The 72,089-nt window shown below is 38.9% G+C and overlaps 1 protein-coding gene across 1 annotated transcript; it reads right to left on the bottom strand.

Annotated features, from left to right (window-relative positions):
• Positions 1-15,401: 15,401 nt before the first annotated feature.
• LOC121382638 (gastrin/cholecystokinin type B receptor-like) lies at positions 15,402-57,423 on the bottom strand. Its single transcript, XM_041512171.1, has 3 exons — positions 57,340-57,423; positions 29,066-30,698; positions 15,402-18,489 (listed from the first exon to the last, which is right to left on the bottom strand). The coding sequence occupies exons 2-3, from the start codon at positions 29,460-29,462 to the stop codon at positions 17,702-17,704; spliced, it is 1,185 nt and encodes a 394-aa protein (XP_041368105.1). The 5' UTR covers positions 29,463-30,698; positions 57,340-57,423; the 3' UTR covers positions 15,402-17,701.
• Positions 57,424-72,089: the final 14,666 nt, after the last annotated feature.

Below are 72,089 nucleotides of genomic sequence, written 5' to 3'. Positions count from 1 at the left end.
CAACTGCTGAAGGGTTATAATGCATTAAAGTCATTAAAGAAAAACAATTTAGAGGTTTTGAGGTAAAATGATTTGAGGTTAGCATGTGTGTATGTAATTTGGTATGTTTATTTTGGGTACAGTTATTTTGGGCACAGCATTTAATGCCTTGGCTTTGTTGCAGTCTAAAACCCTGGGTATTGTTTTCTTAACATGGCATATTATTTATTAAATCGAGAAAAGGAAAGGTGACTTTACTGTTCCTTTGAAAGAATGATATTCAGTCTGACAAAATGTGTAAAACATATTGAAATAAAACATTAAAGTATAGTTATTAATGGTGTGAATATATAAGTACTTGATACAACTGAATATTGTCCCAAACAGTGCCCCATGACTGGTATATAAAACCCCATGTTATGTTCTGTCCTGTGTGGAGAAGTGTATAATAATGCTGCTAATGGACAACTGTCAATTACCAAAAGGTCGACATCCAATAGCTGATGATTAATTTATCAATGTGCTCTAGTGGTGTCATAAAACAAAAAGAAACTTTAGCTTTATAGCCACATGTTAAAAGGCATTCACAGCATTCAGTTAAGTTTGAAGATTGATAATAAAATTTGCCCCCCTCCTCAAATATGTTAGTTCGTTCCCAACCAAAAAATGATGTTCGCCCCTACTTGGGGTTTGGTGTGTCCTTTATTTTTTTAAATATCGATAAGGAAAAAACAAAAATCAAAATTATGAAACATGGCTACGTTTATAGGTAAAATAAGTGATGTGATCACTAACACCCATGCATATTATTCAATGTCATCTTTACTACCTAACATAATATTGGAGGGGCGACTGGCTTGGGGAGGTAACGTCTGGTACCCAAACCATTGACGATAATTTTCAAAATATCTTTGTTTAAAAAATTCATAATAAAGTTTTATGGAAATTCACAGACATTGTACTTCACAATGATTATCACTTCTGAAAAAAATTATTAATAAAAAATATAATAATTTTACTTCATTTTGCAGTTGGTCCGAATTAATGTTAGTCATAAAAAAAAACGTACAACACGTACACACCTTACCTACGTACAACAAACAAGATACGTTTTTTTTTTTTTTTCGATTTGCACATCAGTTTCTACTTATTTTTATTTCGTTTCATAGTTAATGTAAGTTGAATTTTTAATTGTGTACGAAAACGACTTGCTATACTGGTTTCCATTTTCACGTAGGACCCTTATTTCGTGTGGTGTCACCTGGCGTTGACTTCACTCGAAGCCTCATTCTCGTCGTATACAACTCCTACAACCGATTAGTTGTTAATGTGAACTCACCCATCGTAAGTCGGGAGTTGGGAAAATTACAACGCAACCATCGAGTTGGCCAACTTCATCGTGACAGTTGATAGTCTGACACTAGCATTACCACAATAAAGTTGAACCGGTACTGGGATACGAACCCAAGAGCCAGCAGCCTTAACACCAATGGCACAATCACTATACCATAGAAATGACAGGAAAGGAATGTTTACTTTAAAAACGACACCTCAGTACATTTACAAACTACGCCTATTTTGTGTACTACGCCTATTTGGTGTACTGCACCTATTTGGTGTACTACGGCTATTTGGTGTACTATGACTATTTAGTGTACTGCGCCTATATGGTGTACTACGGCTATTTGGTGTACTGCGTCTATTTGGAGTACTGCGCATACATGGTGTACTACGGCTATTTGGTGTACTACGGCTATTTGGTGTACTGCGCCTATTTGGTGTAAAGAAAGAAATGTTTTATTTAACGACGCACTCAACACATTTTATTTACGGTTATATGGCGTCCAGCAACCAGTCAGCCGCAATAAAATAATCGTAAATGGTGTATATGCCCAAACCGCAAGTCGCAGATGCATCAAACGCAAATACAGGCGTTCGGGCCCTGGCTGGAGTTTATGGGTGTTTCTAAATTAGTACCACTCGATGAAACAGTCATGCGCGTACCCTGTATTGTATATAATCTTCAATATACATAAGACTATACAGAGTACGCGCATGTCTCGTTCCATCCAGCAATACTAACTGGACACCCGCAAACTCCAGCTAGGGCCCGAACGACCGCGGACGCTATAGTCAAGAGACAGACTGTCAAAACTTGATGTCACCACATAAGCTTTAGTTACCATGCATAATAATGATAATAAAGAACCACATAAGTAGTTTGCGACCTTCCATTAACAACAACACCGGCCTCGGTGGCGTCGTGGTAGTCCATCGGTCTACAGGCTGGTAGGTACTGGGTTCGGATCCCAATCGAGACATGGGATTTTTAATCGAGATACCGACTCCAAACCCTGAGTGAGTGTTCCGCAAGGCTCAATGGGTAGGAGTAAACCACTTGCACCGACCAGTGATCCATAACTGGTTCAACAAAGGCCATGGTTTGTGCTATCCTGCCTGTGGGAAGCGCAAATAAAAGATCCCTTGCTGCTAATCGGAAGAGTAGCCCATGTAGTGGCGACAGCGGGTTTCCTCTCAAAATCTGTGTGGTCCTTAACCATATGTCTGACGCCATATAACCGTAAATAAAATGTGTTGAGTGCGTCGTTAAATAAAACATTTCTTTCCTTTTTCCATTAACAACATGACTAATTATTTATCTTTATGCTCCGCCGCCTCGATTGTCTCAATAGATTTAAACACTTATCTGCCCCTGATGTTAACTGTTTCACTAATGACCATTGATCACTGAAGAGTATTCCAGGAACCGGTTCTATTAACTACACAACGATCTCTAATCTCTGGACTGCAGTTTCGCGCTAATTCGATGACTTAGACCATCATCGAGGAACAATCGCCACGAGAAAGTAAATTGTCGTGAGTTATCGCCAAGGTCAGACAATCAAGAATATTTAAGTCGGCAGTACTTTCGTATCTTGTTCCTCACAGGACTGGTTTCATCGTTAATGGACTCGAAGTAACAGTGTGTATACACTATACACAGTGTTTGATAGAAGACCCATTCTGCATTACGCGCCATTCAAAAGGAATCATAATTGTAATCAGGGTCTACAGTTTTAATACAAAAAGCTATAATACTCATCCAAAACAAATTGACGTGATTCGTTTTAACTGTATAACACTAACTAATGTCGCTAATGTTTTTCAAGTGATTGTTTTTAAAATGTTTGTTCTGTTCAGAAAGGTATTTCGGTACAAGCCAATCACTAACGGTTGTCTATAGTGATATATTGAAAGAAAGAAAGAAAGAAAGAAATGTTTTATTTAACGACGCACTCAACACATTTTATTTACGGTTATATGGCGTCAGACATATGGTTAAGGACCACACAGATTCTAAGAGGAAACCCGCTGTCGCCACTACATGGGCTACTCTTCCGATTAGCAGCAAGGGATCTTTTATTTGCGCTTCCCACAGACAGGATAGCACAAACCATGTCCTTTGTTGAACCAGTTATGGATCACTGGTCAGTGCAAGTGGTTTACACCTACCCATTGAGCCTTGCGGAGCACTCACTCAAGGTTTGGAGTCGGTATCTGGATTAAAAATCCCATGCCTCGACTGGGATCCGAACCCAGTACCTACCAGCCTGTAGACCGATGGCCTGCCACGACGCCACCGAGGCCGGTCTGATATATTGAAGACAACGGCTGATTAGAATTGCAGCTCAGGTGTAAATTAGCGGACAGTTTCAATTTGAAACGCTTCAGCCATTTTGAACTTTATTTAAAATTAGCCAAAGTCTTGAAGCACCGATTTGAAACCCTTGCTCAAAGCATTGAGTTAGTCGCTAACATTCATTTATTCTTTGTTTTATAACCGAATAACTTAAATATGTTTCGTGCTGGGATGTCATTAATTCATTAATTATTCACCGATCCATTCATTAACTCATTCATTCATTCATTCATTCAATCATTCATTCATTCATTCATTCAGTCAGTCATTCATTCCATCACCCACTCACTCATTCCACCACTCACCCATTCATTCATTCATTCCACGCAAGGGTCAATGGGTAGTTGTAAACCACTTGCACCGACCAGTGATCCATAACTGGTTCAACAAAGGACATGGTTTGTGCTATCCTGCCTGTGGGAAGCGCAAATAAAAGATCCCTTGCTGATAATCGGAAAGAGTAGCCCATGTAGTGGCGACAGCGGGTTTCCTCTTAAAAATCTGTGCGGTCCTTAACCATATGTCTGACGCCATATAACCGTAAATAAAATGTGTTGAGTGCGTCGTTAAATAAAACATTTCTTTCTTTCATTCATTCCATTACTCACTCACCTACTCACTCACCCACTCACTCACCCATTCATTCATTAATTCACAGGGGTGGGATCTAGCTCATTCAGTAGAGGTGCTTTGGTCGCAGGATTGAACCATATATTGGTATTGAGTAACGCTTGGCTTTCAATATGTATGTGAAGAACAAGGTAAGAAGAAGACTCTACTGACTTTATATCAGAGGAAGGTGATCTATCATCCTGATACTATTAATACACATAAGAACATCTTTGCGAGATTCCGCTCTAATAGTGACTCCACATTAGTAAGAAACTTTGACTGATGTGTACAGAGACACAACTGAGTGAGCAACAGGAAGCTGCCGTGGCTGACGCTGCTGATTCCGGATGTGCTCGCCGTCTTCCGGTTCCTGTCTAAGTGTACGCATACTGATTCACGAAGTCACATTAAAGGTATGGTCGCACGGGAAGCTGACTTACTTAATAATCCCACACAATATTGCCTTAAAGTAACAGACACTAGTTTTTAAACACTACGGCGTATTTTCACTATTATAACCATTTTTGATAATTGAAACCAGACATTACTTCGATTTTATTGTTTAGATTATCCACTTCCGTATAACCGAAATGTCTCTAGCCATCCTGGTGCGTCTAATATCACAAAATGCATTTTTTTGGTCAAAAAAATAAAACATCCCACACACACCTCTGAGAAGTTACGTTTTTGGAAACGAGATCTAATATATCTTTTAAGGCTATTTCCCTGTTTGAGCGTCACAGCGACTCTTGCTTCACTCTGTTGTGACTTTATCGAAATATATTACTGGTTTGCAATTCGCCAAAATTGGTTTCCAATTTCACTGGTTGAAACTAGGGTTTGCGACTTTAAAATGTATACATTTATGTTTCTTCCTTATTAGTACTCTATTCATCCAGCTACGCAATCGTGAAATTCCCTTTGTTACTGATTCTGATGCACCATTGTAAAGCCCCGGTCACACTGTCAAGGATCAGGACGCTGGGTTAACAACGGATACGATCCGGCATCATTCGTAACAATCCGTTGTGGTCCGTACTAAACTGTACCGATCCTTAGCGATCCGTAGCAACCTGTAGCGCTCCCCGTTGTCAACTAACCCCTATCCTTAATAATCATTGGTTTACCCGTCGAAAACCGTAGTTGAACCGTGGTGCATCCGTGGGGGACCGCGGATAGACCACTATCCAGGGTCATCCGTAAGGGACCGCGGATAGACCACTATGAGGGTTTCATCCGTTGTGGATCCAGCCAGACGATCCATAACAATGTGACCGGGGCTTAATAGACTTATGCGTACGTAGCCAAAATTCACAAATAAAATTTCGTCTATTTAAACTGTTTATAAAACAGGTTATGTTGTGTTACAATTTCGTGCAGGTAATGAGTTAATAATCATTATAATTAATTAACAATATAAAGTAACCCTCTGTTCATGTCCTGTCTAAATTATAATCAATTAACAATATAAAGTAACCCTCTGTTCATGTCCTGTCTAAATTATATTTCTGGGACTGGATGTAGCCCACGGGTTAAGTGCTCGCCTGATTCGCGATGATCTAGGATCGATTCATGTCGGTGGGCCCATTGGGCTATTTATCGTTCCAGCCAGTGCACCACGACTGGTATATCAAACGCCGTGGTATGTGTTATCCTGTCTGTGAGATGGTGTATATACAAAATCCCTTGCTACTACTGGAAAAAATGAAGCGGGTTTCCTCTCTAAGACTATAATTTATGTCAAAATTACTAAATGTTCGACATCCAGTAGCCGATGATTTATAAATCAGTGTGCTCTAACTTTAACTTATAATTCTATAAATTTCACCGAATGCTTGGTTTATGAAATTACCATTTTGGTAACTAGCGTTAGCTAAAGAAGAACGTACACAAAGTGTATAGTTCAAATTACGCAATCCGTTCGGTTCTGCCTGTTACAGGAGACCATGTCGTTACCCTTTTCACCCGTATATTCATTTATACATTTAATTTATTCTTACTTTTATCCAATTAAGATTCAAGCACGTTGATTTGGGTACACACCTTAGCTATCGGTGTAGTGGTCTTAAAGCGACGTCATACGATACGAGTGTCGCGTACGATAGTAGAGACGAGAATTAAATAGCCGATTGACAGACCATATTTTACGATTTCATCAGCTGCTATGCAATCGGGGCATTCGTATCGTGTGACATCGCCTTTACACCTACCCATAGAGTCGTTAAACTCGCTCTTGGTGTGTGTGTGGGGGGGGGGGGGGGGGGGCGTAGCGCGGTCGGTCTAGGGTCGATTCCGGCCAGTGGCCTCATTGGGCTATTTTTTGTTTCAGCCAGTGTACCTCAACTGGTATATCAAAGGCCGTGGTACGTGCTATCATGTCTGTGAGATGGTGCATATAAAAGATCCCTTGCTACTTAATGGTAAAATCTAGTGGGTTTCTTCTCAAAAGACTCAAAATTACCAATTGTTTGACATCCAATAGCCAATGATTAATAAATCAATGTGGTCTAGTGGTGTCGTTTACCAAAACAAACAAACGATCTTGGTGGGAGCCAGTACCGGGAAGTGAACCCATTACCTATCAGCCTTAAATCCAATCGTTTAACCACTACACCACCGAGAACGGTATCTCTAGATTTATATGATCTACTAATAATTCTGTTGAGATGATTTGATCCATAATGTTATAAGGGTTAAGTCGACTTTGCTGGATATTTCTGTACAATCTGCACTGTAGAGAAGTTTTTTTGTCGTCTGTAATCCCTCCGTTGTGAGATAATAACTTCAATAATGGTATCCGATCAGGAAGGCGAGACATGCTTACCTTTAATAACTTTCCAGAGAGACAAGGTATGTTCACCTGCAATCAGTTAGGAATGGTATAAAGCCAGGAAGACAATGCATGATTGTTTTTAACGATTTCGATACAGTATAACTCCACGATCGTAACGTGCATGTACGTTTGTCTTTAAACGTGTTTTGCATGTAAACTGGATTTTAAGAGTTATACTTATGACGAGTGGGGCCGGATATGATCTATCTTTCAGGAACACCTGGTTCCATCACTGATTTCAGTGACTGACGGGTACATGCCATCATAACTTTGTCAGAACGTCTTTTCGACTCTGCACAGACAGGAAAATATTTTATTTAAGTCTCACACTATGCACACTATAATAAAATTTAGTTTGAAATACAATACAAAGCTACATAAGCAATTCCTATTGGAATCATATAAGACTATCAACAATTATAATACATGAACGTAGCTATAATACACTCAGGGAATAACAAAATTCACAAACATGTACAATACGTTCCTGACTGTTTCTCACATATCCTTAAACATAACATTTCAAAGATATTTAAAAGTTTTTTCATCTAAAACGATTTACAGCACTTGCACTTTAAAGGTTAACCAAGCCTTAGAAATACGTTGAAATCGATGGTGTGTTCTACTTTATGTATTTAAGTATTTAAAACACAGCTGGTCTTACGAGTAAGGATCCACATATGAAGACAATGGCGATTACCTTGAGTGTGAAATGTATCGAATAACATTAATTTAAGGAGCTCCTATTTTCTTAGAGAACTACTGTAATTACATTTTCTGCGACTTGGTTAGAGGAAATAATATCCAGTTAACATCTCAATGGAAGCCCCGTAATTATCCACCCACTATTCCCCGAGTCGATTAGTATCACATGATAGGCACGGAAGGTCAAGAGTTTATAATTTGACGTGTTCGAATGTTCACTTACCAGTACGTGTTGGTTGAATAAGACCATTGTAAAGTACTAGTGAAATCAAAGGCTCGTACCAACTGGATGGGGCGCGTGCTTGCGGCATGCTTTTGGGGCATATAAACCATATACGATTATTTCATTGCGGCTAGCCTCATGCGTTTTGTAGACGCACACATCCGGTTTAGACGCTCGCAATGAAACTAATGTATTTCGAATTAGTTTTTAGCCTTACCGCACGCACGCACCGCTTCCAGTCTATATGAACCTTAACCGCTCCCGTGACATCAGATCGAATTCATTTTCTTTATCTAGTAGGTTAAATGATACCGTCCTTTTCATTCTTACTAGTTCCCCCCTTTCTTAGCAAAATCACTTGAGGTACCTTTTGATAATTGTTCAGATAATTTTCCAATCTGTACGAGTCTGGCGGGTTGGTGTGAATGTTAACAAAACTTACAAGATGTCGCTAAACTTCACTAAAAGTGGGATCCTACATTGAGATGCTAATCCAGTATCTACAAGCTCTATGATACTGGGCTCACATCCAAGCTCAATATATTGCCCGATTAGTAGTTAACCCATTCAGAATGATATCCGCTGTAACTGTTGATATTGTCCTGTCACAGTTTGAATCTAGCTCTGTCGGTAAAGCACTATCCTGCGGTGCTTACGCTGAGGGATCAAACCACCTCAGTGGACCCATTCTCTGATTGTTTTCCCCGTCCCAACCAGTACCCCATGATTAGTATATCAAAGGCCGTAATATGTGGTATCCTGTTTTGGGGAAAGTGCATTTAAAAGATCCCTTGCTGCTAATGGAAATATTAAGCTGGTTTCCTTTGTAAAATTATATTACATGTCAACATCACCAAATGTCTGACATCCAATAGCCGATAATCAATGTGCTCTAGTGGTGTCGTTAAACAAAACAAACTTTCTTTTCCTTTCCTGTCTTTCAATACGACCTAATACATGATGATAGATCATCCTTAAAGTTTTCTAACAGCAGTAATTCGCGTAGAATTTTCTGAACAACAATGTCATCTCTGGATGCTCGTTTATCACGACAACAGAATGGTTGCCTAAACGTGTCAGGAATCTAATACATAACGTTACAGAATGGCAAATTTTAATATGTCAAAGTCAGAGCGCTCGTCTTTTGGCTAGGATGCAAAGACTTTTTTAATAGGTTTTTTGTTCCATTTAGATTTAGTTCAAAGTAATAATGTTCATGTAACAACAGCACATGGATCTTTTGTTACAATATTTTCAAATAGTAATCAAGCTTGGATTAGTTGTGTGTATGGATGGTGGCACCATTCCTAAACGACAACTAGCTTCAAAGACGTGCTGTCGAATTCTCTTTCCCTTAATCTAACCTCTCATTCATCTCTCTCTATCATCCTGTAATTGTTCCATCCAGAATGTTAATACTTTCATCTTTCCCTCTTTGTAACTAAATACATCTCTCTTTTTTTCTCACAAAACTCAATTGTGTTGGGTTTTTTGTTCTTTTAAAAAAAAAAAATTCAAGTGAAAAACCCCCACAAACACTACGAAAACATTATGTTTCTCTAGAAGGTAATTCCGCAACCCGAGGATATGACAATGGCTTCTGTTACAGCACTTGTTTGTTTTATTTTATGTATGTGTAATGCACATAAAATGAGACATTAATAATTCAGGGCCCTGATCTTATCGGAGGCCGGATTGGCGTGTTCGAAACCCCAGTGGTATATGAGCACGGTAAACTAGTTAAAATGAAATGAAATTAATATACTATCTGTCTGTCTGTCAACTAACAATAGTCAGTGTAATGTTTTTGATCACCGTGCATGCATCCAATAAGGTTTACCAACGACAACTACGGGCCCAGATTCTGACACCGCCTGCCACCGGATCCTGATGCTGATAACTTGTAAAATTTAACACAGCAAATAACTTGAACATGACTTTGGAGCCGGGTACATAGAAATGACAATAGGACTCGCGTTCTTTAAATATGAAGCTTTCAGAGACCGAGTTTCGCACACCATTTCTGAACAAAATTGTATTTGTGTTATTTTTAATATAAAATAAATTAGTTAGAAAATAATTCCGGCTGGACTATATTTATGATCAAACTAAAGACCAGTTATCCAGGCGCGTGTGCAGGAATTTTAGGAGGGATGGGGGCGACACTGTGGAGAGCGATTTTGAAAGAGGCCAAGTCATACTCCCTCAGAAAAATGTATTTTGAAAAACAAAATGCTTAGGCACGAAGGGGTTTCAACCCCTGAAACCCTCCCCCTGCACACGAGCCCGTTATCTATGATAATTCAATCGCCATATATCACTTAATTGTTGCATTTACTTTAGTTTAACACCCAATATCTGATGTATTTTTCGTGCTGGGGTGTTGTTAAACATTCATTCATTCATTCATTCATTCATTCATTCATTCATTCATTCAGTCAATCATTCATTCAATCGCCATATATAAAGGGATTATTTGAAAAATATATGCGTAGGAACTAAAACCTCTTTTTTATCAGAACAGGATTTTATTAAAACTCCTTTTAAATTTCATTTTATTTCCTGAAATATATTTTTTTGTTCGTACGAAACTATTGAAGACAAAATCCAGTTTGGGCTTCTTACACATATTAAGACGACCAGAAACACATTGAATATGCAGACACTGATATTCTAAACAAGAAAATATATTTAATATGTAAGTTTAATCGTAGAAATATTTTATTAGTCGGAAACATCTTACAATGCAGCAAACTCAGGAATGTCCCTTTAAACAACACAAAATATTTCAACTTCTGATTATGCAATATTAAGCTATAGGTTGCATAGCCCTAACTGAAATGTGGCTTAAGTTGCTATGTGCAACCATTCAGTCAATTTAAGCTCAGAAGTAAGCAACCTTGACTACTCTAAATCTGTTCTGTCATGTTTAATGGCACTCCACACATTTTATGCACTAAAGTGTTCGGTAAACGTTCAAATCAAGGAATTTTCTGCCCAGATGAAACAACACTTTACGACAAGTTTTATCGAACATTAACTGGTAATAACAGGCAGTTCATTCCTTTTATTTTAAATTGATTTTCGTGCTTATATCCAATTAAAATTCACGTATTATGTCCAGGATACACATTTTATCTAGTTGGGCTGTGTTTCCAGGTCAGTGGCTTAATGGGTAGCTGTTAGTGTTTAGCTACAGGGAATCTGTAAAGTAGCTTTACAATACCGCATTAAGACATTGTAACTCACTCTTTGGGGAAGCCGCTAATTGGATGCGAACCCAGTACCTACCAAACTTAATTCCAATGGCTTAACCACCACGTGAGGTCACCAACGCAGGGTGTTGTAGCAGTATTTAATGCTGAATGTAAAGAGAGGATAAGGCCACAGAACACAGTTATTTAAAAAGAAAAATCCTAAGATATATCTGCACTTAACTGCGATTATTTTATAGAAGACAGTTTTATAGTTACAATGATTAGAGCATTGCTTGCAAACATGTGTTACCTGTTAACACTGAAGACATTTTTATGGCAATTCCAGCGCATGCAAATGAAGTACATTTAGCGTAAAACGTGTGTGCTCCGACCAGGTTTAGTGGGTGTGTTTGTTTTAAACAAATTTCCTGGGAGAAAGAGCTGGACAACAGTGGTTGTCCTTTTCAGGACACGTTTCCCCCGGGAAGGCACAAGTGTATTTTTAAAAATCCACTGGGTTATGATATTATACAGAAACATATTATAGCGTAATGGTCTGTGGCGTAATATCGTTTCATTTCAACTTATCAATATCCAATTAAGGTTGAAGCATGTTCTGGGCGCACACCTCAGCTATCTGGGCTGTCTGTCCAGGACAGTGGGTTAATTGTTAGTTGTTAATGTTTAGTGAGAGAGAAGAGGGTGTAGTGGTCTTATAGCTACCCAATGAGTCGTTAAAACTCGCTCTAGGTGGGAGCCAGTATCGTACCCATACCTACCAGCCTTATGTCCGATGGCTTAACCACGACACCACCGAGGTCTGTGGCGTAATATCAGTGTTCAACCCAGTGAAATACCATTGATAATAAATGTGATTTTCTTTTGTGTGTTATGAGTTACACATTCAATCTCAATACGAGATTACTGGTCATTACTAGATGCATAAAATGGAATCCAGTCTGATATTTCATGTGCCCAAACCGTAAGCAGGAATAATCATGTTTTTATGTTTTTATTAATTCTAAAATCAGGCGTTTATTCTTTTCTGAAACTGTTAGTATGTGTTGGTGGTCCGGGTATGCATATTTCCAACACAATGTCATCAGTTTCACAGTTCACCTGTTTATCCCTTTAAATCTGTGAAAGTAAAAGAACCAACGTGAAAAACAACAAACATATATTGTTGAAGATAAACATGTCATTACAAGAAAATAGAGCACAAAACACGTGGTGATGAAATAAATAAAATTTTAATAAAACACTAATACAATTATTTCGTTTAATAAAAACACAGTGTGTTAAATATGTGCTAGTGCAGACATTCAAAAGATTCAAAATTATAAACATAGAAATGACATCAGATTATAATTATTACAGTATATTATTCTGACCATATATAATTGTGATTATATTATATCAGTACAATGTATATACAGTTACGTTATATAAGAATGGTGAAATATAATCCCGATGTATCATAATTCTGATTACTCTCTATCACTGTATACTTTGCATAATTATTTTGTTCACGTTTCTGCCATTCTTATTACCCGGATAATTCTAATTGCATTACATAATTCCGAATACGTGTAATTCTGTGTAAATTATGTAAGCGTCATTGTGCTGTACAATTATGATCATGATTACATATCATTCACAGAACAGAACAGAACAGAACAGAACTTTATTACGCTCAGGCCGTTACACAACGGCATACGAGGAACATGATATATAAACTGTTGTAACAAGATGGGGTTTACAGGAGACAGTAGAACAATGACGTTAAAACAAATGCAATACAGTAATAGAGACAGTAGTATAATACAAATACAATAGAATAATAAAGGCAATAATAAAATACAATTAGAATACAGTAATGTAATGTCACATTATTGTAATTACTTCCAAAATGTGCTAATCAGACGCGCACACACATATATGTATACTTGGGTAGTGATAGACATTGTAAATAATTATAGTCCAGTGTTCTTTTAGGGTATACTGCATTTATCAACAATTTCTTTTCTCGATTTACATAATTTCTTGAGAAAACCTATTTTGCTATTCGTCATTAGTTGTTTAAATTTCAACATACTTGGTTTATTATAATAATATGGCTTAAGGAAATGTTTACGGGAGTTAGTGAAATAAGTACATGTGAATACATAGTGAAATTCGTCTCCAATGTCATTATTGTCACATAATGTGCACGTTCGATCTTCTACTGGGGTGATGTTCCAGCGTCCTATTTCGATTCGTAAGTAGTGGTTAGATGTTCTAAATTTGAGTAATATAGCCCAAAATGTTTTTGGTAATATAATAAGATATTTTTCTAATCTAAAATTTTCTTTAAATATAGTGTACGTTTTACCTCTTGATGATAAAGCTATGTTACTATTCCATTGTTGTAAATAGTGGTCGTTTTGTCTTAATTTTACTTGCTTATGAAGTATTTTTATGGATGAAAAGTTCCGTGACATCCAAACAGTTGTCATGCCTGGCTGGTTAAATATATCTTCGACCATTTTTATCCATTTATAACTATATCCATTTACAGAAGAGTCGTGTAACATTAATTCATGCAGTGAAAACGATGATTTTGTTTGTTTACCAGATACGATGCGGGCCCAAAAACTTAAAATTCTTTGTTGAATAATTAATTTAAGGGGTCTTCTTCCTAGTTCTCCATATAATATGAATAGCGGGGTTCCTTTTTTACTGGTAGGATGTGTCTTAAGAATTTTATATGAATATTTTCAATGATATCGATGTTTTCGTAACCCCATATTTCGCATCCGTATAAGAGAATCGGGAGTACAATGGAGGCAAATAGTTTTAATTTGCATTCTACTGAAAAGTTATTGTCTTTAGATTTAGACAGAACAAAGTACATTGTTTTTGTTGCCTTTTGAGTTAGTTGTTTTTAGCTTGTATTAAATTTATTTAGTTTAGTAAAAGTAAGACCTAGGTATTTATATTCTTTTACGTTTTCAAGCACATCATTTCCAAATGTAAAAGCCTTCTTATAATCATTACTGGTGCCATTGAAAATTATTATTTTACTTTTACTTGCATTTACTTTGAGTTTCCATTTATTGCAATATTGTGAAAAGACATTTAGAGATTGTTATAAGTCAGAGGCGTTTGATGCGAGAAGCGCAGTATTGTCAGCATATACTAAACATAAAAAGCAAAGAGCTGTTTCATAGAAGGTTTCATCTGTCTCCAGGGATACCTCAGTACAATTGTGGCTTTTAAAGTAATTATCAAGATCATTTAGTTAATGGGAAAACTGGACAGGCGACAAATTTTATCCTTGTCGGAACCGATGTTGCATGGAAATAGGTCTGAGGTTTCGTTTTTTGTACAAATACATGACTTTATTCCTTGATACATTTGATAAATTATTTTAAAGAATTTTCCATTAAAGGCAAACTTTCACGGATTTAAGGACCTTATTTCTCTAAAAATTGATAGTAAATGAAAATTACATTAATTTTTGGAAACCAAATCTAGCTATCGCATCACCGTAATTGAACCATGATGGAGTGAAATCCACGTCAACCCTTTCCGCAATTTTAGTTTTTTAATTATGGACTATTGCCATAATTCAATTATTTGTACAAAATATCCTTAATAAATGGAATATGGTGGTTACGTAGATGGTTGAATAAAGTACATTTAGGGACAGATCCAATATATATTTTTTTCAGGTAATACTTTGTTAGGTCATTTCATTGGTCAGTGGTCTGTGACAATATGCCTTTAATTATATTATTATAGTATTTTATATTTACCTGATCATATTATACTATTTGTATTACTAGGATACAATTCTGATTACATTATACATAATATAATTAATGTGAATGATAAGTAATCATGATCATAATTGTAATTCCGATTACGTGACCCACGGTTACACTTTAGTCAGTTCTTTATTGACCTTGATATTTACAACTCATTTGTACGATTCATTCAACTTATTTTCGAGCTTATATCCAATTAAGGTTCAAGCACGCTGTTCTGGGCACACACCTCAGCTATCTGGGCTGTCTGTCCAGGACAGTGGGTTAGCTGTTAGTGGTTAGTGAGAGAGAAGAGGGTGTAGTGGTCTTACACCTAGAGAGAAGAGGGTGTAGTGGTCTTACGCCCACCCATTGAGTTATTAAAACTCGCTCTGGATGGGAGTCGGTACCGAGCTGCGAACCCTGTACCTACCAGTCTTATGTCCGATGTTTTAACCACGACGCCACCGAGGCCGGTCCACTGGTTCCAAAGTGTCCTTGAATATTGTAATACACTGAACAACACAAGAAACGCGAATACTAATTTAGTTTTATTTAATTTATTTAAAATTATCCAGTTTGAATCTCACTAGTGTTTGTCTGTTATAATTACAATGTCTCGTGAACGTTGTAGTATCATTTTAACTGTCTATGTACCGAATTAATTTTATATAGAAATTAAATTTTTTAAAAACAAATGCTTGCATTTCTGTTGTTGTTCGGTATACACTGTCAAATAAGTGCTGTTTTAAAATGATTTCACATTCTCTAATACAGCTTGAAACAAGCGTAGCATAAGTATGTGTGATTATTTCATGCTGATGTCAAATGCTGCCGCAGAAGTCTTATTGCTTGAGCAGTATTGCCAATAAAATGAAAATAAGATATCAATTATGAAAAAAAGGAGAACCAAGACTCAAATGTCATGACCAAGCCACGGGAGTCTTAGAAGGGTCTAAGCAAGTTTGTCTCCTTTATTTTTTAGAAATGCATGCATATTTTCAAAGTATAGGGATTTAATAAATATTTTAAAATTCATTTCTTATTTACTAATGAAACTAATATAATAAAAAAGAACCTCGCAAAAGTCCTTGGTGAGCTGATTGAAATAACCAGTCTATTTCGTCGGTTACCGGTTCTTATAGATCTCCCTACAAATAGGGAACCATATACTGAACGCCACTGAAAACGCACCACCCAATTTTCAGTTGTTGCGAGGTCGTGTTTGAGGTTGCTATACAACACACAATAACCTGAACTCCTTGGGTCTTTTATAGACGAAATTGCCCGAGTTTTCGGTGAATATGGCATGAAAAGTATTCCATGGGTGACATTAAACGGTATAGGTTGAAAGATTATTATTTTAGGAATAAACGATATAGGTTTTGCGGTGTAAATATCGTTTTTGATTTTATAGTTGTGGTTTTTAGCGATCGGCGGTCAGTGTTTGATCGCTCGGCGTTGATGACCTTTAGTCAATATATATACGACAACACAGGGCATGGCTCGTTCCATCGAGTGATACTAACTCAACACCCATAAACTCCAACCAGGACCCGAACACCCGAGGTCAAATGCTGCCGCAGACGTCTTATTGGTTGAGCATTATTGTCAATAACAATGAACATTAGAGACCAATTATTAAAAAGGGACAACCAGCCATGATTAGCCACGACATGTCTTAGATGATTATGGAATTTTGTCTCCTTTTCGGGTTTTTAAAAAAACCCAGAAATTTAATTAATTTTTTTTGCTAGTTTATTATTTAAGGCCAACTCTGTAATGTTCTGGCTTAACAAACTCATTTAAAAAATGATAGTGGTTTTTATTCATACTGGGAACATAGACTTGTCGGCTGCTTGGCCATGCCGTATCCCCAGGATACACTTCCAGGCTCTATTATATTAGCACTTCCGGTAATAGTAACTAAACGATGATAGTTTCTATATCGCTATTGGTATTAATGCTATATACATTACAGCTACTAATAAAACTAATATATTAATATACTGCAAAATTACTCGGTGAGTTGAGTACAATAACCAGTTCATTTCGTCGGTTACCGGCTCTTATTGTCAAGATTGATCTCCCCGCAAAAAGAGAATCACCAACTGAACTCTACTGAAAACGACCCACCTAATTTTCTGTTGTTGTTGCTATGGCATGTGTGAGGTGGCTATAAAACAAAAAATAACCCTAACCCTTGTATAAAAAATGTTGTGTTAATATTGCTATACCAGAAAATATTGAGTTATACAAAATCAGTTAAATACATTATTTTCTCGTATCTTTTAGTTTTTAAAACTACAAATCTGAATGATGCGTTTTCAATGAAGTTCAGTATACTTTTTCACAGATATTGTACAGTCTGTACTAAACCCGATACTGTATATTACATAGTTCGAATAATAATTATTAGACCATCATCAAAGAGATTTATCCAGGCATTTTGCCGTACTGAACATAGGCCCCGTCCCAAAAGCAAGTGACACTGCAAAAAATTCCCAAAAGTTAATTTCAACAATAATGCATTACTATCAATCAATGACCTAAAAACAAATCCCAATTATGATTAAATCACACTATTTCCCCCCAATCTCATCAGGCATGGTACCCTGCAGAAAACTCCTGGATAAATCCCTACATCACTATAACTGACAATATTCATCTGCGCAGGTTACACAGCTGGATCTGATTCTGTACTTCCGGCGGGAACCTGGGCGGAGAACCGGTCCGCGGGGTGAATGACCCCCGCCGCTCCGTCTGAGTCTTACAGCTCGGCATGGACCGACTAAAGGCACTTCGGAATTTGGTGGAAATAAGGCCATATATGATTGGGTTTCCGGCACTGTTTATATAGGCCAGGATTCTAGACATGGACAGAATGTTGAAGTAGAACTCCATACCCATCGACTCGATGGTTGTCGCAGGCGAGAACACCAGCCACAAGCCGACGATTCTGATTGGCAGCAGCGAAACGAAAAATAAGATCACTATGGAAACCATCATGCGTACAACCTGCTTCCGGGAGTGAATCGCCTTGACGTTGGAGTTGTCCCCGGGCGACATCTCGTGATTCAGTCTGAAGAGCTTCTTGATGATCGACGCGTACATAAAAGTCAGCATACACATGGGCAGTATGAAGAACAAACAAAACATGAGAACGACGTAGAGTCTGGGAAGCGTCGTCTTCATCTTCGTGCGACACACCTTGACGGCGGACCCGTCGAAGTAGTCGGCGTCCTCCATCGACGTCATGAAGATGAACGGCAGCGACATGATGAACGCGGACAGCCAGACGCACGCCACGCAGACAGCTGTGTTGGACATCAGACACTTGCGCTTGTCGCTGAGCGGCCGACATATCGCGTAGTACCGCTCCATACCTATGACTAGAAGAGTGAGCACGGACGAGTGGAGGGACGCGTGTTCGAGGAACGGAACCAGTTTACCTGAGGAAAATAAAAAGACATGATATCTATAAATTAATTATTCCAAAATAGAAGCAAGTGAACATAGCAAAAAAATACCTCTTTCGACATCGCGCTTTATGTCTCCGAGTGACCCTCTATATGTTTCATAGCTGCTGATCCAGCTTTTCAAGCAGTGTAAAATAGTTTCGGCTATTACAAATTTTTTACCATTAATTTATGCATTACTTGTAAAGGGTGTATACTACCAAATCGAATTCCATAGACGACAATAGTAACACACGTGACTAAAACTCCTAATGCAGCGTATCAGTCGACATAAACACCTCGGATACAAATACTACCACCCCTCATCCTTAAAGTGAATCAGAAAACATTGGAGCTCAAGCTGCCCATTTCAGAGATAACGGGTAGCGTCTATGTCTACCCTAGTTCCGCACCAAATTTGAGTACTATTTGTTTTACAGATCCACCATACACGTTTCAAGCACAAGGCTACTTGACACAGTGCTACTAGATGAAATAAAATTGCATACATGTTTTGCTCAGATGAAACTATTATTTTTTTTACAACCAATACACTCATATTTATCACCAATCACAGGACTTGTGGTGTTAACTTCTTTATCAAAAGTTGGGTGCACCTCGAACTTTGACCCAGCCGGAAGTTATTTGGTTTAGTACTACCTAAACAACATCTTGCTAAAAGGTCGCAGAACCTAGTTTCAGTCCATGGCATTTGGATACAGTTACAGCAGAGTGAAACAAGAGTCTGTGACGTTGAAACGGGGAAGGGGGCGGGACGTAGCACAGTGGTAAAGCGTTCGCTTGATGCGCGGTCGGTCCAGGATCGATTCCCGACCTTGGACCCATTGGGCTAGTTCTCGTTTCAGCCAGTGCTCCACAACTGGTGTAACAAAGGCCGTGGTATGTACTATCCTGTCTGTGGGATGGTGCATATAAAATATCCCTAGCTGGTAATCGAAAAGAGTAGCCCATGAAGTGGCGACAGCGGGTTTCCTCTCTCAATATCTGTGTGATCCTTAACCATATGTCTGACGCCGTATAACCGTAAACAAAATGTACTGAGTGCGTCGTTAAATAAAACATTTCCTTGAAACGGGGGAAATAGCCTTATAAAATATATATAGTGGCCGCAATGGACAGGTTAGGTGACAGTTCTATAGAGGTCAAATAAAGAAAGAAATGCATTGTAGGGTTTCAGGGTGGCCGTTATATAGAGGTGCCTGTTAGACCAAGTTCGACATATATATTATAACTCGTCTCCATAATTGTTACTTTTTAGAGGTACATGCCTTTTTAAAAATATAAAAAATGCATTTCGTGGTATTAGAAACAGCAGGATGACCAGAAACACTTCGGATATATGGAAATGGATAATGTAAATGAACAAAATCTAATGAATGTTTAATTTTAATTACAAGAACGTCACTAATAGTGAAAAATATGCCGTAGTGTTTAAAACCCCAATAGAACCACCGATGGGTTTTATTTCATTTCAACTTATTTTCGTGCTTATATCCAATTAAAGTTCAAGCACCCTATCCTGGGCACACACCTCAGCTATCTGGGCTGTCTGTCCAGGACAGTGGGTTAGTTGTTCGTGGTTAGTGAGAGAGAAGAGGGTGTAGTGGTCTTACACCTACTCATTGAGTGGTTAAAACTCGTTCTGAGTTGGAGCCGGTATCGGGCTACGAACCCAGTACCTACCAGCCTTATTTCCGATGACTTAACCACGACACCACCGTGGCCGGTGATGGGCTTTAACAGAGTGCAGAATTACATCATGCATCTTGGTCATCGACAGTTTGGGAAGACTAATCTGATATAATTACATAAGTTTCCCATCTCTGTGTTTATTCTTCCAAAGAACGATTCACTGAGCCCATGCATTTCAGTTTTCAGTGGGAGTTGAATATGATTTGACATTTTGGGGGTTGGAAACTAATTACGATTCCGCAAAAAACCTGAAGCCATTTGAAATTTTTAATCAGTTTTGCGAAGCACACAAGGCACAAATAATTATCAAGATAACTTGAATTAAAAATATACGCTAATATCTTCGTGACAAAAACAAAAGTCACATCCATTTTGATAGTGTATTTTAAAATATTTTCGGCGGGGGCACAACGGAATTCTTCCTACGAGAGGGGTCAATTTCTCCTCTTCTCCTTCCCCAGTGAGTAATGTGCTGGGCGGAGCTTAGCTGAGAGCTACTACTAAATATCTCATTCAGGCAGAGATGAATTTTACTTGTAGAATGCAAAAAATTGCATTTCATGATATCTAGTTTTCAAAATTTTACGAAGAAGCATACCCCCCCCCCCCCCCCCCCCCAATGTCTACTTGCTTCTGCTGTGCCTATCACTGCAAACTCTTGTGGCAGTTCTAACCCTTGTTCCACGAATCGATCTTAGCGCTAAGGTCACCTTAAGAGCATAACTATACATTATGCACTTAAGGTGATCTTAAAATGTTTGTTTTATTTAACGATACCGCTCTAATACATTGAGTTATTGACCATCGGCTAGTGGCTGTCAAACATTTGGTAATTTTGACATATAGTCTTAGAGAGGAAACCCGCTAAATTGTTCCATTAGTAGCAAGGCATGTTTTATGTGCACCGTCCCACAGACAGGATAGCACATACCACGGCCTTTGATGTACCAGACGTGGCGCACCGGCTGGAACGAGAAATAGCCCAATTAACCGACGGAGTTAAGGTGGTCTTAGTAACACGATGGCTTCGTGGAATGGGGTTCAAGATTAAAACTGCAGTCCTATTTGCATTAGTAAAATATATTACAGAACGGAAAGAAAGAAATGTTTTATTTAACGACGCACTCAACACATTCTATTTACGGTTATATGGCGTCAGACATATGGTTAAGAACCACACAGATATTGAAAGAGGAAACCCGCTATCGCCACTTCATGGGCTACTTTTTTTTCGATTAGCAGCAAGGGATCTTTTATATGTACCATCCCACAGACAGGGTAGTACATACCACGGCCTTTGATATACCAGTCGTGATGCACTGGCTGGAACGAGAAATAGCCCAATGGGTCCACCGACGGGGATCGATCCCAGACCGACCGCGCATCGAGCGAGCGCTTTACCACTGGGCTACGTCCCACCCCATATTATAGAACGGAGAAGATAGATCGCATCTAGAATTACGCTGTAGATCTGTCCCGGGTCAAATCCCTGGCTATCCAGAGACAGGACGACCCGGGATAGACATGCTCGAAACCTTAGTGGTATATGAGCATGTTAAAATTAGCCGCTCCGCTGTAGATCTGTCCCGGGTCAAATCCCTGGCTATCCAGAGACAGGACGACCCGGGATAGACATGCTCGAAACCTTAGTGGTATATGAGCATGTTAAAATTAGCCGCTCCGCTGTAGATCTCGCCGAAACGCGTTACGCGACACTTCACCAGTAATGTGACCGACGAAAACTGATTAAGATGCGTGAAACCCTACCATTTGAATGACATACTAATTTAATTAATAGCTGCGGGTATAGGATGTGGGCAAATTGAATGCGGTGTAGTAGTATCAGTTAGCGTACGAACAGTGTGGTCATTACAGTTTCAGACACCGTGGAACCAATCTGGTATACATGGCTATGTCCAGCTGAGCTCATTAACTACCAGCTTCTTTTGATTAAAACACTATCTTTTCCTGTCATGCTACGAATCAGGAATCCAATTTCAATGGAAATAAATACTGTTTTTCTCTGCTTGTGTGGTGTCTGTTTTCACTATAAATTGGCAATTGGCAATCGTTTGAAAGAAAAAACGTTTGTTTTATTTGACGTTTTTTTTTTTTTTTTAAATGATTTATTGTCCCCAGATCACTGGCAATGTCAAGGTTGAGGTGCCTTGAATCATTGTCTTACATTTCATAATATTTACATATAGTTATACATACGTAGTGCATACATACATACATACATACACACATACATAGATACAAACATACATACATACATACATACATACATACACACATACACACATACACACATGCATACATATTTACACTCATATTACATATACCAATACTTAATATATACTTTCAAAACATAGTCATACCCCATTAATGTATATGTACACCCATAATTATCTGAAATGATGTTGATCTGAGAGTCAAAGAAAAAAAAGAGAAATAGGGAAGAAAAGGAAAGAAAGACAGAAAAGACAGAGGGGAGAAAGAAACAATTTGTTTCTATTAGTATAAAGATATATTTTATATGCACCATCCTACAGACGCGATAGCAGATACAACGGCATTTGATATACCAGTCGTGGTGCACTGGCTGGAACGAGATATAGCCTAAATGGACCCACCAACGGGCAGATCCTAGACCAACAGCGCATCAGGTGAGCGCTTTACCACTTGGCCACGTCCTGTCCCCCATTATCATTTGAGGTCTTCATTTGAGATCTGGTATAAACACCAGGAATCATCTGGAAACACAGAGCTAATTTGAAATCACATGGAAACACATGAAATCAACTGAAACCACTGGAGATAATCTGAAAATACCTCGCATCACCTGGACACTCCTGGGGAAACCTGTATGTTACGCACCATCATTAATTACTCCATGCAGTTCAATACAGTTTCTAACTCAGAATATATTCTGTGAAAAATACAACATGTGACTACCAATTTTAGGGAGTGCTCTCAGCTGACAAGCAGTGTAAAAAAAAAAATCAACATAGGTCGACCAAGAAATGTTTCAGTTAACAGCCCTCGTGCCTGAGGACCGTGTTGCTGTTATAAAAGTGGCATTATACCACTTGCACAGTTGTTATCAGTCAGTACTACATATAACAAGAAACTTCAAACCAATGGATTATTTAAATACTACAGAGGTCAACCTATGTGTAATTATCAAAGAAAGATTTCAAAAACATTTTGTAGTATTTGTTTTATAAGGAACTATTTCCTAAACCGGATTATATTAAGCTTCTACAACAAGTAACGATATGTCATATAGTGGTGTGTTGCCTAAAACCATCCAATATCACCTGGGTATCACTTGGATATCACTATCACTTGAAAACACCTAGAAATACCAGAACACACACACACACACACACACACACACACACACACACACACACACACACACACACCTTGTGTTATGGTACTAGAAAACACCAGATACCACACGGAAAAAATTGACACTGTAAAGAATATAAGGGGGGATGCATTTCAAATCCCCTCAAAACTCACCGCATCACCAACACGGCAACAGCAATACCGTAATAGCAACAACAACTACCCCCACCCCACATTACATTTTACGTTTAGCTTTAAATACATAAACAAAACTTCCATGTTCTGCTGTCAAATATTTACAAAGTATCTTTTGGCAGGGTTGAAAATTAGCAGTTGCCCGGTCGCCCTTGGCGACCTTTATTGGCTAAAGGCGACTAAGAAGTTTACAAAGGTAGTCCGTTTGGCGACCATCGATTTTAGAGTCTGGCGAGTATGGTACCCTAAAATGAGCGCATACGAGTATATAAAAATAATTAAATTTCCATTACTACTGGGCTTATTCCAAATGTCAGTTAATTGAATGTCGTTGTCGGTATTGTTTTATGTTTAAGTGATTTGCATGAAATAAGAACAGATCAGACCTAAATTGACACCAAGACTTACATGATGACATAACCCTCTAAATATTACTGTAATACACAATAAGTAGGCTACGGTGTTTATGCTTTGTAATATGATAACTAAGTACATAATATATTTTGGTAGAAAAGAAAATTGATTTATATTTCTTTCAATATTTATTTTATTAGTAGCCTACTATTGTAGCATTTACAATATCCAAATTGAAGCAATATAGGAGGACAGCCACTCTCGAGAAAATTCTTTACTGGAGATTTTACCCCCTCTTGCATCGTCTGTTTATTTCATCCCTCTGGCATCGCCAGAAAGAGGACTGCCACCTGACTATTTGTATACTAAAGCACACATAGTTCTACCTTTAGTAACTTTGTACTGCATTATCATTCTTTTTTTTGTACTTCAGAAACAACGCAAGTCAAGCTGCATACAAGTTTTAATTTTGGCTGCGCAGTTAAATTTCAATGTGATAACAAGAGGGCTAGTTGAATTTGAGAAGGGCCAGTAAGATATTTCTTCAACTGGCCCTGCTGTCGACCTCGGTTTTCATGTTAATTTTCAACCCTGCTTTTGATATTACTATTCTCTACATGTGAATGTGCCTATTACGGTTTACAAACTATCCTCATACGACCTCGACAACAGCTAATGCACTGTACATTAACATCCGTCACCAAGCTATCGTTTCAAAATACATATTATTTTTTTAACAATAATGGTCGAGATAACAGCGGAAGTTGTTAACACATCCATACACTTAGGAGGTTTTTTCTGGTTCTTTTTGTGGGGTTTATTATTATTATTATTATTTTTTTTTTTTTTACAAAAACAGCCTTGAACAATATGTTATTAAATGTCTCGAGTTAATAAACTAAATAAAATAAATATGATTAAATTCGTTGTGCTTATACGATAACATGCCCTATAATATGCTTATAGAAAGAAAACATGACTGCAACCCCAAACCCCTCCTCCATAGCATCAGGAATTTAACCATATTACTGACATTCAGTTTCACATTACATATTTGTACTTTAAACAGTTTCCGTCTTATATTCCCATGCGCGTGCTGTAACCTCACCGTAGTGCAGGGGTGTAACATTCTCTTTTACCGGCCTCGGTGGCGTCGTGGTTAGGCCATCGGTCTACAGGCTGGTAGGTACTGGGTTCGGATCCCAGTCGAGGCATGGGATTTTTAATCCAGATACCGACTCCAAACCCTGAGTGAGTGCTCCGCAAGGCTCAATGGGTAGGTGTAAACCACTTGCACCGACCATTGATCCATAACTGGTTCAACAAAGGCCATGGTTTGTGCTATCCTGCCTGTGGGAAGCGCAAATAAAAGATCCCTTGCTGCTAATCAGAAAGAGTAGCCCATGTAGTGGCGACAGCGGGTTTCCTCTCAAACTCTGTGTGGTCCTTAACCATATGTTTGACGCCATATAACCGTAAATAAAATGTGTTGAGTGCGTCGTTAAATAAAACATTTCTTTCTTTCATTCTCTTTGAGAATGGCCAATACAGCACAAATTCCCTTGTTTTCTTCGAGATACAATTAAAATTTAGAGTCAAAGTCAGTATCTATCTGTGATATTTGTAATTTTTCACAGTTCTTTACACTGTTTTTATTTAAATCTTGAATTCTTATATTGATGTTGATCATCACTTTATTTGTTTGCATTACCATAGTTTGACACCCAATAGCCAATGTATTTTTCATTCATTCCGTCTTATATTATTGACATTCAGTGTTACATTACATCTTTGTACTTTAAACAGATTCAATCTCACATTATTGACATTCAGTGTCACTTTACATCTTTTTGTAGTTTACACAGATTCAGTCTCATATTATTGGCATTTAGTGTCACAATACATATTTGTACTTTAAACAGATTCAATCTTACATTACTGACATTCAGTGTCACAGTATATCTTTGTATTTTAAATAGACATCACGACGTTAATAGTGACTGTAAACAATGAGCCTTAATAAGACTGTTGAGTACTGGGGGAGAGAGAGAGAGAGAGAGAGAGAGAGAGAGAGAGAGAGAGAGAGAGAGAGAGAGAGAGAGAGAGAGAGAGAGAGAGAGGAGGGGGCGAGAGATATTAAGAGAGGGGTGGGGGAGAGGGAAGGATGGAGGGAGAGACAGAAATACAGATACTGAGAGCACCGTTATGATGCGACAAGTATAGTTGTATTTTGTAATAATTAAAGATTACACTGAAATGAAAAGACAAATAATTTGTTCACAAACGCTCAGAAACAAGTATTCCAAAGTCGAAATGAATAAACATTACATGAGTTATGTTTAGCAATAAACCTTTTTTCCTTTTTTTATGGACCGAAAAAGTGACATATTTATTTCAGTTCAACTAAAGTCAAAAACACCTTAAAATATATCGGTAACAAGGTAAAACTTGTACCAATGGTCATTCTGTTGATAGCAGAAATGAAACCAAACATTTTGGGCAGTTGTGGAATTGTAACAGTGGAGAGAGAGAAATGAGAGTTGACTCTAATAGCCTGGATGGCGATACCAGTGCCCCCGCCTTTATCTCGGTCTCTAGGTCTCTCTCGGTATCTCTCTCGGTATATATATATATATATATATATATATATATATATATATATATATATATATATATCGTTGGTGTTTGGATAGTTCATAAAAAAAATTACATTACACATCTTCTTTTTTAAATGTTCAGAGTATTAAATGTTTTTATTTATAACGGCAGTAATTACATTACTATAAGTTTATTATCATCTACTAACTACGAGATAGGGAATGTATCCAAACTAACAGAATTATGCGCAGCTTGCTGTGGTAGGTTTTTGCCCAGTGTTCACAACTAAAAGTAGTGTAGCAATGTTTTTACATACTTTTACATTTTTACATTTTTATACTAATTCTTGATATGTTTTCTTTTTTCGGATTTCATTCTTGTTTTACACCAGCATGAATACGCCTAAACGAATAACCGGTAAATTATAAGGTGGCAGCATTCGATGAACGACAGCAATGATTAAATAATGGACGAAATTGGAAAACATTCGCGGACACGTAATTTCAAAAGACAACGAACTGTGAAACACGCGGGACTGCAGGGAAGAGTGGATTGAACTACAATTCACAATTGATTTTTTTTGTGGTTTCCATGTTGATCACATTTCATCACTTCTACATCTTTAAAAAAAAAAAAAAAAATCCAAAGTGTAAAATAGTTACTATTTCAGAGAACACGTTTTTTGATTGCTATTATAGATAACAGACGATAAATGGTTCTTCCCTGGGTTTGATGACGTCAGCGAGGTAGAAAAAAAATTCAATGTTTTAAATAAATCCAGCAGCCACGCCCAGTCGTACTTTTCATGGCGGGTACACATTTGAACGTTTACTCGTGAGTTTTTAGTTTTTCAATACTGGAAATGCTATACAAATAGGTCATTAAACTGTCCACTTATTTCTAATACGATGTTTCCTGGAAAATGCCCAGTGGTAAAACGTTCGCCTGATGCGCGGTCGGTCTAGGATTGATCCCCGTCGGTGGACCTATTGGCCTATTTCTTGCACCAGCCAAAAATATTATTCGTAATAAATCTTAAGGCAGAGATAAATTTTACTTATAGAATACAGGAAATTGCATTTCAGGACATCTAGTTTTCAAAATGTTACGGGGGAGCATACTCCGGAACCCCCTAAAAACTGTGCCTTGAGCCCGGTCTGAGTCAGCCCCCACAATGTCTTCTTGCTTCCGCCATGCCTGGCTAGTGCACCACGACTGGTATATCAAGGGTCGTGGTATGTATTATCCTGTCTGTGGGATGATGCATATAAAAATCCCTTTCTACTAATAGGAAAATGAGCGGGTTTCCTCTCTGGCACTATATGTCGAAAAGACCAAATATTTGACAGCCAATAGCCCATGATTAATAAATTAATCAATGTGCTCTAGTGATGCCGTTAAACAAAATCAAACTTGACAAACCTCCACAACGTTTTACAAACGGCTGTGGTGTCCGTCTACAAGTGAATGGTATGGACCGCACTTACTAAGCCTGTTTCTACCACGCTAAGGTTATTTTCCCCGTCGACAGAAGTGTGAGGTAAATATTTATAACCGCACACGTTTAAACCCCCTCCTCTCACCGAGCCAAACTTCATCATCGCGTCATGCAACGTCACTTAGGGAAGTGGTGCAAGCCAATTACCGCAGTTACGACTACGCACTCGGCACTATTGGCTGTCCATCAAAACATCGAATGCGAATAACCACGTATACCATCCGTAAGTTTAAGCGGCAACTTTAACGTACGTCTTCACGTGTGTGACTAGTGCGAGTGCAAATAATTTTTACATGCTCATATACCACTAGAGTTTCGAGCATGTCCGTCCCGGGGCCTGTCTCTGAATAGCCAGGGGCTTGTCCCGGGACAGAAAAAAAAATTAAGCGGACAATTTTGAAATTTACATCCAAAAATTAAATAGTAGGCCTTTAAAATTTTGATGCGCATCTCTAATATAATTAATAAAGAAAATTCTACTCATTAAATTTGGTCGCTAGATTAGATCGGGGTGTGTGACTACATACATTTATAATATCTGAAACTGCTTACACCATTACCACTAAAACCATTACACCCTCTTCTCTCTCACAAACCACTAACAAACTAACCCCTAACCCACTGTCCTGGCCAAAAAGCCCAGGTAGCTGAGGTGTGTGTTCAGGACACGGTGCTTGAATCTTAACTGGATATAAGCACAAAAATATGATGAAATGAAATGAAATTTAATTTAACGTGTAATATTATATTCTGAGAAAAATGCAGTCGATGGTAAGTTAATGCAACATAAAGGTATTTTGAAGTAGCAGTTTTCGTAAAAAAACCCACAAAACAAAAACAAACAAACAAACTTACACATTGCCTCTCCAATTAGCCAGCGATCTTGTCCAAAAAACTCCAACATGGCGGACGGTTGGCAAATCGCCAGCACGAGCAGATCGGCCACGCTGAGGCTCATGAGGAAGTAGTACATCCGTGAGCGCATGGCCTTCATCCGGGTTATCACCTGGATGACCATGACGTTTCCCGCCACGCCGACCAGAAATATGGCGCCGTTCAGCACGGACACGTAGAAGAGCAGGTAGAACGGCATCTCGACGACGTCAGCCGACTGGTTGGCGCCGTTGCTGTGCACGACGTTGCTGGTGGAGTTACAGCACAGTGGGTAGGAGTGCAGGTGGTCGCCAATAACACCGGAGTCCATCGCGTGGTCGGCCAGAGTGATGGCCTCCAGCTCTGAAATTCTCTTCATTTTTCTGTTTAGGTATCTTTCACTGAACTCAGGACTGTGTATTTAGTCCAGATGATGTGATTGTCTTGTAGCCGTCTTTGTATCACAATCTGCAATGGTGATAGTTTCCAATTCCTGAAATATGCTTCATGTTAAGTTATCTTTCGGTAAATTCAATATAGTGTATTGCGACTGGATAACTCGACTGCTCTACAGTCTGTTTTGTATCACAGTGAGAAATTAGTACGCGTCAGTAAACTTCCCAAGAACAAGACTTCAAAAGCGATAATTTAAAATTCCTGATTTGGCTTTTGAATAAATCCAATGGAGTATATATAGATTTGATAACTAAATAATAGCCCTACAGCCTTCCTTGTATCAAAGTAATGACTACAACGTCTTTGTCTTCAGTCCATCCACAAAGTTTTTTTTAAATAACATTACTTTTCGTCTGTGTATTGTGGACGTCTTGAAGAGTATGAAGGAAGCAACACAATCACAGGTATAAAAGTGTGTTGTATAAATGCATAAATATATGGTTTTAACCGGTTAATATAACTATCAGGGGATTCACACCAGAATCAAATTAAACAATTCCTTGTCTTAATCTACGACGAAACACACCACAAGATCACAGATGTTTTCAAAGTTCTGGCCATGGTTTCTCTTTTGATTGTACTATATTTCGTACACTGTCCTTTGAATGTCTTCTGTATCATTAAGGTGATTGTCAACAACGAAACACATCACAAGAACACAGATGTTTTCAAAGTTCTGGACAGGTTTTCTCTTTTGGTTGTACTATTTCGTACACTGTCATTTGAATGTCTTCTTTATTCCCGTGGTGATTGTCAACAACGAAACACATCAGAAGAACACAGACGTCTCCAAACTTCCGGCCATAGTTTTCTCTTTTGGTTATACTATTTCATACACTGTCATTTGAATGTTTTCTTTATCCCCGTGGTGATTGTCTTCGAATACTTTACACCAGTATGACATACATGACTCGCCAGTGACAACTTGCTGGAGCGATCGATCGATCCCCAATTATGTTCTCCTCTCGTCCGAGATCTATCAGAATTACATGTATGCAGATTGGTCTGATGGCTGGTGACAAGACAGGAATGCTCACTCGAGGTGCCCTCCTGCTAATGAAACCCGAACCGCCAATCATCAGCATGTCAAGTCTCTGTTGAGGTCAAAGGTTGTGACTTGTCTTACATTGTTCTGTTGCTGCCTTGGTGACGTTAACAACTGAAAGAAAAGTGAAACAGTATTAGATTAAATGTTTATCTATTTAACCTTTATTTAAGTTGGGTGTGTCGGGTACAAGAGGCGGTAACTATGCTACAGAGAGATAACATAGACTGAGGGGGTGGGGGTGGGAGGAAAGGCGAGAGAGATAAAGGGATAGACATACATGAGAGAAGAGAAGAAGAGGGGTGCACAGAGTGATGAAGAGGAATTGAAGAGAAACAGTGGGAGAAAGACAGACAGAAGGGGGAAGTGAGGCAAACGTATGGAGTGATGGGTATATAGAGGAAGAGGAGGAATGAAGAGAAAAGAGAGAGACAGAGACAAAAAAGGGAGAGAGGAAAGGAGCAACGAAGAGAGAGAGAGAGAGAGAGAGAGAGAGAGAGAGAGAGAGAGAGAGAGAGAGAGAGAGAGAGAGAGAGAGAGAGAGAGAGAGAGAGAGACATAGAGAGACAGAGACAGAGAGACCGAGAAGCTTCAGACAGAAGAAAAAAGTATCAGCAATTTTTGGAGGAAACCAAAATTAACTCTAACAAGAAAGAAATGTTTTAATTAACGACGCACTCAACACTCTTTATTTACGGTTATATGACGTCAAACATATGGTTAAGGACCACATAGATAGAGAGAGGAAACCCGCTGTCGCCACTTCATGGGCTACTCTTTTCGATTAGCAGCAAGGGTTCTTTTATATGCACCATATCACAGACAGGGTAGTACATAACACTGCATTTGATATACCAGTCGTGGTGCACTGGCTGGAACGAGAAATAGCTCAATGAGTCCACCGACAGGGATTGATCCCAGACCGACCGCGCATCAAGCGAACGCTTTATCACTGGACTACGTCCCACCCCTTTACTCCAATGAGACTGAAGTTAAACAGTCAGCTGGATATTAAACACTTTGACAAGATCAAGCCATTAATAGAGGTTATTTCATAAAAACTGTCAGGGGAAGCTAATAATCGTATCTTTATTTGAAGTTAAACACCTCAACACATTATCCTATTACACGCAGTTGCAAGCACAGACACGCCAGGGACGGGGTGGGGGGGGGGGGGGGGTGATGGAGTGGGGATCAAGGCTATTAATACCGGAGCAGTCTGCTGACCTCGTGGGATGACAGTAGACGATTGGTTTTAACTTGCGAATGTCAAGATGGATCTTCTGTTATATTTAAGCTGCTTCTATAGGGTGAGCAGAAATCATAATATAAATACAGGAACAGAAAGTGAAAGTAACTATTAAAGATAAAATTAACGATTTGTATAATCGAAAGTTGATTGGTTGGTGCAAACCGATTACAACCGATGATCGATCATGAAATTCCAATCGATTCCGAATATTAGCACACACCTATGATGGATATATAGCTGACGTATAGCACTGTGATTTTCATATGGTCTGATATGCACATGATCATTTATGATACTTTAGCCTACGCCATACGCTAATATACCATAAATGATCATGGTTTAAAACGTCACTAGGGCGTCTGTTCACTCTTGTGCCGTACAATTAGCTGTAGTTTTAACCACGGTTCTTGGAAACCCATCCACAATGTATTATCATCCTGTTGCCTAGTGATGTACAGTGGCCTTTGTCAGAAATTAAATAATTCTATAATATATATATATATATATATATATATATATATATATATATATATATATATATATATATATATATATATATATAATATATATACAGTAGAATCTCATTGGCTCGAACGCCCAACGGTCGAACCTACCGGTATTCTCGAACCAAGAACAATGTCCCGATTTTTTTCTCTATTAAACCCTTTTATTTTGGTGCTGATTGGTCGAATACCCCTAGGGTCGAACAGAAGGTTTCGCTCGAACCAGTTTGTTAGTCCGAACTGTAAAATTAAACATATATAGCTCGAACGACTAAGTCTATCCGAAGAAATACAAAAAATAATTTATATTTATTTACGAATTTTTCATTGACCCTTTCACGTCAGTCACAAAGTAAGTTAATATAAATTCGGAAGTGAACGAATTAATCCTAGATCATATGCCGGCTTCTCATGTTGTTTATTTAGCACCTATCGGTAATTATCTTTCTAGTACAGATAATAGTACTACGATAATCGTGAGCTGAAAGAACCTTGCATGAAACATCAATTGGTGAGCCTAGTTCGGCCTCGCCGGTTTACTTTAATCATTTTAATCGCTACTCTACGCATGAGCGTCGGCATATTTTGTTTTTAACTTGAAATACAGGAGAGATCAATGTAATGTAGTGATTGAAACAATAAAAGGTAAAGGGCCTCCGCCTGTGCTTCATGCACTTTCATTCTTTTCTCAACGTTGTCAATATGTCGCAAAAGATTCTACAACAGCATAATAAAGAACGATTTTTTAAATAAATAAATATTTATAAATACAGACTACCAGTGTGTTTGTTATTTGTTTATTCAACGGTGATAAATAATAGTTACAAATATGTATCTCATCCGACATTTGAAGGCGACTTCGTTACTCATGAGTCAATCGGACCATCTCGCCCAAGCCAGTTTTACGGAAATATGCGAGGTTTTCCGATTGGTTTTTGTGTTACAGAAGCACCCGACAACGGCCGAATGCATGGTTCGAACTACCCGATGGGTCGAACAGACTTTGATGCACCGACAGTGTTCTAGCCAATGAGATTTCTATTATATATATATATATATATATATATATATATATATATATATATATATATATATATATATATATATATATATATATATATAATTATTTAATTTCTGACAATATATAATATATATAATCAATAATTATCTGACATTAGAGAAACATTAATGAATGTATGTATGAATGTATGTATGTATGTTGTATGTATGTATGCATGTATTGAGGTATGTATGTATTGAGGTATTGAGGTATGTATGTATGTATTGAGGTATTGAGGTATGTATGTATGTATGTATTGAGGTATGTATGTATTGAGGTATGTATGTATGTATGTATTGAGGTATGTATGTATGTATGTATTGAGGTATGTATGTATGTATGTATGTATGTATGTATTGAGGTATGAATATCTATATATTGTATGTATGTTGAGGTTAACTTTTACATACATAGATATTAACGTACTGGCGCATACATGTATATATGTATGTATGTATGCTTAAAGGCATCCAACCACAAAAATACATGAATTAATTGATAATCAATATAAAAATTCAAAGGTCAAATTAAAACAGTGTACAGAGATCTGTAACAATAAAAATATATTTACAACTTTATTCAGTGTCTCGTAAATATTTAAAATAATGCTAACGGTGGAATCGGAATGAGTCCACAACATTTCCGTATATTAGAAGACGAAAGCACTGGCCTGCTTTCAAATGCTATGAACGCCGGGTTTTTTGGAGACAGCGATATTTCGGTGAAGTCGAGCGCAAAATATCTCATGAGCATAGTTCGTTTTTATACCAGTAATTATGCAGCCACCTCCGATACTTCACGGTTCCAAATGTTGCTCTGGGCCCCGTTCCACGAAGCGATCTTATCCCTAAGATTACCTTAAGCGCATAGATACCCTATGCACTTAAGTTGATCTTAGGGTGTCACGGAACATGCTCTTAAATTTGTTTTCGCCTGTGGCGATTTTAATTGTGTTAAAGGGCCGTGTGCAGTTTATTGCCCGTAGCCCAGGTGGGCACTTGTTACGTAATACTTCGCGCGATCGGACATTCCAATATGCACTTAGTCCAGCTGTGGAGGCCATGTGACGAGTAGTTACGTAATATCTCCGGTAGTGCTGTTTATGGCCAGGAGATTGTTCGCGGTTGGCGACAGCCAGACTGACGAACAGAGAGAAATATATCGACTCTAGTAGATGTAGAATATGAGATGATACGTGAGGTACCGCCTTGTACCCCCAGGCAAAATCCTGATTTATAATAAATAGCTAGTGTTTTAGAGATATCGAGGAGAACGAATAGGAAGGCTCCGAGGGAACGTTAGTCCGTTTGGACTTTGGTAAATATATTATTTCTGCTCTGTGTATAACCTTGATGTGATTGATGTGACTTTAAATATTTTAATACTGTATTATACCAATATTCTTTAGACAGTGTCTTCGGTCATCTGACGAAGTAAATCGTAGACTTTTTGTTCTAACATTATATGAGTATTTGGTAATATAAAGCTTAGCCAGTCATCCTAGCAGACCTAGGTACACTGTAGGTTATTGCCTTTATTGTGATAGGTACCAATATTAATTCTGTGTCACAAGGTTACTGAATGAGTAGTTAGGGTTAATTAAAAATTAACCAGTTAGGAATGGTGTTGTAATTCCTTTATTAATTAACTTCTCCTGGAAGCGTTTCTCAATTATCACACGTGTGGGTGTGGTGTAACGGTGAAGTGATTCGCATATTGTGTAACTAGACACCTAGAGATTAACTAATTAAGTGATCAGTTCTGGGTTGTTATTATTGCTGTTATTAATTTACTACTATGGCTGTACATTTGTCAGCGTAGATTAATACAGATTCCAAAGTGTATTGTGTTTTTGTTGTGTTTCTAGTGAGCTAAACGTGCTATAAAAATATATACTTTATATAAGATCGTATCTCTGATCATACCTAGAGACGAGCCATACTAGGGTTTAACAGCCTGTTACAGAGAGATCTAATAGATATACAGTTAGGAGAGATATTTTGATAATCGTGTTTTATTCAGTTACGGGTATTATATAACCCCCGTGACAGGAGTAGAAAATTGGGGCGCTCGTCCCGGATCTGAAACGGGACATGCATATTTAAAAAAGTATTGTTTGTAAATGGGGGCTTTATAAATTAATTTTTACAAATTTACTCGAAGTAGCACGTTGTTCACTAGAAAATTAATTAATATTAAGTGCGTCATATCTAAACATGGATAAGAATTTGCTGGATAGGCCTACGCTCAGTGTAGTGGAGATTAAGCGAGCACGTAAGGCCGAGTTAGTTGAAATCGCGGGTGAGCGAGAAATTGATTTAACATCAGCTAAAACCTTAGGTGATATAAAGACAATTATTATCCAGGAAGTTTTTGGTGATAGGCCTGTTATGGAAGACAGTGAGATTGTTCCAGAGATAGAGATAAGTGACTTGAGTATGGAACAACAGTTAGCTTTTAAAAAGCTTGAGTACGAAAGAGAAGAACGTGCATTAGATAGAGAGAGAGAGACAGAAAGAGAAGATAGAGATAGAGAAAAAGAAGATAGGGATAGAGAGAGAGAGAGAGAAAGAGAAGAGAGAGATAGAGAAGACAGACATAGAGATAGAGAGAAAGAAGATAGGGATAGAGAAGATAGAGAGAGGGATAGAGAGAGAGAGAGAGAGAAAGAGAAGAGAGGGATAGAGAAGATAGACATAGGGATAGAGAATTCCAGTTAGAAAAATTAAAAGTGGAACATGAGTTAAAGTTGAATACTGAAGAAGTCAGACGAGAAGCCGGAAATGGGTTTAACATGTCGGAGGCTTATAGATCAGTGCCTGTATTTGATGACCAGGAGGTAGATATGTTTTTTCAACTTTTTGAACGGGCCGCTAAGCAGCTAAATTGGCCGCAGTCTAAGTGGACATTGTTAGCCGTGTCTAAGTTTAAGGGGAAGGCTAGTATAGCTTATAATTCAATGAGTAATGAGCGAGCAAGTCAGTACGACTTAGTTAAGGCTGCAGTGTTGAGGGCTTATGAATTACGACCGGAGGATTATCGTTTACGGTATAGCGAGTTGAGAAAAACGCAGGGTCAGTCTTATAGTGAGTTTGTGGCTAAGAAGGCAGGGATGTTTGATAAATGGGTTGTTTCTCATCAGGTAGAGTCATATACCGAGTTACGGGAGTTGTTGATCTTACAGGACATTAAAAATGGATTACCAGTTAGCTTACGTATTCACTTAGAGGATCGTGAAGTCAAAAAGATAGAGGAGGCAGGCATAGTGGCAGATGATTACGTGTTAATACACAAAGCTCAGGCAGTACCGGGTAGCTCTTCACAACAGGGTGATAAGAAGAAATTTCAGCCAGGTTTTTCCCGGGAAAGTAACTATCGGGGAGAGTCATCTAGTTGGTCAGCTAGTCAGGCAAGGAATGCACCTGGTGGGCAAAGTAAGGATAGACCTGCATTATCAGCCAATGCACGAACTTTTCGTCCACACTGCAGTTACTGTAAAAAGGATAACCATCTTATCGGGGACTGTTTTAAAAGGAAACGCGATAATGCGCAAGTGCTCGGTTTAGTGAGGTCAGCTCCGTTAGCGAGAGAGTTAATGGTTAGTCCCATGGCAGAGAAAGTAAACCCGTATGTATCCACTGGTATGGTTTGTGATGTGAAACAAGAGTTGTGTCCTAAGGCAATATCAATCTATAGAGATACCGGGTGTAGTCAGAGTCTGATAACGCAAGAGTGTTTAGCTGGTATTGAAAATTCAGACATAGGACGTAGTTTGGCCTTAACCTCGGTTACTGGAGAAAATATGGTTGTCAGGTTACATAAGGTTTTCTTGTGTTCGAAGTTTGTGACGGGACCAGTCATTATGAGTGTTGTGAAGGACTTGCCTTTTGAAAACATAGGAGTTTTGTTGGGTAATGATTTGACTAGTCAATGTTGTCAGCCGCAATGTGACCAATTGTTAATTGAAGACAGCCCTTTACCCATAGAAGAGTGTGAGGTTGATGAGACTAGATATCCTGCGTGTGTAATGACTAGGGCTATGGCCAGTAGGTTAGCACGAGACCAAGAGGATATTTGTGATTTGTCTGATACGTGTGTTAGCCATGAAATTGGAGTGGATGAGGTTATCAGTAATATGGTAGATAAGTCAACTGAGGAATTAAATGTGGTGGAACCTGTTGATCTCCCGCAGAGTGGAATTGAACCAGTTGTCTTTGATAGAGGGGATTTACCTTGTAATAGACAAGAGTTAATTCTAGAGCAGGGGGCTGATCCAAATTTGTTGGCAGCTCGCACTACCTTGTTAACTGTGGACAAGGGAGTATTAATAAATAAGAGAGTTAGAGGTGGGAGGTTGCCGGCGACCGAACTAGCTAGGACGCAACTGAGCCATGCTCAGAACAAAATAAAATCAGAGTTTGATAGGAAGGCTAGGAAGCAACTGAGCCATGCTCAGAGCAAAATAAAATCAGTGTTTGATAGGAAGACTAAGAGTCGGGAATTTAAACCAGGGGATAAGGTGCTGCTGTACCTTCCCATTAAACGGGGTTCATTACAGAACAGGTATTTCGGGACCTATGTTGTGCTCAAACGGGTTAATGAGACAGGGTATGTGATAAACACTCCTGATAGGGTTAGGAAAAGTAGGTATTGTCACATCAATTTGCTAAAAGGTTATTTTGACAGACTGCCGATAGTTCCAGGGAGACCGGTCCAAATTGAGAGACACTCAATTTCCTGTGATGACGTCAAGACTGCAGAGGTCAAGTTGGCCAACGGCCAGATTCTAGCAGACTTGAGCCCCAAGCGAGCAAAGTTGACTACGTTGAAACAAGACAATGTTTCCATTTGTCAGAACCTTCCAACGGTTACCAATACCTTAAGCCAAGATGTGCGCTTGGAACCCAACGCTACACCGCGTCGACAGCATGCCTATCGGAGAAAACCTGGAAAACGTGCGACGCTGAAAAAGAAGGAAACGAAGTTCCATTGGTCAGGTGAATGCGAGAAGTCATTCGACCGTCTCAAGCAGAGGCGCTATTCGTCTCCCGTGATGGCAGCACCAGACTACCGAGTGCCTTTCAAGCTAGCTGTGGATGCCAGTGACGTGGGTGCTGGAGCTGTGCTGTTCCCAGAAGACGAAGACGGACTGGACCATCCTAATGAAAGCCTCCAACCAGAGAGTTTTGAGATGGAGTCTTCTTCTGCAAGAATACCCAATTACCATTGGACATATCAAGGGCACATCCAATGTAATCGCTGATGCCCTGTCCCGAAGTTGAACGATATGATAATGTGTTGACATTCTTGATTTCTGTTTTGTTTATATATATTTTATTTGTATACCAGGGACTCAGAGACTCAGTGTGATTACTGGTAGTCACCTTATTATTACATGTGTTATAAATGCCCGTATGCGTCGGTTAACGCACCCTTTTTGTTTTAATGTAGTATATTTCCCTATTCCTAGAGTAGAGGAAATATCCTTTTTGAGGTGGGGGTGTGTCACGGAATATGCTCTTAAATTTGTTTTCGCCTGTGGCGATTTTAATTGTGTTAAAGGGCCGTGTGCAGTTTATTGCCCGTAGCCCAGGTGGGCACTTGTTACGTAATACTTCGCGCGATCGGACATTCCAATATGCACTTAGTCCAGCTGTGGAGGCCATGTGGCGAGTAGTTACGTAATATCTCCGGTAGTGCTGTTTATGGCCAGGAGATTGCTCGCGGTTGGCGACAGCCAGACTGACGATCAGAGAGAAATATACAGACTCTAGTAGATATAGAATATGAGATGATACGTGAGGTACCGCCTTGTACCCCCAGGCAAAATCCTGATTTATAATAAATAGCTAGTGTTTTAGAGATATCGAGGAGAACGAATAGGAAGGCTCCGAGGGAACGTTAGTCCGTTTGGACTTTGGTAAATATATTATTTCTGCTCTGTGTATAACCTTGATGTGATTGATGTGACTTTAAATATTTTAATACTGTATTATACCAATATTCTTTAGACAGTGTCTTCGGTCATCTTGGTAATATAAAGCTTAGCCAGTCATCCTAGCGGACCTAGGTACACTGTAGGTTATTGTCTTTATTGTGATAGGTACCAATATTAATTCTGTGTCACAAGGTTACTGAATTAGTAGTTAGGGTTAATTAAAAATTAACCAGTTAGGAATGGTGTTGTAATTCCTTTATTAATTAACTTCTCCTGGAAGCGTTTCTCAATTATCACACGTGTGGGTGTGGTGTAACGGTTAAGTGATTCACATATTGTGTAACTAGACACCTAGAGATTAACTAATTAAGTGATCAGTTCTGAGTTGTTATTATTGCTGATATTAATTTACTACTACGGCTGTACATTTGTCAGCGTAGATTAATACAGATTCCAAAGTGTATTGTGTTTTTGTTGTGTTTCTAGTGAGCTAAACGTGCTATAAAAATATATACTTTATATAAGATCGTATCTCTGATCATACCTAGAGACGAGCCATACTAGGGTTTAACAGCCTGTTACAGAGAGATCTAATAGATATACAGTTAGGAGAGATATTTTGATAATCGTGTTTTATTCAGTTACGGGTATTATATAATCCCCGTGACATAGGGCTAAGATCGCTTCGTGGAACGGGGCCCTGGGGTGTTGACAAGAAATCCATGAAAACCTCGATTATTACATTATCGACAAGATAAAGGTTTAAAATGGTTTTGTTTAACGATACCAACAAAACACATCGATTAATTAATTAGTCATTGGATAGTGGATGTCCAATACTTGACAATTCTTTTACACAATCTTTGAAGAAACCCGCTCCATTTTACCATTAGCAGCAAGTTATCTTTTATATGAACTCTGTCATAGATAGGACATTACATGATCATGATGCACGGTCGGTCTACGGCCCACTGGTCTATTTTTCATTCCAGTCGGTGCACTACGACTTATATATCAAAGGCCGTCTGTGGGATGGTGCGTATAAAGGATCCCTTGCTGCTAACAGAAAAATGTAGCGGGTTTCCTCTCTAAAATGTTTGACATTCAGTAGCCGATGATTAATAAATCAATGTGCTCTAGTCGTGTCCTTAAACAAAACAAACTTTTTACATGTAATCACTTCAGTGAAAATGCTAGTCTTAACCTATAGAGCAAATTTTGCATTAGAATTAACAAAGTTTGAGATTCCAATAAATTATTCAAAAAGGTGTATTAATAATTACGTTACACAATGTCTTCAGCTGTTCTTGTTTTGTTTTGCAAAGAGGGGATGGCTGGGCGGAAGTCTAATCTCAGTCGGTACAGTCGGTACAGCGCTGGCCTGGGGTGCTTGCGTCGTAGGTTCAAACCACCTTAGTGTACTCATTCTCTGATTGACCATGTCTGACGCCATATAACCGTAAATAAAATGTGTTGAGTGTGTCGTTAAATAAAACATTTGTTTCTCTTTTTTGCTTTCATTCTCTGATTGGGATACTCCTGTCCCACCCAGTGCTCCACGACTGGTATATCAAAGGCCCTGGTATGTGCTGTCCTTTCTGTGAGAAAATGTATATAAAAGTTCCCTTGCTGCCTGTGGCAAAAATGTAGCGGGTTTCGTCTAAGACTACGAATAAAAAATTACCAAAAAGTTTGTCATCCAATAGCTGATGATAAATAAATCAATGTGCTCTAGTGGTTTCGTTGAACAAAACAAACATCAGCTTTAACTGTCTTTTTAAGTTAAACGAAGAATTGGGTTGAAAGAACTTGCTGAAAAACAAATCCGGAGCTGTAGCAGTTGTCCATGAAATTATTGCGCTACTTCCATGTACAACCTATTCTGGAAAGAAATAAGTTTGTTTTGTTTAACGAAACCACTAAAGCACATTGATGAATTAATCATCGGCTATTGGATATCAAAACGTTGGTAATTCTAACTTGTAGTCATCAGAGAAAACCCTCAACTAATGCAGCAAGGGATCTGTTATATGCACTTTCCCAGAGACCGAAAAGCACATACTACGGTCTTTGTCCAATTGTGGTGCATTGGTTGGAACGAGAAAAAAACCAATCAGGTGAATGGTTCCATCGAGGTGGCTCGATCCTGCGACGCAAACACCTCAAGGGAGCAATCAACCGACTGAGCTAAATCTCGCTCCCTATTCTGGAAAATTACATGTAACAATAATATAAATCAATTATTCAGGTTCTCATATAGTGAATTTGTAATTGGACTTAAGTTCAGGGCATGGTGGAAGCGTTCTGCCCGCTTATTAGACTTCCCACAAAAAGATCCCCAGACGCTCATACAGTCGCATTACGTACCCGGGTCGTTGACGGACGTGCGAGCGTTTTAAATCATAGTATATGCTACGCAGTGGTTGAAGTAATTATTACGGAGCAGACGTTACCGCTAGAAAGCTTCTTACACCGTGCTTATGAATTTTTAACGACTGTGGGTGAAATTATTTAGATAGGTTCTCGACAGTGCACTGGTTAACACTTCGGGTTAAGGCTGATGAGTGCTGGGTTCATATCCCAGTACCGGTATCCACCTAGATGGAGGGAAAGGGTCAATGGAGAGGAGTAAAACCACTGCCCCCCCCCCCCCCCCCCCGTCTCTCTCGGTCTCTATCCCGATCTCTCTCTCTCTCTCTCTCTCTCTCTCTCTCTCTCTCTCTCTCTCTCTCTCTCTCTCTCTCTCCACTCTGTCTCTTATTCTCTCTCTTTTCCCCTCCATTTATGTTTCTTTTTTTCTCTCCTTCCTTTTTCTTTCTGCCCTCTCTCTATATCTTACTCTCCCCCCTCTCTCTCTCTCTCTCTCTCTCTCTCTCTCTCTCTCTCTCTCTCTCTCTCTCTCTCTCTCTGTTCACTTTGTCTCTCCTCTCTCTTTGTTTCTCTCTGTCTTCCCTTCGCTCTTTCTTTCTTTCCCTCCCTCTCTGTCTGTCTGTCTATCTCTCTCTATCTTTCTGCATCTATGTGTCTATCTCTTTCTCTCTGTATATACCTATGTCTCTGTCTCTTTCTCTCTCTTTAACTCCCTCTCTGTCTGTCTGTCTCTCTTTGTGCCTCTATGTATCTGTCTGTCTCTCTCTCTGTCTGCCTCTCTGTCTCTGTCTCTGTCTCTCTCTCTCTCTCTCTCTCTCTCTCTCTCTCTCTCTCTCTCTCTCTCTCTCTCTCTCTCTCTCTGACACCTACACTATGAAATGTGAAAACTAGAAAAAGCTGAGCTAGTTTATATGATGTCGACTCGAAACCAATCCACAGGTATGAGGCGTTATACTAAGATTAGTGATGTTTAATAGCTAATGGCATTCTTATTTTCCGAAGAAAAAAATGCGCTCTACTTTCATAAAACAAACATCATATAACTATTTTTATAATCTACGTGTTGAATTAAAAAAAACCCAGTTTGCTAAAGGGCACATTTTCTGTTCTGTTGACGTATGGTTTTATATGGAGATAAATCCCATATCTTAAAATCGTAATACCCATTTTCAGATTAAAGGTATATCATACACGAGAATTTGAGTACACATTTGTGGTCTGAATACATATTTATTCATCTACAAAAAACATTTCTGCAGTACGGTAACATTATTTTATTTGAAATACAAATTCGATTTTTTAAAGCTAACCTTTCTAAAAGAAGGACGAGCTCTCAGATACATCAATGTTTACAATATATTCTAATGATTCTTGAGCACAAGCGAAACACCAGTCAGATTTTAAACATACATTTACAATGGTTTGTAATGCCGATTGAAATGTTAATAATGAAAACATCTCAGAACATATGTAACAGCCTAATAAGATATTGATAAGACAAACATAGACGCGAGACAGACATACGCTGTCATTTTAACCATTTACGTAATATCTTTACTCCCAATGTGGGCGGACTCTAGCTCAGTCGCTCGTCTGAAGTGCTTGCGTCGTAGGATCGAACCTCTTCGGTGGACCCACGCACTGATTGGGTTTTTACCCGTCACAACCAGTGCACCAGACTGGTATATCAAATGCCGTGGTATGTGCTGCCCTGTATGTGGGAAAGTGCATATAAAAGATCCCTCGCTGGTAATGGGAAAATGTAGCGGGTTTTCTCTGAAGACTACGAGTCAAAATGACCAAATGTTTGACGTCCAATAGTTGATGATTAATAAAACAATATATGCTCTAGTGGTGGCGTTAAATGAAGCAAACTGTTAACATGTAGATGATCATAGGTGTATTAACACAGTATAGCCAAGCGATGTCATAACTCGTTTGGTGATCATTATGGAGTTTCCACGGCTTTGACGAAATAGCTCTTGGACTACATGTGTCAGATTTAAAACCTGCTACAGGTATGTGACATTTGGACAAATGACAAATATCAATGTTTAGAAGCACTATTTCTTCTTGTAATATGTATAAATGCGCTACGGTGTCGTTAAACAAATATGAAATATCCCTCTAATATCTATTAATGTTGCTAAATATATATTTTATTTCTGAATATGTAAAAGGTATCGGATTCATTATTTATATGCAGGAGTCTGGCTGTACATTTATGCCTTTAATAGAACATGACGTCTTTATGAGACGTTTCGTACACACTACCGTTTTATAGACGTTTCATCCACTGGTCATTTATATGTTTTTTATTTAAGGTATCATTTATCAATCTTTAATAGTTTAATCTAGAATACAGTATTTTACTACTGTGGTAATAAACATATTATAAACATAATTGTTTGAGTTGTATATTACTCTTGAGATATACGACATTAAGTCATACTCGTCATTTAAATAATATGTGGATTGATCAAATATTGTCTTGCAACAATCTATGTCGCCGAGATAATTGATTATAAAGCATGAACCGGCGTGTAAATGACCAGGTGATGAACGAACATATTAAAGTTTGTTGCCTACAGTAAGCATGTTTGAACTTAGACCAAAAAACCCCACCCAGTTAAAATTCCCCAAGCGAATAACTAAGACAGACCAAACAATGTACATGTACAATTCAACATAAAACTTTTTCTAAATGACCAGGGTACGAAACGCCTATGGCATAAAACGATAGTGTGTACGAAACGTCCAGGGACGAAACAAATCGGGTACGAAACGTCCCGTACCCGTCATTAACGTCTGACCTCAGACCACAATTAATTTTGCTATACGTATGTTTCTATATAGCCTTGGTGGCTATAACATTTTTATTAATATCAGCAGGTACATGGATGTTTGTATGTACCTTCGCCTACCTGGGGGACACATGCCCTGAAAAGGACATCCCCTGTTGTCCAGCTCTTTCTTCCAGGATATTGGTTTAAACAAACACACCCTCTAAACCTGGCCGGAGTACACCCATTTTATACAAAAAGCACTACTTTTGCATGGGCCGGAATTACCACAAACAAGTCTTCAATGTCAACAAGTTACACATGTTTACAAACTACATGCTCGCCCCTGTCAACTTCAGTCAAATAGTTGCCACTTCATAGCTGTCTGCCATGAAATAATCACAGTCAAACAGCAGACTACTTGCGCGAACAAATTTCCGGATAAACAAATGGGAAGATAATTATAAACTGAGGCCGTCTGTAAAAGTGATATGATTATGGTCTGTATGGATCTGGCTGATGTCAAAGGACCCAAGAGGACAACTGGCTCTGAACGAGTACGTTACATTATTTCCTACACGTGGATTATCTAGCGTATATAATATCTATCGTATTGCTTACCATGTCAAAAAAGTCAATTAACTACACGATACTGAGTTTCTGTTTACGATGCCTTAGAGACGTTTCGACAAGACACAAGGCCAGGCACCTTTGTTGTTTACGGACTGGATGAAACCAGGGGAAATGAGGGTTTAGCTCACGGACATCATATTATTAATATGTGTGAGAAAAGCCACAATATAAATGGATTGGATGTACATTAATAAATCAAATGGCCAAGGTAAATCTGATAAGAATGGTCGAAGGCGGACACCCCGGTGTATTTCATCAACCTCTGAGGTATCTTAATTACCTCCAGCTTGTTATTCAAGTTACTAGATTTTGGTTGAAAATATATTTTATTGCATAAACAACAAAATGATTGGGCACGAGTTTGCCAACTTACTGGTCCCTCTCCTAGATGTAACCCGTGTTATGCAATAGCTGATCTCTAACGGCATTTGCTCTAAATAAATATTTTCCGAGATTATTAAGTTCTTTAGCATTATCAGACGCTAATAGCTGGGTAAGTTTGAAAACGCTTGGACGTCTATGGTAATATGTTTCACTATAACACCCGTGCAGATAGCCAGCCCTAATTAACAGAGGCTATATTATAGATTAAAATTAACTAACTTCGTGTTTCTTTTTTTAGACTTCTGGGAGTTATTGGAAATACACTGGCCACTTAGGATTTAGCAATATCTAATCTCGGAAGCATTATTTTAGTCGATGATGAATAAAGATACGCACGCGTTGTCTTCAGCAACAAGCCTGGATTTTAGAGGGGAATAACAACCATTCTTTGTATAGTGTTGGATAGTTGGGGTAACAAGAAAAGGAGAAAGTTTGTTTTGTTTAACGGCACCCATAGAGCACATTGATTTATTAATCATCGGCTATTGGGTGTCAAACATTTGGTATTTTTGACATATAGTCTTAGAGAGGAAACTCGCTATATGTGTCCATTAGTAGCAAGGGATCTTTATATGCACCATCCAACAGACATAATAGTACATACAACGGCCTTTGATATACCAGTCGTTGTGCACTGGCTGGAACAAAAAACAGCGGATCACGAATACTCAAATGTATTGTGTTTTAGCATTTATGTTTGTTTATTATCATGGCATTTTAGTTTATCGGAAGTCAGCGTTACGTATAACGAATATATCATGCAAAATCAGTGCAATGGTCGTGAAATGTGTTTATTTTATACAAAACGGCAACTTGTGAATTTATTTTTAAATGTTTGTGACGCCACAGACGCCAGAATAATGTTTGTATAATGGGAATGACTGGATTGCTAACTTAAATCTTAAAACTGAACCTCAGTAACCCTGGAAGTGAAGAAAACAGTCTCCACAGCAGTTTTGCTTTTAATTTGTAAGAGAGGCAGGTGTGGATCCGGGAGGGGATCACAGGGGTCCCGTGACCCATACTTTGGAGAAAGGTACGGGTCAAATGGATGCTGTGACCCCCAAATATATTTCATTCATGTTGCACAGTAGCTACATAATATTATATTACATTAAAACAATTGTTGTACGTTATTCAAAGCTCAACAAATTATGCTAAATTTACTCTTTTTTCCCTTGTATATTTCATAACAAATCATAGACTCTCGCCAATGTAGACTAAAAGCTTGGTCTGTTCTACATGGTTAAATAATGTGTAAATCCCGATATAGCAGTTTTAAGATACCTTAGAGCTGTATAATGACCAAAATATTAATTTTTCTTGTGAAATGTAACGATTTTACCTTGAATTAAATACCCCTATCCCACGCCAAAATAAAAATACATCCTAATAATTGTATTTACTACTTTTCTTTATTTTTTTTATTGAAACATCCAATAAGGATGACCGACGTGAAGATACATTTTGATTTGACAAAGAACTGGCTCATATTTTCGTGCTTAATATTTTTTACATCGTCAATCCTTCCTGTGACGGACAATGGATTATAACTGTATATAGTTCTGCGCTACTTTTAATCCCTCTTAGGCGCGGATCCAGTGGAAAGGTGCTGGGGGTGCGCATTCAAATGGTATTTCGGCATTTTCCGTTAAAGGGACATTCCCGAGTTTGTTGCAATTTAAAATGTTTCCGACTAATAAAATATTTCTACGATTAAGCTTACATATTAAATATATTTTCTTGTTTACAATATCAGTGTCTGTATGTAATTACAGTCGTCAAAAAGTCTCTGTTAGTCGGTAACATCTTAAAAATTGCAGCAAACTCGGGAATGTCCCTTTAAGTTACGAAAATTGCCGAAGACGTTACCATAAAAACGTTCCTTTGATGTGACGTCAACAATGCTTTGGCGTTTTAATATGCGTATTGATGTCAAAGCGATACTACGCACATTCGTCTGAATATAGTTTGATTTCAGCAACCCCTCGCAAAGACGTGAATTAAAAATGTAACCTTCGGTATATTTAAAGCTGCGTTTACCTGACACACGAAGCCGAATGCGGTATAGGCGTTTGATCGCTCTAGGCCATTTTCAGTTATCTGTATATATATGCTCCCGTCCATGAGTTGGTCACTGGCGAAGTCAGAGATAAAATCCGGGATGGGCGTGCCTGAACCTTAAGTGGATAGAGACACATTGAAAGAGTACCCGTACCTATATATATATATGCACACGATATGCGGTATGCGGTATGCGGTATGCGGAATAGCTCATCGCTCTAGCTAGCGATCCATACTGGACGCAATAAATACCGCTGCGGTATAGAGTGTGCAAATGACTGAGAACGCTGCCAAGTTTTCAAGCAAAACGCTGCTCAGTACAACATACACATATAGCCAATGTCTTATACGCAAACAAGATGCCACGAGTAAAAACCTTAAGTGAAGATGTTATGCACAACATAAAACATTTTTTTTTTTTTATCAGGGGATGCATTTTCATTTATGATACCAGTGATGAAAGAAAGAAAGAAAATGTTTTATTTAACGACGCACTCAACACATTTTAATTACGGTTATAAGGCGTCAGACATATGGTTAAGGACCACGCAGATACTGAGAGAGGAAACCCGTTGTCGCCACTTCATGGGCTACTCTTTCCGATTAGCAGCAAAGGATCTTTTATATGCACCATCCCACAGACAGGATAGCACACACCACGGCCTTTGATATACCAGTCGTGGTGCACTGGCTGTGACGAGAAATAGCCCAATGGGCCCACCGGCGGGGATCGATCCCAGACCGACCGTGCACCGAGCGAGCGCTGTACCACTGAGCTACGTTCCGCCACGATAGCAGTGCTCAAAGTCACAGGGATGATAGGTTGTCGTGGCAACAATATGACATCCTGCAAGATTCGGTTACACCGATCATGAAACTGTATACTATTTTATAGTAAATAACGCACGCGGTATTTTGTTTACCACATTCCGTATACCGTATATCGCTTTCCGTATGCCGTATTCAGCTAAAAGCTGGATTAGATATGACAACGTTGTTTCCTATAGAACGTATTTACCAAGTACCAATCAAATGTAGTTTTAGTAAAAACTAAATTGTATAAGAGATTATTTGTTCTGCGCGTAGAATAGTTGAAAATAAAATCTGAACTTGCTTTCGGCATATTATTGTCAAAGTGCTTGTTAGTACATCTCGTGCTGGGGTGTCGTTAGACATTCATTAATTCATTCATTGTTAATAGACCGGCTTCGGTGGCATCGTAGTTAGGCCATCGGTCTACAGGCTGGTAGGTACTGGGTTCGGATCCCAGTTGAGGCATGGGATTTTTAATCCAGATACCGACTCCAAACCCTGAGTGGGTGCTCCGCAAGACTCAATGGGTAGGTGTAAACCACTTGCACCGACCAGTGATCCATAACTGGTTCAGCAAAGGCCATGGTTTGTGCTATCCTGCCTGTGGGAAGCGCAAATAAAAGATCCCTTGTTGCTAATCGGAAAGAGTAGCCAAGCCTAACGCCACCATATCTCATCTAAACTTGAACGTGCGTAGTACTGATTACATCAAGTGAGAAATGATTTCCAACGACGTGTAAACAAATAATTAACTAATTAAAGGGGAAACAACTCCCATTAAACCTCAGTAGGCAGGCAACACACTACATGATTACATGATATGCCATTCAGTTCCAAATGCAGGAATCAATCAGTAGCGTGGTGACACAGGGGAGGGGGGGGGGGTGGTGGTGGGGGTGGGGGGTTAGCACGGGGGCTATCCCACCCAATCAAAACTTCTTCTTTTTTTCTCTTTTTTTTTTACTGCATTACATTTTATAAAATCATATATACATACGTAGTGTGGGTTGCCCCTCCTTCCCAATCTAAAATGCTGGCTACGTCAGTGCTTGTTTTGGCACCATAATTATGGGATTTAGCCTTTTGTTCAGCATTGCATAAAAGTCAAATCAGTTTCGATTCTAATAAAATAAAATAAAGAAGATTGGGCGGTTGCGAGCAATTTTAACATGCTTATATACCACAAAGGTTTCGAGCATGTCTATCCCGGGTCCCGTGTCTGGATAGCCAGAGGCTCGACCCGGGACAGAAGATGGGCACTCTTTTTCAGTGGAACTATATATTGTCCGCTAATTTACTGAAGTAGCGGTATAATCCCCTAAAGCCACGTCTGACTCAGACACAGTTTCTGTCGGCGCCATTGAATAATATGTCAGGGGAAGCACGGGAGGGGGTGGTAGTGTGGAAGGACATATCTGCTCTCGGCAAGGTCTGTCTCTAATTTCCGTCCATGCAAGTGGTAAGGATGTGTCCACAACGGTTTACTCAGGACTTGTTGCTTTCGGCATAGTTTCGATCTCGACTATCTTAAGGGTCTGCAGCCAGACATAGACAGGCGTACTTTAAACCAATTACATATGCTGATTTGCCACGGTGTGCGTCTGGCAATATTACACCCATTAAATATCGCATTGGATATAGATGCTGAGCTTGCACTCCTCTTCAGGGCAAGGTACTCCATGTTTTTTTGTTTTTTTTATATTACCCCCCCCCCCCCCCCACCCCCTCCCCCTGAAAACAAAGGCTGTGGAGCTGCGAGGCAAACAGGATTGGGGCTGGGTGGTAAATTACTACGTACTAGATTTTCCAGCACTAGCAATGGCGTACATTTAGATGTGGGTGACAACCTAGACGAGGGCGCTACTGACGGTTGAGCCGCCCCTTTCACCATCGCCTCCTCTTTGTAACTGTGTATTTATCTCCAGATTTAAGGAAGATAATTACAGTCGTTCCCAATTGTACGGGGATTGGGTTGGGGGTAGGGCGGGGTGTGGTTGGGATGACTTCTTGACTAAACACTTAAGACTTAAAATTATCAAATATAACCGTCTTATAAACACTTGTAACAGCTATATCGACGTGTTATAAACACTTGTAACAGCTATATCGACGTGTGGGTAAGGAGGAATAAAAAAAGAGGACTCCGAGGTAGTCCGAGACGCTTCCTGTTAGGCGCGAGACGTAGCCCAGTGCTAAAGAACTCGATTGATGCGCGGTCGGTTTGGGATCGATCCCCGTCAGTGGGCCTATTGGTCTATTTCTTGCTACAGCCAGTGCACCACGACTGGTAAATAAAAGGCCGTGGTATGTGCTATTATGTCTATCGGATAGTGCATATAAAAGATCCCTTGCTACTAATCGAAAAGAGTAGCCCATGAAATGGTGACAGCGGGTTTCCTCCCTCAATATTTATGTGGTCCTTAATCATATGTCCCACGCTATATAACCGTAAATAAAATGTGCTGAGTGCGTCGTTAAATAAACCATTTCCTTTGTTCCTTCGCTTCCTGTTATATCGAAATAGAACAAAGTCTAAATTTTTTCCAGTAATTTTCTGTGCGAGATATTGTATTTTTATATATTGACCGAAATATTGCATGTAGTAGCTGTACGTACATGCTTGTTTTGTCACCTTTGAGATTTGATTCTATGTGAGGCACCTGATTAAACGACACTAGACAATAAACCGTCCCACGGGGAACGCCTTTTTTCATACTATGCATAATGGAGTATACTACAAGTTCTTTATTTCTGAGCCGATTATTTTCTAAATTGCTCACACAATTAGTATATTTTTGTTTTTACGTCAAACCAAACTGAAATTATTTATCCCCCAAAAAACCCACCCCAAAACATTTGTATAGACTGATGGGACGGACTATAATATTACATTCAGCCCTTCTGTTTAACAATAAAACTTAACCTTGCCACTCACAACTGGAAGTTGCTGAACATAAAATGTTAATAAAAGAAAATATCAGTGACAAGGAGGTTGTGGTGTTATGTCATACTAAATACATTTCGTCAATAATGTGTTTAGCCCTGAACAATCTAGAAATCATTTAATACCGCCAAGACATGTAATATGTTGCCAGTCCATTATTCTCCTTTCAAAGAGTGAATGAATGTGTACCGACACCACAACACAAAAACATGTACTGGCCATCAAGTAAGATATAAATGAATCGATGCTCAATACTATGTCCTCTGAGTGACCTCGTATCAATGTACCAGATGCTAGTGCTTGAAACGTGTGTGGAGCCACCAAAATTAGGAAGTCGATTTTTTGTGCCAATCTCCAGAGAGTAATCAAGGACGCTTCCTGTTATGTCCGTAACAAGCAAAGTAGGGTACACTTTTCAACAGACAGTACTCTTGGCGTTCCATCAAGGATCTGAGGATTTTGTATTGACGTGCCAATATCCACTCGAGTTCAAGCACGTCTGTTTCGAACGGCGCCTCTAACTTAGTCAGCGGCGGTGTCTAGGTCACAAGATGGTGTGTAGATTAAGTGACACTTAAAGGCGCAGAGACTAGTTTCAGCCCGTGAAAATTAACACTAAGTTTGGTTAATTGACAAACCTGTAACACATGCAATAAAGTTATAATAGAGTGAAAAGTTATGCACGGAAATGCGCGTTACACATATGACCCAAGTAGTTCAGTAATTGTTTGAAGATTATTTACGTTAATAGACCAAAATATATTCATTAAAATCATTATGTATAACTATATATACATGTATGTTTTTCCTAAAAACCTGATATACGATTATATAGTATGTACAATCGTGCCATATTGAGGGTAACAAATATATATTCTGTTCGTCATCTATGGCCTAAACTGTTCAGTAACGATTTGAAGTTGATGAACTTTAAAGATACAGACCCTAGTATCAACCTGTGAAAATTAACACTAAGTCTGGTTAATCTACAAACCTGTAACACATCTGAATACAGTTATAACAGAGTCAAACTAAAGTGTGTCATGTTTAAAAGGGGAATGAATGAATGAATGAATGAATGAATGAATGAATGAACGAATGAATGAATGAATGAAAGAATGAATGAATGAATTAATTAATTCATTCATTCATTCGTTAATGTTTATCGACACCTCATCACAAAAATACATACACCGGGAAAGACCGTCGAAAAATAGACTTTTGTTCGATAACCATTACTTCTCAGAGGGACGTGCGTTTTAGAATTACGATAAATGTATTTTGGGGTATTACTAAAACCAGGATGACTAGAAACACTTCGGATATACGAAAATGGGTATTCTAAACATTAAATGTAAGTAACTTCTAATTTAAATAATTAAAAAAACGTCGATAGTAGTTAAAAATACGTCGTAGTGTTTAAAAACTAGGTTCTGTGATTTTAATAGACTGGGACGGGGTGGACGTGACTGAACCCTAATTGGATATAGGCGCGTTAATACAGTTCCAGATTCAAGATTAAGTGCGGACTGAGTCTGGAATACAATGTAGTAGTTAGAGATCTGAGGCCTAACTCACAGAGCTCTCCTAATCTCTTTTAAGGTCTCTTAAGCATCAGCGCATCGTCCCTGCAAGTGTTTTTGCATTGTACTGTGAGATTACAAAATTGCCAGACTTTAGTGAATTAGGCCCCTGGATTACAAACCGAAGAGAAACAAAACCACAGACCCCCCCCCCCCCCCCCCCCCACCCCCCAAATAGATGGGCTACCAAATAGAACATAGCATGGAATACTTGACAGAACAAAAAAACCCACACCACAACACCAACAAATAAACTGACAAACAAATAAACAATCAAGTAAGAAATCAAACAAGCAAACAAACAAACAAGTAAGCAAACAAACAAACAAACAAACGAACAAGTAAGCAAACAAATAAACAAACAAAACACAAGCAAACAAACAAACAAGTAAGCAAACAAACCTGTTTACAAGTTATTCATAGTACAGTCGCTGAACTTGGAATTTTTTTTACTAAATGTTTGCTGAAACGTAAGTGAATTGTTTACGCCACCATGAACAATATAACTCAGTAAGAATTTCACGAATCTGGCTTCATCGACAAGGTATTGAAGAACCTCGCATATTTCAAATTCCTACGAACACTTCCGATGTTCCGAAATTGTAAATATCCAGAGAATTCTCAACCTTTTAAAGGGACATTCCTGAGTTTGCTGCAATTTTTAAGATGCTATTAACTAACAGAGACTTTTTAACGATTGTAATTAGATATCAAATATATGTTTCTGCATAAAATATTAGTGGCTGTATATTAAACGTGTTTCTGATCGTTCTAATATCTGCACTAGGTTAAATTTCAATGTATTTCCTAAAATATAATTTTTTCGTACGTACGAAATTATTTGAAGACAAAATCCAGTTTGGGCTTCTTACAAATATTACGACGACCAGAAACACTCTGAATATACAGACACTGATATTCTAAACAAGAAAATCTATTTAACATGTAAGTTTAATCGTAGAAATATTGTATTAGTCGGAAACATCTTATAATGCAGCAACTCAGGAATGTCCCTTTAACGAAAATATAATTTGCTCTATGCTTATTTACGATCATCCTAAACATGCTGTGTGAAATGCCTGGAGAGACTGCATAATATGTGAGACACAGCACTGATCGTCAGTATGTGTACATGTAGATATGGTAGTAAAACTGGGTTCTGGCTTATGTTACTTTAATACACGAAAGACCTCCCACGTTGTAAAACATGGCGATTAGTTAAAGGGACTGTCCCGAATTTGCAACCATTGTAAGATGTTTGCGATAACAGAGCCTTGTTGGCGACTAGTATTTCATATGAAATACATTTTCTTGTTTAGAATACCAGTGTCTGCATATCAAATGTGTTTGCGGTTATATGCTAATGTTTGTAGCACTAATGTTTTACTTTAATTTGTGATATCAGTATAAGTTTTCGTACGTACGAAATTATTGGGAGGTAAAATCCGGTTTGGGCTATTACAAGCATTAGGACAACAACCAACACCTTGTAAATAGAGACACTGATATTTTAAATAAGAAAATGTATTTAATTTGTATGTTACGTCATGGAAAAGGCTCTATTGGTCGGAAACATTTTGCAATATGGTTGTAAACTCAGGACCGTCCCTTTAACAGTAACAGCGCAATATGCGCATTGCTCTGACATTTCACTGTTTACCACAATTTTGAAAAAATCCTAGAAGCTGTAGTTTAGACATTGAATAAACAAAACGTTCAAAATGAAAGTAACTTGATGTTTCAAAAGAAATAATAAAAATGAAAGTCAAACATAAATATGTACGACATGTATTAGCGCTCGTTCTGGACTTGTAGAGGTTTTTAACAGAATAATATGTTCTAATCGCGGGATTTTGTCAGTACGTTTAACTGCTTCAACCTGACAACAACACAAGCGAACAAATTGTGATTGCACATTATTTTTTATGTTCCTATTTCAATTGGTAAGGAAGATGAATGAATGAATGTTTAACGACATCCTAGCACGAAGACTGAGTTGAAATGACATGACACCAACCTGTCCCAAATTGTTCCTGCGTTGGTATCCAAGATATAGGTTTTCAGGCAAGAAAAGTTAATAGACGGATTGATCGAACAAACTCACGCACGGACAGTCAAACTACGTCATAGCACAGTACTACCCGTTAAAGACAAACGTATAAAAAGAACATTCCTTTCTGATTACAAAAAATAAATAATTGCTTAAACTGAGACAGTACGATTGATGATCATTTCAACACATTCACAAAGATACTATTTTGAGTTTGCCATTGTAACAGGTTTCCGACCGTGTGGGCGCGTCGTAGTGGTTCAACGCTCCCCTGATGTCTGGTCGATCTAGGATCGATCCATCATCGGTGGGCTATTTCTCGTTTCAGCCAGAGCTCCACGACTGGTATATCAAAGGCCGTGGTACGTGTTAACTTGTCTGTGGGAAGGTGCATATAAAAGATCTCTTGCTACTAATGGAAAAATGTAGTGGGTTTCCTGTCTTAAGACTATATGTTGAAATTACCAGATGTTTGACATCCAATAGCCGATAATTACTAAATCAATATGCTCTAGTGGTGTCATTAAACAAAACAGATCATGACTAAAATTACACATAAAATACTATTTTTATTTGTTTAGAATACAAGTGTTTCACTGGCGTAGGAAGCGGGAGGGGGAAGTGGGCATGTCCCTCCCCCCCCTCACTTTGTAGCAGCAGCGATGGTTTATCTCTCTCTCTCTCTCTCTCTCTCTCTCTCTCTCTCTCTCTCTCTCTCTCTCTCTCTCTCTCTCTCTCACACTCTCACACACACACACACACTCTCTCTCTCTCTCTCTCTCTCTCTCTCTCTCTCTCTCTCTCTCTCTCTCTCTCTCTCTCTCTCTCTCTCTGGTACCTTCCTACGCCCGTGTGTTTGTATATACAAAGTGTTTCTGATTGCCTTCCAATAATTTCATACGTACAAAAAAATATACACTATGAACTACAGTGAAGCTTTAGCTATTCAAACATTAGGACCATCAAAACACATTAAGTATACAGACATTGATATTCTGAAAAACAGGAAATGTATTTAACGTGTGATATGTAGTTGTTATAAAGGCTCTGTTAGCCAGAAACATTTTACAATGGTGGCAGACTCAGAACAGTCCGTTTATGCATTTTACAAAATATATCTTATTGAACCTATATGCTCAGGTATATTTTAATTATTTTGTAGAAAAACAAAATAGACTAAAAAGAGAGAGAAACGAAACGAATCATAATAGATCTAGGTAGGAAATGTTTTATTTAACGACTCTTTCAACATAATTTATTTACAGTTATATGGCGTCGGACATATGGTTAAGAACCACACACACATTGAGAGAGGGAAGTCGCTATCGCCACTTCATTGGCTACTCTTTTCGATTAGCAGCAAGGGGTCTTTTATATGCACCATTCCACAGACAGGATAGTACATACCACGGCCTTTTTACACCAGTTGTGGAACACTGGCTGGAACGAGAAATAGCCCAATGGACCTATCGACGCGGATTGATCCCAGGTCGATCGCGCATCAGGCGAATCATAAAAATGCCTAGAATAAATATTTTAACTCGTTTGGCATCAAAACTTACAGCATTATTTTAACAAAACAAGCTGGCCACTGACTGAAGGATGAATATAAAACATCAGATCTTGATTGCAATTCTGAATTGCCACGACAAAAGAATATTAATTCAAATATTTTAGTTATGAATTAAATGATGAAAGCTACTAATCAATGATAACGTTTCTAACAACAAATAACATCAGATGAAATACATTAGATGGTTGAGGGAAACTACAAGAAAAACAATCACTTTCTTAACTATTTTCATTTAAAAAGTTAAATTAATTTATATTTGTATTTTTATCGTCGATACGGAAGAATTGTAATTCTTGCTTATGTACCCAAAATTTAAAGTCGGTGACATTAACTTTTCAAGAACTTTTTTTTCCCGCATAAATTTAATTTTTTTTATCAAGATGACCAGAAACATGAAGGGACGAATTTATGAAGCCTGATTTTCTTAAACACGGGTGTTCAAGCATTGTAACATGTATGTAGTTACACGCGTGTAAGACAAAAAAAAACCCAAAAAACAAAACAAAACAAAACAAACAAACAAACAAAAAACACAACAACAAACAAATAAACAAAGAAAAAACTAAACACACACACACACACACATACACACACACACAACCCCCCCCCCCCCCCCACACACACACACAAAACACAACCAACCTAACATACTTTGTAAATTCAACTCAACCCAAAAATGGTAAATTAAACAAAAATTAAAGTTGTAAGTACTGTTAAATTTAGCTATAAAAATATTGTTTTTACGATAATCTAAACTACTTTACACTTCCTAACACCTAAACGACTGAACACCAACAGTACTTACCACGTCGTCCACGGCAGTGCGCGGTGAGTCGTGTACTACACTTGTCACAGTCCCCGGTGTCAGCGACGTATGACTTGTGTCAGCTCTCTCTCTCTCTTTCACTCTCTCTCGTCACCGGCGAGGGGAGAACATTGATTTTATTACGGGACGAGCTGCACCGTGACGCAGTGTCAGACGGTCTCGTGTGTCGTGTATCGATCACCTCGGCTTGGCGGAGAGGCGCTCACGTGCTCGGGTGCAGTCGGCTCCGTGCTTTTCCGTAGATAGCATCAGTCTTTCGCGACATGTATATCAAAGGCCCTGGTATGTGCTATCTTGTCTGTGGGATGGTGCATATAAAAGATCCCTTGCTACTAATGAAAAAAAATGTAGCGGGTTTCCTCTCTAAGACTATGTAAAAATTACTAAATGCTTGACATCCAATAGCCGATGATTAATAAATCAATGTGCTCTAGTAGTGTTGTTAAATAAAACAAACTTCTTCTTCCTCTCAGTGGACTATATGTCAAAATGACCAAATGTTTGACATCCAATAGCTGATGATTAATAAACCAATGTGCTCTAGTGGTGTCGTTGAACAAAACCAAACTCTTTCAAGACAGAAGGGTCGGGTGGAGGAGCTCAAAGGTAGGAAGATCACCTGAGGAGCGATGGGTTGTAGGATCGATCGCTGTCGATGGACTCGTGTGCCCCACGACTAATGCATTAAATATCGTGGTATGTGCTGTCCTACCTGTGGGAAAATGTAGACATATATTAAAATTTTTTTACCAACAGCGGGTTTTTCTCCCATATCTCCCATATCTCTCTCTCCCATATCTCTCTCTCTCTCCCATATCTCTCTCTCTCTCTCTCTCTCTCTCTCTCTCTCTCTCTCTTCTCTCTCTCTCTCTCTCTCTCATCTCTCTCTCTCCCTCTCTCTCTCTCTCTCTCTCTCTCTCTCTCTCTCTCTCTCTCTCTCTCTCTCTCTCTCTCTCTCTCATACTCATATCTCTCTCTCATATCTCTCTCTCTCTCTCTCTCTCTCTCTCTCTCTCTCTCTCTCTCTCTCTCTCACCCACACACTCCTCATACACACCTCCCGACTGATTGACTCTCCGACCCCGAACTAATAGTGTATTGACATCATCCGAAAGACTAAATACATAAATAAATTAGATTAATTATTGAATGTATTTATTGTATTTTATTGTGTTTCATTTGACAATACAAAGACAACCTAGAACTAAGTGTTGAAACCGAAACGTATTCATGCGTTAACAGCATTTGCACACAATGCATAGCACAGATGAATCAACAGACAGTTTAACTGAATTGAACAATATTTAATAAAAATCACTGTCAGGCGAGCGATAACTCTACGTACTCAGATTGGTTGACTGGACAGACAAACAGACAGACAGACAAACAGACTAGACCAGAACAAAACAGCGGAGCAGACAAGAACAGAACAGTTGAGCAGAGTACAGAGAAAGGACACAAAACATAACGGAACACAGAACAGATGAGAACAGGGTTTTTTGTTTAACGACACCACTAGAGCATATTGATTTATTAATCACCGGCTATTGGATGTCAAACATTTGGTACTTTTGACATACAGTCTTAGAGAGGAAACCCGCTACAATTTATCCATTAGCAGAAAGTGATCTTTTATATGCACTATCCCACAGACAGGATAGCACATACCACGTCCTTTGGTATACCAGTCGTGGTGACCTATCGAGAAATAGCGCAATGGGCTCATCGACAGGGATCGTTCCAGACCGACCGTGCATCAAGCGGACGCTTTACCACCGGGCTACGTACCGCCCTGGTGAGAAAAGGGAGGAAAACACAACACCGGATAGAAAACAGAATATAATAGAGAACACGGAACAGAACAGAACAGAACAGAACAGAACACATAACCTAACAGAAAACAAAACAGAACACAGCAGAATACAGCAGAATACAGAACCCAAAACAGAAGAGAACAGAACAGAGAACAGAACTGAACTGAATAAAACAGAACAGAACTGAATAAAACAGATCAGAACATAATCAAACAGAACAGAACACATAACACAACACAGTATACAAACATAAACAATAGAACAAAGAACAGAACAAAACAGAATAGAAACACAAAGCCCAGAACAGAACAAATAATACAGAAGAGAAGAGAGAAAGGAGCAGAGACATAAAAAAAAGAACAGGACAGAACATTGAAAATATAATAGAGAACAGAACATATAGCAGAGAGCAGAACAAAACATGACACGAAGAGAGTGCAGAAGATAAAACATACAGGAAAACCGAACAGAACAGAACAGAACGCTGATTCCAGAATGTCACCAAAATTAATATATACTCTTCAAAAGAAGAAACGCAAAACCACACTGTCGTAACATTTGGAGAATTGATTTAATTATTGAATGGTGAGTCCGATAATTACTAAATGTTGCAGGATTGTTCACAATTCACTCTAGTCCATTGTGAGTAAGTGATAGGACACACCACCAAGGTCAAGGTCATCTGGAGTCAATACCGGGTGTGGCCTCCGCGTGTGTTGACAACTGCCTGGCACCGCCTGCCCATTGAAGCAACCAGAGTACGGATGACGTCCCGGGGGATGGTGGCCCACTCGGCCTGCAAGGCTGCTGCCAGCTCGGGCAGGGTCTGGGGCTGTGGTTGTCGCTGTCGGAGGCGTCGGTCCAACTCGTCCCATAGATGCTCAATTGGGTTCAAATCCGGTGATATCGATGGCCAAGGAAGGACATTAATGTTGTTGTTCTGTAGGAAAGCCGTTGTGAGACGTGCTGTGTGAGGCCTGGCGTTGTTATGTTGGAACACTGCGTTGGCGTTGGCCATAACTGGAACGATGTGTGGCCGGAGGATCTGGTCAATGTAGCCCTGTGCATTCAGGTTGCCCTGCACGTGGACCAGGTCAGTTCTGCCAGTGTGTGAGATGGCTGCCCACACCATGACACTACCCCCGCCGAATCTGTCCACTTCCTGCACGCAGTTTGCCGCATAACGTTCACCACGACGCCTATACACGCGACATCTTCCATCATGACGTCGGAGCAGAAATCGGGACTCGTCACTGAACCACACCTGTCTCCATCGCAGTTGAGGCCATTGTCGATGAATCTGGCACCACTGCAGTCGGAGTCGACGGTGTTTGTGGTGTTAAGATGACACCTCGAACTGGACGTCTGGCACGAATTCCTACCTCACGTAGGGCGGTTCCGTACGGTCTGGTCGGATATCCTGCGCAAACCTGGTATTGCTGCGGCTGTGGAGGTGGCAGTAGTCAATCGTTCCCGAAGGTGGCGTACCCGGATGTAGCGGTCCTGCCCGGGGGTAGTGACCCGTGGTCGACCGGATCTAGGGAGGTCACGTGTTGATCCATGTTGCTGGTAACGGTCCCATAGTCTGGAGATGGTGCTTTGGGACACATGGAATGCCCTGGCAACGGCCGTTCTGGATTCGCCTGCGTCTAGTCGGCCGATGGCATTGTTTCTCTGCGGTTCACTGAGACGTGGCATGTCCTGGATTGTCAACTGTCGGCCAGATACAGAGGCTAGGCAAGCGAACACCCTGCACTTTTATACTGTCGGTGTTCATGTTGCACGTGCAGACAACGCACGTGCAGTGGTGACATGGTTTGCACGTGGCTGCGTTTTTGCGAATATTCACATTTTGGAACTTTATTGTACAGTAGCTGCGTTTTATCGAATGTAACCGTGGGAATGTGTTTGGGACATGCAATGACCTTATATTCACAAAGCATGAACCGGTAGGAAACATAAAATCGGAGTTATAACCCATTTGTACCCTTTTGCGTTTCTTTTTTTGAAGAGTTATATTTAAAAAAAAAAAAAAAAAAAAATAATAATAATAATAATAATTAATATGATAACAAATATCACATTGATTAGAAATACTTGACAACCAGTAACCAATCTATCTCCACTTTATTACTGCCGCTTGGTGTTTCCTATCAACTATGTCATCGCGTTTTGCTAAATATGTGACGGGATAATATTAAAAATTAATATATAGCGTGTTTGAGCTATAAACACGGTAAACCCGTATTGAGATCATGATGATTTAATTTTCATTTTAACTTGGTATTCCCTGCTTATTTTCAATTACGGTTCAAGCACGCATAAGCTGAGTGGATAATGATGGTGCCTTGTAATTTAAAAACCGCCTGCGACAATTTAGTTCCTTTCAAAAACCTTATACTTAAGAAAGGTGTCCGCCCGAGTAAAATCGTTAAAACTCACTCAGTTGATGGAAGCTGGCATTGGGATGCGAACCACGTACCTAAAAGCCTGATAGGCTTAACCACTAAACCACCAAGGGGGCTTAATATTCCGCTGTCACTTGTATTTCTATTAAGATCTAATTAACGTAACACTGTTCATTTGTAATAATCCAGTCTTCACAATTATTATATACTTTCCTTACCTTCTGTTCGTAGTTGGGCGGGATGTTGCCCAGTGGTAAAGCGCTCGATTGATGCGCGGTCGGTCTGGGATCGACCCCCGCCAATGGGCCCATTGGGCTATTTCTCGTTCCAGCCAGTGCACTACGACTGGTATATCAAAGGCCGTGGTATATGCTATCTTGTCTGTGGGTGGTGCATATAAAAGACCCCTTGCTACTAAACGAACAACGTTGCGGGTTTCCTTTCTAAGACTATATGTCAAAGTTATCATATGTTTGACATCTAATAGCCGAGGATTATTAAATCAATGCGCTCTAGTGGTGTCGTTATCTGTTCGTAGTTATGAGGCGGAATGCAGCCCAGTGGTAGAGCGTTCGCCTAAGGTGCCTTGGGTCCCAGAATCATTTTCCCTCATAAAGGCCGCGGTATGTACTGTCCTGCTTATGCGAAAATGCATATAATATATCCCCTGCTGTTTTATCGGTACAGGGGTGGACATGACCCTGTGGTGTTTAGCGCTCGTTAGGCCCTTTGGACTATTACTCTTTCTGTGACCTGGTAGAGCAAATCATTCAGTTACTTCTAAAATCACAATGTACAGAACTGGCACGTTGATGCAACACAATCTACCAAAAACGTAAAGCTGTTAAAATACGTGGGTTTGAATTATATTTAAAGATAAAATATCTTACTTTTTAAAACAGTAAAAATTATAATATGCAAAGCTTGTTCCTCTTAAAAACCTATTTTATTATACTAGTGTACTTTTAAATATTTTGTACAATCCTTCTACCTTGACACCGGCCTCGGTGGTGTCGTGGTTAAGCCATCGGACATAAGACTGGTAGGTACTGGGTTGGCATCCCGGCACCGGATCCCACGCAAAAAGCGAGGTTTAACGACTCAGTGGGTAGGTGTAAGACCACTACACTGACTTCTCTCACACTAACCACTATCTCACTGTCCTGGGCAGACAGCCCAGATAGCTGGGTTGTGTGTGTACCCAGGACAGCGTACTTGAACCTTAATTGGATATAAGCATGAAAATAAGTTAAAATGAATGAAATGAAGTACTCAGACCTACAATGAGAAGTGCCCAGATTTCGTTCTGATCCGCCGTTAGTTGAAATTAATTAATGAATGCATCTTGATTCTTAAATTTGGTTTGTAATCTTGGACTACGTTTGTGCCACTAAATGGTCGCCTGGCGTGTAGTAAATATCTGCCCTCGTCACTTCTCCTATTTACGAACTCTACTTTCATTCCGGCCACCACTCCGCAGGTTTCCGAACAATTCGGTCGATTGCGGTTTCTCCGGTATTTCACCAGGATGTGTAAAACGAATCAATATGTAGTTAACTAACATTTATGTACCGGAAGTTTGCGTTACACATGTGACCCAAATAGTTCAGCAATTGTTTGGAGATTGTTGAATTTAATAGACAAAAATATACTCATTAAAATAATTATGTATAACTATGTATTATGGTTACAAGTTCTTCCTGAAAATCTGGTACAAGATTATATATCGTGTACAATCTTGACATCGTGAGTGTAATATAAATATATATTCTGTTCACTCGGGGCGGGGCGTAGCCCAGTGGTATAGTGCTCGCTCAATGCGCGGTCGGTCTGGGATAGATCCCCGTCGGTGGGCCCATTGGGCTATTTCTCGTTCCAGCCAGTGCACAACGACTGGTATATCAAAGGTGGTATGTACTATCCTGTCTGTGGGATGGTGCTTATAAAAGATCCCTTGCTGCTTATCGAAAAGAGTAGCCCATATCAATATCTGTGTGGTCCTTAACCATATGTCTGACGCCATATAACCGTAAATAAAATGTGTTGAGCGTCGTTAAATAAAACATTTCTTTCTATTCTGTTCACTGTCATCAATGGCCCAAATTGTTTAATAACAATTTGAAGTTGGTGAACTTTATTATACGCCAATGAATACAGCGATTGAAATAATTATTTCATTGTACAAATTGTATTGCCAACTATAGAGTGTTAATAATAAACGGCCGATTGCAATTCGAAGCGTGCTACACTTTTATAATGATGATCCAGGTGGTCAGGTCATAGGGTTATACGTGCACGTTCAGAACAAGCTGCTGTAGAGCACGCCTGGCATGGGCGCAGGTGCCGGCCTCGGCTGACTCCTCCGTCCAGAACCGGACAAGGGTTGGGGTAGGAGGGAGATGGGACCGACCCGTGCTTGCAAGTGCAAGGGAGCACAAGCAGCCCGATCAGGATCGGTAGCTGGCGGGGGAAATTTGTGATGATGCTAATATATTATGTTCTTATGCGTTGCAGAGCGTTATATAGCGAACGATATTCATTTGAATAAATATTTAATTTTAAATATTATTTTAGTGATTTGAATTTACTACAGTGATTTGTAAACGGCTAAATATACATACACTTTTTAGTAAATCGGCTTTGTTACAAACTGTGACATCTAGTTTACCATTCGTCAGTTTCTGATATTAGTTAAAGCCGCACACCCTAGTTCCATCCAGCGAAAATAAATTATAATTTTGTTAATCTACAAACCTGTAACACACTTAGATCACGTTTTTATCAAATGGAGTGAAAAAGCAGGTTTTATATCGATAAATACCATGGGAATCCCCATGTCCCAATTGCTTGAAATAATTTTGAAAGTTAGTATTTTGATATCACCGGTAGATGTCGCTCGAAGCACAACAATGCCTACGTCACGACAAATTTCACAGACTTGGGGTGCGTTTCTTTCACCTCTCCTGGACATGTTCCAACTGTTCTGTCCTGGTTGTATCCCCTCTCCAGATATCGTAAGACTTAGCAAAATTATTGGTTTTGTATTGAGAAACTTACTTGTCTGAACTATATTGTTACTGAAAATGTTCACGAACTGTGAAGAAAAATCTCACAAATGAACAACAACAAATCGGATGTTGATTGCGCGAACCGTGCACGAGACAACAAACCGAACCAAAATGATAACGGTCACGTGGTATACCAACGTCTGTGACATTGAAATGGAAATATCCCCTCTAAAAATAGATTAGACCTTGTCTGCTCAACGGTTTTTTCTCAAACGTGCGTCCGTTTTTAAGAAACACGAAAAATGTATTTTGTGGTATTACAAACACCAGGATTACCAGGATTACCAAAAAACACTTCAGGTGAATGGAAATGTATATTCTAAATAATAAATGGTAAGTAAAGAGCAATTTTATTTGTGAAAAAAATGGGTTTAATAGCGAAAAACAACGCCGTAATGGTTAACAACTAGCCGTAACTAGGGTGTGTCCCTTTAACGCGCTACGCCATTCACACAGTGTGTAAAACGGGTTTGGTGTTATCATCGCATGAACGTCAAAAATATTTAAGTTAGTAACTCTCCATATATTAAAAATAACCTAGACGTGGTGTTAGTCCAAGATGTGATTAGGAGTGTCGTAAAGAATATGCATTTGGATCCACCTACGATGTACTTGTTACAAGAAGAACTTTAAGTGCGCAATGCGTTAGTCCTACCACAGTGTATTTGCGTCAGAGGTAGAGCGAGAGACGCAACAGCTGATACCCTGTCTAGTTCAAGTCCCGTGGGCAGGACTGGGCAAACAGATATAGCATATTTAAACCTACTTTTTAAAAAGACCAATATAAACCCAAGTAATTTTGATAGCTATAACGTATGGGAAAGAAAAAGAAAGACATGTTTTATTTAACGACGCACTCAGCACATTTTATTTACGGTTATATGGCATCAGACATATGGCTAAGGTCCACACAGATCTTGAGAAACCTGCTGTCACCACTTATTATTTAGGGTTATATAGCATCAGATATTAAGAGAGGAAACCTGCTGTCGCCACTGAATGGGCTACTCTTTCCGATTAGCAGCAAGGGATATTTTATATGCACCATCCCACAGACAGGATAGTACATACCACGGCCTTTTATATACCAGTCGTGGTGCACTGGCTGGAACGAGAAATAGCCCAATGAGCCCACCGACGGTGATCGATCCCACACCGACCGCGCATCGAGCGAACGCTGTACCACTGGGCTACGTCCTGCCCCTAGCGGGACGTAGCCCAGTGGCCAGATACCGACTCAAGGCTCAATGGGTAGGTGTAAACCACTTGCACCGACCAGTGATCCATAACTGGTTTAACAAAGGCCATGGTTTGTGCTATCCTGCCTGTGGGAAGCGAAAATAAAAGATCCCTTGCTGCTAATCGGAAGAGTAACCCATGTAGTGGCGACAGCGGGTTTCCTCTCAAAATCTGTGTGGTCCTTAACCATATGTCTGACGTCATATAACCGTAAATAAAATGTGTTGAGTGCGTCGTTAAATAAAACATTTCTTTCTTTCTTTCTTTCTTTCCCAGTGGCAAAACACATTTCTGATACGCGGTGGATCTGGGATCGATCACCGTCGGTGGGCTAATTAGGCTATTTCTCGTTCCAGTCAGTGCTCTATAACTAGTATATCAGAAACCGTGGTATATGCTATCCTGTCTGTGGGATGGTGCATATAAAAGATCCCTTGCTGCTAATCGGAAAGAGTAGCCCATTCAGTGGCGACAGCAGGTTTCCTCTCTTAATATCTGATGCTATATAACCCTAAATAAAATGTGTGTTAAGTGCGTCGTTGAATAAAATATGTCTTTCTTTTTCTTTCCCACACGAAATAAATATACATGCTACTAATGGAAAAATGTAGCGGATTTCCTTTCTAAGACTATATATAAAAATAACCAAATGTTTGACATTCAATAGCCATTGATTAATAAATCAATCAATGTGCTCTAGTGGTGTTGTTAAACAAAACAAACAAATAAACGCTTTTAGCATTACAAAAGTTTATATGGAGGGAGGGGTACACAAAGTGCCAAATTTGGAGTTACACTTGAAATCAGGCCCCGTGCTTATAAACCTTAAAGTCCAGACTTTAATAAAGTCCAGACTTTAACGTCATGGTAACGCCATTCAAATAGCATTACGTTAAAGTCTGGACTTTATTAAAGTTTAAGTTTAAGCCTTTAAGTTTTATAAGCACGGGCCCTGCACTAACTGGCATATGACGTCATCACCTTTGTCAAGACTGAAAAACAGTATGTGGTAAAATGAAGCATAAACACGAGACCATCGAGCTAATCATTGCTTCATTAAAAACATCTGTCTTCTATCAAAAGATATTTTATGAATTCGCAATCAATATGTACGTGACTGAAAAAAGGAGCATATTTAGAATATTAATTAGTTTTTCAATAATAGTTTGCTGGATATAATTATATGGATGTGTCTGGGTCTTTTAAAAACATTCATAATGAATAGTGTTTTTCCACTATTATCTAACATTACAATGTTGTTTTCTCATATCAGTCATAAGTTGGTGTATGCCAGTACTGATTTGAACTTATTATCTGTCTTTATTTATTTATTTATTTATTCTTATAGTTATTCCTTAAAAAATATGATGATATTTTAGTTTAATCGTAACTTTCTGCTTATTATTAAAAACAAACCAGAACAATTATAATAAAAAGTTACACACACAAAAAAACAACCTCTATATATACTGCCATTAAGACACACCTGTCTTGCTAATACAAATTAATTGATCATTCTTTTATCACATCTAAAAATGATTTCCTGTACAGGTTTTGTTTGACTGGCGTTTTTTGATACTTTGATTTATACAACTAATCACCATAATAACATATAGGTGTACAAGATGTAGGCGTACATCATAACATGTACTTATACCAATAACATCAGTCGGTAGAGCTCTAGAAGGAAGGAAGGAACGAAGGAAATGTTTTTTATTTAACGACGCACTCAGCACATTTTATTTACGGTTATATGGCGTCGGACATATGGTTAAAGACCACGCAGATATTGAGAGAGGAAACCCGCTGTCGCCACTTCATAGACTACTCTTTTCGATTAGCAGCAAGGGATCTTTTATATGCACCATCCCACAGACAGGATAGTACATACCACGGTCTTTGTTACACCAGTTGTGGTGCACTGGCTGGAACGAGAAATAGCCAAATGGGTCCACCGACGGGGATCGATCCTAGACCGACCGCGCATCAAGCGAACGCTTTACCGTCACAGGAAGGAAGGAAACGTTTTATTTAACGACGCACTCAGTACATTTTATTTACGGTTATATGGCGTCAGACATATGGTTAAGGACCACACAGATATTGAGAGAGGAAACCCGCTGTCGCCACTTCATGGGCTACTCTTTTCGATTAGCAGCAAGGGATATTTTATATGCACCATCCCATAGACAGGATAGCACATACCACGGCCTTTGATGTAACAGTTGTGGTGCACTGGCTGTTACCGTCACGAGGTCGAACCACCCCAATTGACCATTTCTCTGACTGTTTTTTTTTCTCCGTCCCAACCAGTTCTCCAGGACTGGTTCCCCTGCGCGTGCTGTAACCTCACCGTGGTGCAGGGGTGTAACATTCTCTTTGAGAATGGCCAATACAGCACAAATTGAAATTTTGAGTAAAAGTCAGTATCTGTCGGTGATATTTGTATTTTTGCACAGTTCTTTACACCGTTTTTATTTAAATATTGAATTTTTATATTGATGTTGATCATCACCTTATTTGTTTGCATTACCATAGTTTGACACTCAATAGCCGATGTATTTTTCGCACTGGGGTGTCGTTAAACATTCATTCATTCATTCAACCGGCCTCAGTGGCGTCGTGGCAGGCCATCGGTCTACAGGCCGGTAGGTACTGGGTTCGGATCCCAGTCGAGGCATGGGATTTTAATCCAGATACCGACTCCAAACCCTGAGTGAGTGCTCCGCAAGGCTCAATGGGTAGGTGTAAACCATTTGCACCGACCAGTGATCCATAACTGGTTTAACAAAGGCCATGGTTTGTGCTATCCTGCCTGTGGGAAGCGCAAATAAAAGATCCCTTGCTGCTAATCGGAAGAGTAGACCATGCAGTGGTGACAGCGGGTTTCCTCTCAAAATCTGTGTGGTCCTTAACCATATGTCTGACGCCATATAACCGTAAATAAAATGTGTTGAGTGCGTCGTTAAATAAAACACTTCTTTCTTTCTTTCATTCATTCATCCCACGACTGGTATATCAAAGGCCGTGGTATGTGTTGTCATATCTATGGGAAAGTGCATATAAAAGATCCCTTGCTGCTAATGAAAAATGTAGAGGATATTCTCGAAGACCACGTGTCAAAATTACCAAATGTTTGTCATCCAATAGCTAGTGGTGTCGTTTAAACAAATGAAAACACACTTTAATTTAGATTCTAATAATGGTGCCTTAATGACTATAATCAGGTATAAGCAGAAGGCATGTAAGTTATATTTCTAACAATATTTTGTTTTTGTTGTTGTTGTTTTGTTTGTTTTTGTTTTGTTTGGGATTTTTTGTTGTTGTTGTTGTTGTTGTTTTGTTTTTTGTTGCGTTGTTGTTGTTCTTGTTTGTTGTTGTTGTTGTTTGTTTTTTTGGGGGGGGGGGGGGTTGCAGTGCCTGATCTCTAATGTATTCGTCTGGACCTAATATTAAGTTATTAAGTTACTTATTAAGCCCACTGTGACCAGCCTTGGCGATTTTGTGTTTGTAATTAATAACTACAGTATTGACAGGCAATGATGCATCTAATATCATAATGTCTGTCTGAATATAATCGGTCATCCAATTTCACCTATACGTGGCCGTTTGATACAACATGGCCTACTTTTGTGACACCTATTATTAAATAAATAAATAAATAGAAATTTGAAGAAAAGAATCTATGCTGAACAGCAAAAGTAATGCGGATGTTAATGTCTTTGTCTTTAAACCATCCAGATGAAAAGAAACAAGTTTGTTTTGTTTAACGACGCTACTAGATTGATTTATTAATCATCGGTTAGTGGATGTCAAACGTTTAGTAATTCTGACATACAGTCTTAGAGAGGAAACCCGCTACATCTTTCCATCAGTCATGTCATGTCATAGGGTTTGACGTGCACATTCAGAACAAGCTGTTGTAGCGCACGCCTGTCGTGGGCATAAGAGCCGGCTCCTCCGTCCATGACAGGAAAGGTGGGGGGAGGGGAGAGGAGGGACCGCCTGCACTGGCAGGTGCAAGAGAGCACCAGCAGCCCGATCAAATCGGTAGCAGGCGGATGGGGGTGGTGGTGGTGCTATGGAATTTGAATGGAGCAGTTAAATGCCAAAGAGAAAAGGGTGCGCAATTTTGATTGAGGGAATTTGGCGCAATTTTGAACGGTCGGTCGAAAGGTAAATGGCCGAGCTAATATAGGTTTTGATATTAGTGAATCGATAGTAGCTCGTTAATTTTCATCAGTAGCAAGGGATCTTTTATATACACCATCCCAAAGGCAGGATAGCACATACCTCGGTCTTTGATGTACCAGTCGTGGTGCACTGGCTGCAGCCAAATGGACGCCCCCCCCCCCCCCCCCAAAGGGATCGATCCCAGACCGACAGCACCTCAAGCGAGTGCTTTACCACTTGGCTATGTCCAGCCCCATGCAAAGAAAAGTTAACAAGAATATAAAACTCGATCTTTTGTCTGTATATATATATTTTTATATACTAAAATTATCAATGTTTTGTGAACATTATGGATCCTTTGATAATTTATTTATTTTAGGTCGTAATCAAATCCCATAGATGACAATAGTAACATGTGGCTAAAACTCCTACCTGCAGCGTATCATTCGACATAAACACCACGGATATAAATACTACCACCCCTCACCCTTACAGTGAATCAGAAAAAAATAGGGGGTCAAGCTGCTTATTTCATAAGATAACGGGTAGCGTCTATGAACACAATTTGAGTACTTTTTTTTACAGGTACAAAATACATGTTTCAAGCCCATAGCTACTTGATACAGTGGTACTAGATGAAATAAAATTGGATACATATTTTGTCCAGATGGATTTTAACCCAGCTGGAAGTTTAGTACTACTTATAACGATTTATACTGTCAAGTTAAAGGGACATTCCTGAGTTTGTTGCATTGTAAGATGTTTCTGACTAATAAAATATTTCTACGATTAAACTTACATATTAAATATATTTTCTTGTTTAGAATATTAGTGTCTGTATATTCAGTGTGTTTCTGATCGTCTAAATATTTGTAAGAAGACCAAACTGGATTTTGTCTTCAAATAATTTCATACGTACGACAAAAACAATAGTTTAGAAAAAAAGATGAAATTTAACCTAGTACAGATATTAGAACGATCAGAAACACGTTTAATATACAGCCACTAATATTTTATGCAGAAACATATATTTGATATGTAATTAAAATCGTTAAAAAGTCTCTGTTAGTCAATAGCATCTTAAAAAGTGTAGCAAACTCAGGAATGTCCCTTTAACAACTGTTCAAGAAGTTATATATAAATAGGCCACAGGGGTATTTCTAATGCCATTGTTTGTGCATTGAAAAGTGTCCGTCACCCATTTATGAACAGTTTATAGTAGTTATTTATCATGTGACAGTCATAGATTCCATCTGGTATTAAAGGGACTGTCCTGAGTTTCGAACACTTGTAACACGTTTCCGAATATCAGAGCCTTTTGTTTGCCAAATAAAATTACATATTAAATACATTTTCTTGTCTGTATATCCAATTCGTTTTGCGGTCGTGTGCTATTGTTTGTAGGAGTCATATATATATATATATATATATATATATATATATATATATATATATATATATATATTGCACGTAATGAATTATTGGAAGGTAAAATCTGGTTTTGTTACAATGGCCGCAAACTCGGGACAGTCCCTTTATAATCATTAAGACAAAGTGTGAAGTTGTTGAGATGCTTTTAGCTGAAACTCCAACATGGGCTATTACAAGAAACATATCGATTCAGCTATTGTAATCTACTGCATAAATTTACAATACATCATTGTTCAGACACATGCTGAAAAAATTATCCATGTTTTTTGTGCGGTGTATACATGTATTCTTAAATTATTCTCACAAAATAAAATATGATTTACATATTAGTAACAGGGCAGTAGCTAGGATTTTTTTTATTTGTTTGGAGGGACGGGGGGGGGGGGGGGCAACTGAGTAGCTAATAGTCTAAAACTCCTTAAACGGTTAAGAAGAAAATTTTCTTTAAGTTTCTATAAATTTTTTCCGGATTTTTTTCGGGGAGGGGGGACTGCCCCCTCCCCCCCCCCCCGCTAGCTACGGCCCTGAGTAAAAAAAACATATTCTAAAAAGTTTCACAGTCAATACATTTTTGTATCACTATAATTATATTATTG

Source organism: Gigantopelta aegis, chromosome 10 (assembly GCF_016097555.1).
Source record: "Gigantopelta aegis isolate Gae_Host chromosome 10, Gae_host_genome, whole genome shotgun sequence".
NCBI lineage: Eukaryota > Metazoa > Mollusca > Gastropoda > Neomphalida > Peltospiridae > Gigantopelta > Gigantopelta aegis.
The sequence above is the reverse complement of the archived record's forward strand: the minus strand, read 5'-3'. Positions and strand labels throughout refer to the sequence as shown.

What these genes read in the sequence shown, in the direction of transcription:
- LOC121382638 (XM_041512171.1), bottom strand. Translation starts at nt 29,462, where the DNA reads ATGAAGAGAATTTCAGAGCTGGAGGCCATCACTCTGGCCGACCACGCG. An exon ending in GCTAATTGGAGAGGCAATGT is followed by an intron (nt 18,490 to 29,065) that starts GTAAGTTTGTTT and finishes TATTTTCCTCAG; the next exon opens with GTAAACTGGTTCCGTTCCTC.